Source organism: Ambystoma mexicanum, chromosome 12 (genome assembly GCF_040938575.1).
Source record: "Ambystoma mexicanum isolate Mex_15411 chromosome 12, UKY_AmexF1_1, whole genome shotgun sequence".
Taxonomy (NCBI): Eukaryota; Metazoa; Chordata; class Amphibia; order Caudata; family Ambystomatidae; genus Ambystoma; species Ambystoma mexicanum.
The window spans coordinates 793,966,830-794,038,918 of NC_090936.1; the positions used below are offsets into that span (position 1 = coordinate 793,966,830).

The 72,089-nt window shown below is 45.9% G+C and overlaps 1 protein-coding gene and 1 non-coding gene across 2 annotated transcripts; both read left to right on the plus strand.

Moving 5' to 3' along the window:
- The first annotated feature begins 22,399 nt into the window (after positions 1–22,399).
- LOC138514047 (small ribosomal subunit protein uS9) lies at positions 22,400–59,447 on the plus strand. Its single transcript, XM_069629291.1, has 7 exons — positions 22,400–22,593; positions 22,730–22,943; positions 23,046–23,098; positions 42,125–42,226; positions 50,834–50,930; positions 59,132–59,179; positions 59,264–59,447. The coding sequence occupies exons 3-7, from the start codon at positions 23,051–23,053 to the stop codon at positions 59,407–59,409; spliced, it is 441 nt and encodes a 146-aa protein (XP_069485392.1). The 5' UTR covers positions 22,400–22,593; positions 22,730–22,943; positions 23,046–23,050; the 3' UTR covers positions 59,410–59,447.
- On the plus strand, positions 28,709–28,837 carry LOC138514826 (small nucleolar RNA SNORA49). The gene has a single exon (XR_011281972.1). It is a non-coding gene; the product is annotated as a small nucleolar RNA SNORA49 (small nucleolar RNA).
- Positions 59,448–72,089: the final 12,642 nt, after the last annotated feature.

Below are 72,089 nucleotides of genomic sequence, written 5' to 3' on the forward strand. Positions count from 1 at the left end.
TCAAGGGCATTTATTGAACCTTAACTGGGTTTGAAAAATGCTTATCTAATCCTAAATCTAAAGATGGGAGTAAGCTACGACCATCAAATAATAATAACGCAGTCCTAGCGGTGCCTTGTCAAAATAAAAGGGGCCGCTACAAATAAACCTATTGCCAATCCTTACCTCTAGATACAAATAGTGTGGGAAACAATGTTATGCAAAAGGAAAGTATTCAAGAAAAAAATATGTCAGGATATTTAAGCCATTGGGTTCCCTTCCCCACATATTCAGCATGGGATAAGCATGCACACTCAAGCTTAGCACAGTTTCTGGCTTCTCTAGCACGAGGGTGCAGTTCAAAACTCCAACATCGCACAGCCTTCTGTACCAAAGCCTCTTTGCCGTTCAAAAGTCTCTTCTTTGAGAAGGCCTGATGCAACAAACAAATAACAAAGTTCGTTTACTTTCAGGATTCTCCTATGCACACTTTTCTCAAGTTATTTACTGTGCACCTCGGATCCCCCTCCGCCGTGCTCAGATCCACTTTAACACAAAGTTCATTTTTCACATATACACAATTTTCTTAGGATTTCCACATATCCAATTTCTTGGTTGACTCACGGTTCATCCCGGATAACCATCTGCCGGATTCAGATCTGTTCTAATACAAAATCCTCAATCAGTCTCCCACTACCGGGCTCGGACCAATTTATCTATTGTAACACAAACTTGCTTTAACACAAAGCTTTCAATTGATCTCCCTCTGCCGGGCTCGGACCAACTTTACCTACTTTGCCATCAACTTTCATTACTGTAGGGGCGTGGCTACAGAGCCATGTGAGAGGTCGTGAGTCCAAGAGCTCCTGCCGATCCATAATAATCCTTGGAAAAAGCCATGACTACAGACTGCAAAGAAGCGCAATACTGAAGAGCCAAGTTTACGAAGATGCAAGGACTGAGGTGCGCATACATTTTAAAAAATCCAACGCATTGACTGATGAATATGGGCGAAAGCAGTGGCAGAGAGCCTATACAGAGGAAGAAAAGGAAGATGGCGACCAGGCTGAACAAAGGGCCGGAGCCGCGGGGCTGACCAAGACGAACCAAGAAGCAGGACAGCTGTGACAAGCTCAAGGAGTGATTAGACCTCGGTGAGCCCGGCGTACATAATCGCGAGGCTGGGGGAAGGAAACTAACAGTTCCGCATATGGGCAACAAATGCAAGTGTCCCTGTATTGGTGAGACCACACATGACTCTAGTGGAGCAGAGCCTGAGACCGAACGCCATTATTAGACAGCAGCATGACAGAGTGCCAGAAAGCTTAGGGAAGTTGGATGGTGCGTCCCCTTTAAAACGAAGAGAGAACGGGAGCCCTGCAATGACACAGTAATATTGTAACCCAGGATACGGTTACAAAAGTTATGCAAGCTTCTGCGCAGCCGCGGGCGCACACATCTGCCTTATGTGTGAAGAAGACACGAAGCGGTGCACAGAGGAAGGGACACTTTGAAGAGGAGACACACAAGGTGGGCAGCGCCGAAAAGGGCACGCTAAAGACATTCAATAAAGTAGACTCATTGGCGCTCACATTGTGTAATACGAAGCGGACACAGGCACGGACCAAGCGTAGGAGGAGCCTCCAAAATAAAAGTCATCTCACGGGAGAAAGACCCCCACTCCCTGCAGGCGAGGGAGACGCACAACGCTGACTGCAATAAGGACCAAAAACACAGCCGTGTGCAGGGAACCATGGGGACTGCAGCTGTTTGAGGCCCAGAGGTGACCCGACCGGAGGAGAAACAGCAGATCGGGCCCCACGCCATGAGAGTCTTGTGGGGTGCTCTGGAGCCAGACAGGCACAATTTAGTTAACTGCAGCATAACTGCGAGAAACTGTACAGTGCAGACCGTTGGGGGAAGTGAGCAGAAGACCTCACAAGAATTGGGTCAATACTAAACTGTGACCACAACACGCAATCTGCCCACAAGACTGCAGCACGTAGAAGGGCATAACACAGGCCCTCAGACCCCAAAGGCAAAGTGCACACAGACATAACACGCCGCAAGAAAAAAGGACACGGTACCAGGGAGAGCCCCAATATTGCAGCACAACAGAATGTAAAAGGGGAAGCAGTGAACACAAGGGACATAAGGAGGAATAATGCCCCGGAACGCTGCGCAACACAACACATAAGGGGATACAAACAACGTACCTGCTGCCAGGAATCCACCACAAAAACCATATAAGGCAAGCACGCAGCACGACTCGAAGACAACTGGAGACGGTTGGGTGGGGGGGAATAAATAGCCAGTGTTGGTAAATAAAGTAACTGGCATACAACAACAACAAAGCACGGCGAGCTGCAGCTGGAAGTGCGCTCAGAGACACAAACATAAGGAACCCAACGAAGGACACTGGCAGATGCACCACAGCAGGGCCAAGAGGCGAGACAATTATGGAGTATGCTATGCGGAGGCAGGGAGCGGATCCATGCACATGGATATAAGGATGCCATTGTGAGGTACCAGTGGACACACCAAAAGGAGGCCTAGCAGTACACAAAGAACTAATGGGCCAGACGCAAGGCCAACATGGGACCACGAACCCTGATGAGCAGACAAGGTGACACGGCATAATGAAGGCCAGCACACAGAAGCAACAGTGGTGATAGCGACTAGGAGACCTGGGAGAGCACAACCCATTCGAGGAAACACACAAACAGCACACGTGAACCCAAACATAAGCCTTCCCCATGCACCACAGTTAACTATAAAACAAACCCAGTGAGCCAGAGACTACACTCCTGATAACCAGAACCAAGACTCACAACAACATTGAGATGGCGAATAAACAGACGAAGACAAAGGGGAAACAACCAACGCTGGAAGAATACGCAAGAACACTGCAGCTGACAGAAGGGGCAAGGAGCAAGGAGAAACCCCCCCTGCGGACACTACCCCGGCGCGCAAAGACCAACAAATCCTGGACGCAATTGCGGATTTGAAATTAACATGGGAAACTAAACTGGAGTCAGCTATGGTTGAACTTAAGGCTGCAATGGAACTCAGATTGGGCGCAGTCCAGGAGGAAGTTAATCTACTCAGACAAAACATCAGAGCGTAAGCGGAATGCACAAGTGAACTGGAAAAAGAAGTGACTCCATATCGTGAAACAACACGTGTGCAAGCTGGAAAATAGAGCATAGGAAGCAGAATAACATTCGTATTGTGGAACTACCGGAAGGCGCAGAGGGATCAAACCCAACGGACTATGTTGAGACAATGCTGCTGCAAGAAATAGGGGGAGGGGCACTCACCCAAGGATTTGCAGTGGAAAGAGCGCACAGAGCCCTAACAAGGAGACCACCGCCAGGAGCCCCCCCCCCGAAGACCAATCATTGCCAAAATCCTGAATTACCGAGACAGGGAGAAAAGGAGGCACGATACAAAGGGCTTCAGCGAATGTTACAGCGTACCCGGACTACACATTCTTGGTGCAGGGACGACGAATGAACTATGGGTGAGTGAAGAAAAGACTGCGAGAGGCGGGCTTCAAATATATGTTGATGTATCTGGCAAAATTGAAGGTCTATCACAAGAACAGAGCACTGTTCTTTGACACCCCTGAGGACGCAACAGAGTGGCTGGATGCCCAGAAATCCCCATCGGAAACAGACAACCGGAAAGAAGGTGGATCAGATGAGTAAGACAGCGCACGCAGTAATCAAGGTGCTGTAAAACCAGACACTGGGACTTGAATATAGGCCAGAGCGAAGCTAGCTGGGATAGACAAAAGTTTGGTTAAATAAAGAGATATACCCGGGCATGGCACACAAGCACTAAATTGCAGGAATCTTGATGAATTCACTATCACACCCCCACAGATAGCTCAGGCAGGTTACCGACAGACCAGTAACCTCCTGCTAGGTTCCTAATATCGGCAACTCCCAAAAAGGACCAAATGCGGGATAACCTGAGATCCAGGGATGGAGCTGGGCAACAGTTGGGTACGGGATGGGTCGGGGGAGGGAAGAGAGTTGGGATGTGTGCAGTGTATTTAGTTGGGAAGATGGGGGGTGGAGGGGTAGTTGGGGATGTTAAGTTAAAATTAGACAAGGAACAAGCTTACAACCACGCCAAGTTACTAGAAGGGAAGGACACGGAGGGAGGAAGAAGGGTAAGTTACTAGAAGGGAAGGACACGGAGGGAGGAAGAAGGGTAAGGATGACAATGGGAGACCTTAGAATATTAACCTGGAATGTCAGAGGTCTTAACAGTCATCCGTAAAGAAACAAGGTGATGATGTACCTGAAAAGGCATAAAGTAGTCATAGCCTTATTGCAAGAAGCCCACCTCACTAAAGAGAAACTAGAGGTGGTGAAAAAAAAATGGAAAGGGACCACCACGGGAGCAACGTATTCGGCATATGCTAGGGGGGTAATCACCTGGGTGGCGCCACACGTGCCCTTCCAGTTGCTACAGGCCACAGTGGAAACAGACAGGAGAAAGGTAGTGATCCGGGGGTTGTTAGAGAATAGAGAACTGTGCATTATAAATACTTATGCCCCTAACCAAGACACAATGGCCTATTTTAAGACACTATATAATAAAATCAGCCCCCACATAGGAGGCGCAGTTATATGCGGCAGGGATTTCAATTGCACGCTGAACCCCAAACTGGATAGGTCAGACACTTAATTAAATAAGCCCACCTCTGCAGCAAAAATGCTACAAGCCCTGTTGAGAGACTTCAGGCTGGAGGACATATGGAGGCAGCAACAGCCGAATGATAGGCATTATTCACACTACGCTGCACCACACAACCTTTATACGAGACTGGATTATATGTTCGCCGCTTCGGAACTTGCTGGGGAAATGACGGGCTCAGAATATAAGGCTAGAATATTATCAGAACACTCCCCCATGGTCCTGGAGTAGCGGCATCAGCCCCCTAGAGCCAGGATCCCAACATGGAGGCTTAGAGCCGAGGCACCCGCCGGGAAGATGCTGAACAGATGAGCCAATTGTAACAGCGAATAGAGGGCTTTGGGAAAGGCTATGCAACCTGAACTACAAAAAATACATTGAAAGACAGCACGCAGGGGGTGATAAACCGGGAAGGCTGCTCGCATGGCTATACAAGAATGAGACACCAAGAACAGGGAGATAACTGGAGACGAAGGCCAAGTCTGGAACACCAAGAGGGAGTGGAGCGAACGAGCGATTCCTTAGATTCTATAAACGCCTCTATGAAGATGCAGGGGAAACCGTAGTGTAAGAGATTCAAGAAACACTAGAAGATATAGGACTACCTAAATTGAATGAGGAAACAGAGAGCACCTGGATGCCCCAATCACGATTGAAGAATTAGAGACAGTGGTAATACACCTGCCCACGAGTAAAGCCCCGGGGACAGACGGGCTCCCTAGTGAATTCTATAAAACATATAGACAAGAAGTGCTCCCCCCACTGCTAGCAATGTTAAATGAGGCCTTCAAGAAAGGGAGACTGCCAGAATCCCTGAGGGAGGCGATGAGTATTCCACTCCTCAAACCTGACAAGCCGAGCACAGAATGTGGGTCATACAGACCCCTATCCATGCTACACCAGGATAGTAAAATCCTCACGGCCATACTGGTGAATAGATTGAAGAGGGTAATAAGTAAACTCATACATCCCGACCAAACTGGAAATGTCCCAGGCAGAAGTATTTCCGAAAAACCACAGGAGGCTCCACCATATTATAGAACAGGTGGGGGGAGACCCAAGTGAGATAGCAATAGTCTCCCTAGATGCAGTGAAGGCCTTTGATTCGGTCAGGTGGCCCTGGATGATGGCGGCATTGAGAGAATATGGGATGGGACCGGGATACTTGCGGTGGGTAAAAATTGTGTATAGCTCGCCGACCGCTAGGGTCAAAACGGGAGCATTCATCTCAGACAAAAGGCAATTTAGCAGCGACATGAGACAGGGCTGCCCATGGTCCCCGATACTGTACATCCTTGCGCTAGAACCATTAGCGATTTCCTTGAGACAGCAATACGAAGAAATAGGGGTCTATACGAAGGGGGGGGCGCACTTGATATCACTGTATGCGGATGACATGCTGCTGTATTTGTGGTACCCAGAAGAGAAGTTGCAATACATCCTGGAAGTGATGGAGCATTACGCGACTCTGTCAGGCATAGCAGTGAACCCTAAAAAATCACGTATGTTCCCCTTGGGGAGGTACAGGGGAGTCCTACGGGAGAACTTACCTGTTCTGCAGATAGCCTGGGAGACTAAAACATTCAGGTACCTGGGGATTAACGTATATCATAGGATCGAAGACGAGCACAAATATAATATGGAGAGAGCAGTGGAGGGAATCAAGAATAGCATGGGGTTCTGGGCAAAACTCCCCCCTAGCCATGGTGGGAAGGGTGGCCCTGCTCAAGATGGTAGTCCTACATAGGCTATTACACTTTTTTGTAAACATTCCATACATGTTGCCCAAACGGTTTTTCATCAAACTCGAGAGTATATGTAGAGGCTTTTTGTGGCACAACTCCAGAAATAGAGTGGCCCTATGGAAGCTACAGAACACATACGACAAAGGGGGCATAAACCTGCCGAACTTCGAGATGTACCACCTGGCAGGGCAACTACAATATGTTGCCAGGTGGCTGTCGGAAGAAGAGACAGCAGAATCTAGATTATTGCAGGGTGAATGTGACCCTTACTTTCTAAATGAACTGATATGGTTGCCCAAATTAGAGCTGCGGGGGAAACCAAGATTGCTGGAACTGGGCTGGAAGACATGGCGCAAAGCGTGTCGCGTTATGGAAAACTCAACCCCATGCTACCCGCAGATGCCACTTGTGGCGCTATGTGGGAGGGATGAGCAATTGCAGAAAGGGATCCGTAAACACTGGGAGACGGTGGGTCTGGCGACCCTGGGAGACGTATGGAAAGGCGGGAAGGTGTTGGATTTCCAAACGATAGTGGATGAGACCGGAGTACACAAGGGGCAACATATCACATATACTAGAATAATCAAACGGGAGAAAGAAAGGTGGTCTGAAATAGTACTAGCAGAACAACCTGACACCGCCATAGAAACCATGTATGATATCTCGGAGGGAGGGCACGAAACATCCCGGATCTATGAACTGGTGATGTCCAGAGTGGGAAAGGATATGCTTCAATTAAGACGTGATTGGGAGGAGGAAGCGGGAGAACCTATGCATGATGGGCAGTGGGAAAGAGGTCAGAGATACCTCAAAAAGGTGTCCAGGAATGCTAGGCTGCAGCAGTTACAGTTATATGTCACCCATAGGGCAAACATGACCCCTAAAAAAAGTTGCCAGTTTTGGAAATAAAGAAGATCAAAAATGGCCAAAGTGCAGGGAGGTAGATGCAGGATGATTCATATGTTCTGGGCGTGCCCAGAGGTTGGAAAATTCTGGGAGGAAGTGAAGCTACGATTATCGGAAAGGGGAATCAAGCTAGATGTGGAATCTATGTGGGCATGCATGTTGGGGGGATTCACTAGACCACGCAACCTAAAACATGTTTTCAAACTTAAGGACTTGGCTTATATCCTAGCCAAAAGGAGAATAGCCATGAGCTGGAAAGCAGCCCACAGACCCAGACTAGAGGTATGGTGGCACGACCTCCTGAAATGGGCAGAAGCCGAGACAGTAGCATGGCATGAGGCAGCCGACAGAGGGGAAGATAACAAAGGTGGGCCTCTGATAGCATGGAGACAAATGGCAACTACACTGTCGAGATCCTTTCAGATCAATTCTAGTGAACATGACTCATCTGAGGACGTTGAAGGGGACCAACCCCAGAAGAAGGGCAATCCGTTGAACGGAAGTGGAAGCTTGAGTTAAAAGGGGGGAAAAGGGGAAGACAGTTTAGTTTAGTTTATTATTTGTAATGTGCTCCAGACCCGAGGGTATTCAGGCGCAAGGCATAAGGATATTCAAAGCTTGGTTACAGCATGTAAAATACATTTGTGTGCAGGTGCCGTTTGGTTACATGTGGGCACAATAGGTTATGATAAATACAGGAAGGTACGTTGAGGCATGCATAGTTTTGCAAAGTATTTGATGTGGTTGGTGCGTGCAGTGTAGAGGAAGGTGTCTGGCAAAGTCAGCAGGGTATATGCCTAGATGTCGGCATCTTTGAGCCATCTAGTGATGCTCTGACGGAACTTGTGATAGGTTTGACTGATTCTTAGAGGGGATGGTAGCGAGTTCCATAGGACAGTAATGAATAATACACAAATGTATGCTAGAGAAACTTGTAACCGAAATGTTGGGTGTGATAGTTATGTTTTGTTTGCAAAAAAATCAATAAAAATTTTTTTTTTTTAAAACTTTCTTTACTGTATCAATATCGAAGACTTTTGATTATGATATGATATTTTATTTATATCGTGCCCATACACAAGTGTTTCAAGATGCAAGGAGGCAAGGGAGGGAGGACATAACAATGATCTTCCTAGGCCCATTGACATTGAGAATGTGCAAGTGCAGGGGAGAGGGAAGGGGGAAGTGAAAGGGGCAGGGGAGGAGTGGAAAGTGCTGCATACGATTGTGTACAGGAATTTGCTTAACCCGTTGCAGGACCACTTTGATTCAAAATCCTTTGCCACTCTCACTTTTGTCAACTCTCAGCTGGACACCTTAGAGAGACCTTCGATAGAGCACGCACATGGTGCTGGACCACTCTGTCAAAGGTATCATATATCTTGGCTTCAACGTTCAATCACTTATCTGCAGTTCACCTTTACTCGCATTGGTTATCATACGTGTTTCACTCACTGTTCTCAGATCCAGCACTCGCCATACAATGTTGTTGCTTGCAACCTTGGCTTCAACACAGACCGGTCTTGTATTGGTCTCCCCAACTCACTGGCTGTGTTAATTTCATGGATGCTGCTTTCTTATTGGAGCCAAGGACAGTACCTCTGCAGCTGGCTATTCTCCCCGACTTGATTATCGACTCGGGAATGCCCCGGGTACCTCTGACACACAATGCAGGATTCCTCAGCCTGGTTTCTCGGTCTAACGCTTTCTATTCTTGAGGTTTTTGTAAAAGTAATGGTTCCTTGTCAAAAAGGTCAAGGGAACTTCCCTCCTTGTGATCACCTTTGGTTTTGCCGTCTTCCTCCTCATGTTAAACTGCCATCTTGGAACCGCTGTTTCCCTGTGTGCTTTGCTTCGTTCTGAGTGTGCTCTCGTGCTCCACCTTTCATCCGTGTGGGGAAGTGTAATGGAAGTCATGTGTGCGTTTTGGTCAGTAATTGCCTGACCCTGCCTGACCATTGTATTGGGACACGTCAGGTATACGGCTCAGGTGTTAGTCCGTTTCTCTCATAACGGGCTGTCCATGAGAAAGGGTTTGTGTTTTGAAAGGGGGGTGGGGGACTGAGTTCCTAAGTATCCTACCTGGTAGGATGGGTTAAAGGTGTTACAGGAAAGGGGACACCATGTCTCACAATCCGAGTTTTCCCACTCCCGAAGACCCCTCATCCATGTGATCCTCCCGCACTGGTCTACCCGCAGGAACTGGATCCAAAAGCGATGGCCGTATTCTGGCCACCTGCATAACAGATCCCTGGGAACTAGTGGGTGAGACACCTTCTGGTTTCTAACAGGGAAAAGGGGAGGAATAACCAAGAAAGTGAGCAATAGCCATTATCAGATACTTCTTTTTTGTACAAAAATAACCGCTGGTGTTTCTCGCTCTTTGCTATCGCAGTTTGATACTGTGTGACAGACTACATGGTGACGTTTGTTTGTTTGTTTGTTTATTTATATGACGTGATGCTCTACTGAAGGTCATCTTCTTGCAGCTCATGACGTAATTTGTTTCTCTCACTCCTGAAGCTCGATAGTTTCAATTAACAAAAGTGTGATACTATAAGCTTGGGTGAGAGTCCAATTGTGTCTGTTAACTAATCTGTATCATCTATCACGTGTCCGACGCTGCCGACTTTTAAGTGTACACTCCTTAATATAATAAGCAAAACGGTAGCTTGGGAATGCCTTCTTGCTAGGGTAACAATCATCAGGTATATCAGTATTATAACAGGTTTGACAGCTTGAGATGAGAGGCTGCAGTTCAGTCACGGTTTCACTAAGGTTAAAAGGCGCCAACCTAGGACCCGGAAGAAAAAGCGCACAAGACAGAAAACAGGATACCACAACTGCAAGCTCTAAGTTGACAGTTGCACACGCACCATAAGAGTCTCAACTGAGTGTTCTATTTCTTGTAGGCTGCCCATCCCTAGGTGCTCATATTCATGAGCCTTGTGAACTGCATACGATAATAGAGGTCTACTCACCTCGCACTTTCGTGCATCCTAACTACTGCTGCTCTTCATGCTGGGCCTTTTCTTCTTCCCTGTTGTTCCACACGTTGGTTTACTCCGGCTGCTTTTGGCGCAGCCCACTAATATCTTGCCTCTGGAGATTCACGTCCAGAGTGATGGCATCCATTTGGGATTCCAATGCAATCTTCAGAGCCGCTATGGCATCCATTACTTATTGGTACTCTTTCGCTTGGTGCTGTTCGCTTTGCAGAGTTGGGGTTCCTGGCATCCCCTTCAAATCTGGATTCGCAGATTTAGTGAAATTATCCAGAGTAGGCTGCTTAGCTTTATTCTTTTGCGCCTTCGCCGCCATAGCTGTGTAACTCGGCGCCCACTTCTTCAGTGACCTCTGGGTCCACCCTTGTCGTTTGGTGTTACCTATCTGCTGCTAATATTAGGTGGGAGCTCCTTTCCGTCTTTTCCTACTAGTTTGGTCTCCTGCTGGTGTTCGCTCACTCCTTCGCCCACATACAGTGCTCTATGTCCTGCTTCCAGTGTCTCGCCTGGGGCCTTGTGTTGAAAGGCGGTATGTTGTCTACTCTGTGTTGCTCCTAGGATGATCCCCAGCACAGGTTTCGCCAAACAGGTTAATGGCTGCCGTTGCACTCCACTGGGTCTTAACTTCTGGGATATATTCCAGCTCCGGCCCCTACTTCGGGTCCTCTTGTTGCTTCTTAGGGGCTAGCATCCCACCTATGTCTCTCTCAAGTTCTTCAGCGTGTGACCCCCTTGCCAATAGGGTCTCTGCCTTCTGTCATGCCTTCGTATATGTGCCCCCGCACCTTGCTGGTGATTGTTTGCCCTTCACCTGGCCTTCAGCACTGTGCCACCTGTCTGTGCTATTCACGATATGTCTCAGTCCTTTGGGGTCCGCTGATCCTTGTGTTGCTACTTCATGCACCTCTTGATATGTCCCAGCCTGTCTTCTGATTGCGTTAATGTACGTTAATATCATTTGCCCAGTACCCGTTGTCAGGTCTTGCTTGTATGGATGTTGGATTGCATTAAATGCAATATACTCCTGCGGCCTGTTCCCCGGTATTTGCCTGACTTGTTACTGCCCTGGTCAAGGACTTACTTCAGCCTCCGGCTGCCCAAGGTTCACTCCCTGGGTCAGCTGGTGTCACTGTATATGGTCCGGGCACAACGGTCTGGCAGTGGGGGGACAGCGTCAATGCTGTTACCAAGTGCCTCCCAGTCTCCTTGGGCTCAGGTCTCTGCTGGACCGCCCCCCGGTTATTGGAGCCCTCACCTCCTCCCCGCAGGAACACTTGTGCCTGGCTGTTGCTTCTTCCCCGCTCCTTACCGCCTCTCCCGTATCTCTGCCGGTGCACCTCACGCATTCTCACTCGCAGTGGCCACCGTCTAGTTATTGCCAGGTCTTTCCTCTGCATCCCACTGCTCTGTTGTGCTGCAGCGACCGCAAGTTCTGTCCCTCAGCTCTGTCGGGCAGGGACGCTGCACATGTCAGACACGGTGCAGGGATCTGCCAGGGCACCATACCTCAGCTTGCCAGCCTTTCGCAATGTTTGGAACACAAGTGCCTCAAACACACTTCTGTCGTTACTGACTATCTTCCTCCACGTTTCAGTAGGTCCCCCTCAGTCGCTTTGGTATGCCGCTGTCCACCGGGATACTGGCACTTCTCCTCGACTACCACTGTGTATGCAGCACCTTTGCTTTTCCTGGGCGGGCGTTTCCGCACTTGCTGTATGCCGGTCCTTTGTTGTGGCAGCAGCCCTGCACTACATGAGGCGCTGCCTATGTTTTCGTGCAAGAGAGCATCCCCGCCCAGAGTCTGCGCACCCGGAGGGAGACCTATGGCAGAGAGCATAGTGGGAGCGGCACTCTAGAATGTTCAATGTCAACCCATTTTGGGGGCTCATTGGGTTGAGCCAGGTGAGAACGTTTGTCAAATGTACCGCTGCATAATATTTGCGTACATTTGAGACCCTATCCCTCCCATTCGTGCGTTGCCCATCATCACCAATCTTGGGATCCTTGCTTTCCCCCCACGCCACACAAATCGAAGGGTTTTCAGTTGCAATTGGAGGAGAGAGTTTTTGGGGATTTCCACTAGGAGTGAGGTGGAAAAGTAAAGGAATCTCAAGAGTAAATTAATCTTGTATGCAGTAATGCGACCCATTAGGGAAATTTCTTGGGCCAACCATCTCTGTAGCTTAGCTTCTAATTCTTTAAAGAGGTGTGGTAAATTAGCTGCATATAGCTCTTCAGGGTGTGCTATGATGTGAACCCCCAGATATTTTATAGTGTTCCTACTCCATTGAATTGGGCAAGAGGGCTGGAGGTCCTCCACTTGCCCAGCTATCAGCTCCACTCCCAGAGTCCCCGATTTTTTATAGTTAATTTCAAAGCTTGCCATCCCACTGAGGAAATCCAACTCTATAAGGGCTTGTTTTAAGGAGGGTTGAATGTTTGTGAGGGAGAGCATTATGTCACCAGCGTAAAGGGATATCTTATAGTGATTGGGGCCTATCCTACCCCTTCAATGGTGGAGTCATTGAGGATCCGTCGGGCAAAAGACTTCATTATAAGAGCAAAGGTTTATGGGGAGAGTGGGCACTCTTGTCTCGTCCTGCATGTGAGTGGTATGGGAATTGATTGTTTCTGGTTCACCTATAGGGAGGCCTTTGGAAGAATTCTGGTTCGGTCCCTATTTCTGTAATATGCTCCTAGCTAATTATAAGTCACCAAAATCAGTTGCATAAAGGCCCAGTCAACTTTATCGAATGCCTTAGTTGCATCCAAGGTCATCAGTGCCAATTTCTGGAGTTGCTTTTTCTAACAGGTTTAAGGCTCGACAAACGTTGTCCCTGTGGTCCTACCCATTATGAAGCCTGGCTGGTCTGCGTTGTTTATTTTAGGGAGGACTCTGGCTAATCTGTTGACCAAAACTTTAGAGTAAATGCTGGTGTCAATGTTAAGCAGTGAGATCGGAATGTGAGAGGCACAGTCTCTAGGGTTCTTCCCTGACCTTAACAGCAAGATAGTGATGGACCCTTGCATGGAAGGGGTTGTGCAGCCTGAATCTCGAAAGGAGTTAAAAAGGTCTGTAAGTGGAGCTAAGAGTTGGGCCTGGAAGAGCTTATAGAATTTAAGTGTGAAACCATCGGGATCAGGGGCCATGGGTTTCAGGGATTTAATTACTAAGTCAAATTCTTTTGTTGCGATTGCCAATTCTAAGGCATCTCTCTCCACTACCTTGAGGCCTGAAAGAGCACCCCCTCTATATATCGCCTCTGGTCCGATAGGACCCGAGAGGTGGCCATCATAGTTTTGTTTAGGTGGGACATAGCTAGTTGTAGCTTAGTGTCTTCAGTATACTGAATCGTCCCCTGTGCGTCACGTAAGCCTACAGTTGTATTGCGTTATTCAGTTTTTGCCAGCTTTCGAACCAAGAATTTGTTAGCTTTATTGCCTTTGGCATACTATCACTGTTTCATTTTAAGGAGGGTGAGAGGCGTTTCCTCTGCATAATGTGCCCCCAACCTGTTTCAGGCGACTTGTAAGGCTCTATGAGCTCTGGGAGACCAGCCTTTTTTGTGCTTTTGCTCAGCTTATGTTACCTCTTTTTCTAATTGGGCCTGTGTCTCTAATCGGCGCCTCCAGCAGGCTGCTGCATGGGCTACGGGTTCCCCTCTGAATACAGCTTTTGTGGTTTCCGATCTGGTTCCCAGGGACTTCAGCCCTTTGGAATTCTCTTGAAAGTAATTTCGGATGGCCTTAGCGATTCCATTTCTAAGTGCCATATTATTTAAGATTGGTCGTATAAGCACCATCAGGTCTGGGGGGGCTCAGGGTCATGGATTCAAACTGTTAGACTTACCTCTAATCGGCGCCTCCAGCAGGCTGCTGCATGGGCTACGAGTTCCCCTCTGAATACAGCTTTTGTGGTTTCCGATCTGGTTCCCAGGGACTTCAGCCCTTTGGAATTCTCTTGAAAGTAATTTCGGATGGCCTTAGCGATTCCATTTCTGAGTGCCATATCATTTAAGATTGGTCGTATAAGCACCATCAGGTCTGGGGGGGCTCAGGGTCATGGATTCAAACTGTTAGACGTACCAGGACGTGATCAGACAACAATATAGTACCTATGAATGCCTCATCGACATATGACATCAGTTGTGGGCTGTGTGGGATACATTGACCCCTGAGCAGAATTCCCATCCATAACCAAGCAGCATTTCAGCAGTTGACAGCAAAATGGCTGTGCTGGCTCCCTGGAGCACCATTGTCATGCATCAAAACTGCGTTTTGCAGCTACAAAAGGATGGTTGCACTGTTTTGCCAAGCACCATTGGGCCCATTGGAACAGGGAGCACCCTGAGAAAGGCTGCCAGGGTGTGTTCTTATGGGTACTAAAGAAGCGAAGTGAAAAGCTGCGCTGCTCTGCTGCAAGCCCAAAGTTTCCCATTGAAAAAGGGAAATATTTTACATTTAAAATGATGCCGCTCTAATGCTCTTTTCATCTGTTCTACATTACTCTGCTTTTATCAGTGAGGCCCAGCCATGCCCATCCATATTCAGATTGTACTCCAGCAAAAGACAGCATTATCCCTAAATAACAGGCTGTGTCATACCAGATCCAGGAAATCAACAGAAGCTTTACATTCAGCTGCATGGAAAATGCTTGACTTTTGGGCTACAAAATGTCAAAAATCACTGCTTCAAAAGAAACCCTAGCTCTAAGGGCATATGTCAATTTCAGTGGACCTGTGTATTAAACAGATTGCTGTATAAGTGAAACTGACTAGGGCTGCAAAACAATGTTGGGAATTCAGAAGGAGGAGAAAACCTTTTGACATGGTCAGCCCAGCAGACTTCACCATGTGTTAAAATGCATGTTTGCAAATAAAGAAAAAATAAATGTGTAAGAACACACTGGACCGGTTTTGGTTTTAAATAAAAATAGTCTTTTATTGACTAAAGATAATTACGTAGGAAAGAAAAAAGATATCAGGATAACTCTCCTTAAGGTAGTCCAAAATTAAACTTTGGTTTAGGGCTCTTCTGGGGATAAGGACAGAACCTTAGTCCTCATAAGCTCAGCGCAGTTCTGATGCTCCTTCGCCCTGGTCTCTGTTCTGACACATAAGGAAGAAACACACCTTAGTCCTTCTTTGCTGTCTGGTTTATATAGGGGCTGTACAATCCTAAACCAATCAGGATCCTTCACACTGTGTAGCTTAGATAAGTCCCTCCAGGCCCCGCCCCCTTCTTGCCAGAACAAAGGATGCCATAATGGAGAAGGCACTGCGGCCACATGTAAACTGCTATTGAAGGCGTTCTGCACCAGAGTGTGAGGTAAGTAAACCCCAGCGTTCTTAATGTATGCTTTATTGTTGGGACACAGACTATGTTCTGATGTGTTACAGCCCTCTCCCTATTTGTTTGTGCTTCCCGCATACAGGACTCCCTGTTTTCTACGGTCTCGGTTTGGTTGGAGAGACACGTGTTTTCGGCCCTGGCGTTCTTTTCTGAACCCGATGCCCCCAGGCTTCCTCGTTTCACGCCGCCAGCCGCCACCGGGACACTGAAGTCTCTGCTTGTCTGCCTCTCTGCAGTTCCCATGTTGGCTGCGGCTCGCCTGCCACCAGATACATGGCACTCTATATTTACTGCGCCGTTGCTTACAGGGTGTTCTGGCCTGATAGCGTCATTTCCCCCACCATGCTTCTTCTGTGGCGTTCCCGACCTCCCACTTGGTTTCCGTATTGAAACCGCCATCCTTGGGCAAGAGTTCCATCGGGAGTCCTTCTGGCTGAAAAAGGGGCTCACAGCCTGTTTTAAAAGTGTAATGTTGAAAGAAGGCCCTGTCTTGGCCTAGCAATGTAAAGGGGGTTTTACTGGGAAACATATATGGGATGTTTTAATTCAACAGGCTTGCTTCTGATTCAGAACAAAATAAAATAAAATAAAGAAATAAAGGCATTGGCTATTCTGGAAAATTAGCCAAACAGGGTTCTACTATGGCTCAAGGGACAGTTGGGGGCTGGGTGCTTCCCCCAACTGGAGCCACAAGGGATTTCTGAGACACCTACATGTTAACTGTTGCCTTGAAATATCACATGTTCGTCAGACTTCTGTCTGGGCTTCAGCTTGAGACAATAGATCTGGGACACCCATGTGCGACTTTTGGAAGTGACAACCACCAGTCACTCAAACTGGGGAAACTTCAGTGCAGCCCTGGGCTAAACTGGCATTTGGTGGTAGCCTGAACAAAAAATGGTCCCAGTTGGAGGACAAAGGCCACCCCCCATTTTGGCTCAAAAGACTAGTTTATTAATAAAACGTTGAGACTTATCTCTGCAATTGAACAATGCAGAAATGCGAAGGTTTCACAATCTAGATGCAATTTTGGTGGCTTTAATTTAAGATGTGGTAGCCTTCACTGGCATTTAAGGGACAGAAATGGCAGAGAATTGGATATTCTGAGGAAAGTGTATATGGTGCCCCTTTGAAATGTAATATTAACATGCCTTATGATATGTACACATGTATAAAGTTATAGAATTTTAGGTATAACATTTCTCCCTGAAAATGATGAAAAATGATTAGAAGGATGAAACAAAGTCCTACAAACTTGGAAGTTGGACTGCCATGCTCTGTGTGAAATATGTAATCTGCCTATGTAATTGGCAAATGTGCCGCAACTGTACAAACATGTGATTTACGTTAAGATTGATTTTTGGCAAAAAGGACTGTGGGGTGGCTTTGCACCTCATAAAACACAACCCCCTAACCAAGTCCCCTCCTTCAGGTGGCGACCAACACAGGCTGACCTATCCGGTTCTTGGGGTAGGTCTATCTTAGTTCTGCCCAACCATAAATTCTGTGATGTCACCCGTCTTATAAATAAGAGAGGCTTACACACACTCAAGACACTCTCTCCTGAATTTCTACCGCTTGCGTATCCAGACATTCCAGATCCACCTTTGCAACATTCCAGACCCTACTGCCAGACCAAAGCATTGCTGACCCTATCCCAGCAAGGCCATTGATCCAGAAACCCCAATAACAAAGGAGAAAAGCTGTGGTACCTTTTGGGAAGTATCCTGTGAGCAGACCGGCTTTTGCCCACTACCTGCATGCCCGCTGTATCCTTGCCATCCAGTGACCAGACTTGCCCAACTGTTTGCTGCAAAGGGGCGCCCGCCTTGCTGTGACCAGAACCTTTTGAGTCCAGAACCCGTTGGATGTCCCTAATCCCAAATTCAAGTGCAGATTGTGAGTATTTCCCCATCCCATAGCCACACATAGTCTACCCCATCTTAATATTCTGTCCTTGTCCTATTTTCTAAGTAATCCTATTCATACCCTGGTAACTTGTTTAAGACTGTTAGAATTTTCTGTGCATCCTGTCCGTGATCTCCCAGCGTTAGCACCACTTTTCTATTCATTTCTGTCTTGCATAGATCATAAGTCCTTAGTCATATTTTTAATGATCAAATTAATTCCCAAATAAAGTTGAACGCGGGGTGAAAAGGTTGATGTCGCGAATCAACCTTGGAGCATACTGTGTCTTTCTTTAACAATATAGTCTTGATAATCTAGTTTAAGTAAAACTTGCCTTTCTTTCCAAACCGATGTTCTCTTTGTAACTGCTTTATTTTACCAAAAACCGAATTTCTTTCACCTTGAAAATCTCAACCAATTATTCAGCTATAGTCACTCTTGCACTTCTATATTATCCTTGTGATGCGCATCTATTCCCCAGCCTAAAAACCGCATTCCGATTCTGTATATTTCACCCGTTAAAAAAAAAAAAAGTTTTGACATTTAAAACTGAAAAAGGTGAAAATTCAACTTTTACATGTGGGCTTTTGACTGCACTGGGCTTCTCACTTTCAAATTGCTTTGAACTGTATGCCTTTTGTGATACCTTACCTTGTAGTTGCTGGTGATATTACCTCCCTGATACTGTGATAAAACATATGTACCTCATTATTTAACCACACATATAATTAATTATTTGTCAAAATCCATGTGTCATTTCATGTAATTGCAAAGGGTTTTAAAATCCGTTTTTGCCTCTTATTTTGATTCTGCCTCATATTCCTCACTCCCTGCTGATTCTGTCTATCCACTCAGAATTCGATTGTGGTTTGAGGGAATATTGCAGGAGGAAACCTTAACTCGGGTGCTATCTATCCTAACTGAAAAAGTGCTCCTATTCACGTGGGCTTTGGATGTGTTCTTGTAGATGGTCATCCAAGTGTATTTCAGTGGTTTTCATTGTAATTATCATCCCATTGGTGATTATTGCCCAGTATAAAAATTGTGTGATTTTCTTTGAATTTAAAATAAATAAATATTGTGTTACCACACACTGACCTGGTTCATGGTCCATTGTGATGCAGGGTATTTGTAAAAGGGTGTGTGAGACGGGTTGGGTATTGGCTGAATTCGAAATTGTAGAAAATAAATAAAAAGCATTCTCATTGCACGCTACATCTAAGGCTAAGGGCAAAGGTCCTAGTCCGTTGTGTGACACCCGATTGGAATCCTTCACAGCTGGCAAAGAGTAAATCTATGCGGGAGGAGGTGCAGTGTACATGAGAGAAAAAAAGAGAAAACCTTTACCTCCGGGTGCATTACCCTCCAAGTATCAACTACCCCATAAGATCAAAACAGGTGGAGCAACCCTAGCGCTATTTTGAAATCTCTCTGTGTGGTTTGGTGTGTTTTATCGGCTTGGGGGTCTGGGACACCATTAAAATCTCCCCTAATTAGCACTTGCCCCTTAAGGAAGGAGAGTAATATGGATTCCATATCTAACGGGAAAGCCTCCTGCCCCTCGCTCGTAGCATAAACAGAAATCAAGGGGTAGAGTTGTCCAAACAGCCTATCATTGACCCCTATATGCCGCCCTCTAGACTGCGTGTTGACTCCAGCTCTACGAATGGGGCTTCCTTTGCTATAGGAATCACTGTGCCTTCTCTTTTAGTTCCAACGGATGCCAGAAATTGCTTTGGAAAGACTCTGATGTGCAGGTGGGGGAAGTCAGATGATATCAGGTTGGTTTCTTGGAGGAATACAATTGTGCTATTAAGGTCCTTCAGCTGGTGTAGGGTTGATTTACGTTTGGCTGGAGAATGTAGGCCTTTCACATTAAGAGTTACAAATTTCAACTTCTGGTGAGGAAGAGGTGTCACCTGAGGAGCCGCTTCCATCTCCGGAGAGGGGGGAACTGGATGAGAGTCAGAAGCCATCTGAATTCAATATCGCACCTGCTCTCTGCTGCAACCGGGTTTTTAACTTTTTAAACCAGACTTTACCTTCCAAACGTGGAACTAAAAAGATGATGGGCTTGTCGCCCCATTGACCTGTGAGTGCCATTACACTCCCGGCTCAGCGTAGACTGTGTGGGGCTCAGGCCCCATGTTTTCAATGTCATAATTCGCCTGCTCACTTGGAATATATATGTATTTCGAGGGATCGCGCCAGGGGTCATTCGGACTTGATTCAAGTCTGCTGCGCGGTAGTGCTGGGTTTCTGCCATTTTGCCCCTTTCACCCAGGTATTACGTCTAGGTTTATACCCGTCTCTTATCGTAGATATGCAGGGTTCTGCTAGAGAGTCACTGTTTGTGTTAGGATGATCGTTGCCCAAGATGGTTCCTGCTTCCTCCAGAGAATTAACGGTGTGGGTTGTACCCTTGCCATAAACTGCCACGTAGCTGGGAACAGCCACTGATATTGGATTTTCCGGTCTTGCAGGAATGTTGTTAGCAGTCTGAGCGCTCTCTTACTCTGTTTTGTTGGTCCTGCCAGGTCTTGAAAAATCTGTATTCGTCGTCATAATCTCTTGTTTGGTTGTGAAAAAATGGACGTGAGTGATCACATCTGGTGGGCCATCCGTGGATGAGCCCCTGCGGCCCTGCAGCCTATGAGTCCGGTCCATTAACAGCATTTCCTTGTCCAGGTGTGGCAGGAAAGTCTGGAAGAGCCCAGGCACATAATCGCTTAGGGCAGGATCTGAGATAGAGGCGGGCACTCCTTTGATTCTTAGGTTGTTTCTGCTGGCTCTATTCTCCATATCCTCTTGTTTAGATGCCATGGCTTCACATTTCCTTTCTAGTGTCTGGATTCTGTGCTGCCACTCTTCTACTGTTGCCGCTTGATCGGTTGATTGATCCTCCACCTCTCTGAGCCTCTGTTCCACTTCCAACACTCGGTTGTCCCGGCAATCCACCCTTGTTGATGTTTCAGTCATGCAGTTCTGGAATTCGGACTAAATTTCCACCATGAAGGTTTGAACGTCTTCCTTTGTGGCCAGCTGTCCTGAGGGTTGTTCCCAGGGGTGGGGGGGCAGGGTTCAACCAATCTCCATTTTGTTTCCTTAGTCATGAGGTTGTAATAGCGTTGCTATATCTGCATTTTTTGTGATTTCAGAAGCTTAGCCATATCACCAGTTTTCCGGGCCCTCCCCTCATGATGGGATCTGTTGTACTTCACTCCCACAGTATTATAGGGACTGCTATCCCCGACGTAGGTATGCCTCCCTTGTCGGGGCCTTGGATACCCCAGCTGATGCAGCGCCGACCTTGTGGGATCAGTGTCACCAACTTTTTGCTAGGTAGCTCGCTTTGACTTTTACCCCAGTGTCGAGTCCCTGGGAAGTGACCACTGGTTTCTCCGGTAGGGTTTTCACACACGATACCCAGGCCTCCCCCACTGCTGCTCCTCTTGGCTTGTTTGTACTATAAAGAGGGTGGGGGGCACTTTCCTGGGTGGTGGCCGGGGGTCGCTGGCTGATAGAGGGGCTGTTGGCCGCCCAGTTTGCGGCCACTCAGGTGACCATCTGGCTTTTTCAGCTGGTACCAGTTACCGGAGGAGCTCCAGCGCCGCTAGTCGGGATGTCCCATCACCTTCCTTGGTCAGTTCTGGATGCTTCCCGGTACTGCAGTTACCGGGGGTTCCAAAAACAGTAAGAGCCTCCCTCAGGATTTGCTGCACACTCCTCGAAAGCAGGACTTCCCCCTTTAGCTAATCTGGGCTGTTATGGTGTGCCTCCATCGCCTGCACCTACCTGCTACACCTCCTCAGCGGGGGCCCCCTGAGTTAAGCCTACCGTACCTTTTGAGCCATGGCTCGGCTCTCTGCATTCAGGTTGCCCACGGTTTGTAGTGGCACTTCACGGGGCTCTCTCTTGGTTGCTCGCTCTTCACATTGTTTTTCCCCTACTTTGCTGTTTATCTGGGAGGCCCGGGGAAGCGGGGCCAGGCGGGAGAACAGGCGCTTCATCTAGGAACGTCTGCCATCTTGGAGAGGCTAGGGTGACCGTGTCGGGACCCGCGCACCTCTCAGCTCATCGCTTGGGTGGTATTTGTCGTTGCTGCTCATCTCAGATCCCCTTCGCCCCCGTCATTCATATCTCCTTGTTTGTAGGCATTATCGGGGTGTGTGAGCAGGCATTATTATTCGGTTAAAGCGGGCTCCACACGAGGCTCTCATGGAAGCGTCCACATTGTCGGCACGCAAGCCATACTACCGAAGCTCTTATTTTAATGACAATGGTTTTGGCTTAACGGTAGCGCTTTCAGCGCCACGTAATAGCCAAAACTAAAAATGGAGTTGAAGGTAGATGAAAGAAGTTAATCTGGGTATTACATATATCACCTTACATAATATGGGTATTACATATATTACCTTACAAATTCTTGTAATCGTGTCTGTCAATGGTCAAAGCTCACTGTTGTGTTCTGACATGCGTTGGAGGCTGCAATCAAGACAATAAAACAAGGCTTATCAAGTATAACAATAATACACGAGAGCCGGGGATCTTCATCCAAACTCCTTTAATCATGAGCGTGAACTGGCGCTTCAACGGTAACCCCGCCCTTCTACTTCCCGTGGGTCGCAGCCCACCCACACACATACATAACAGTAGAAAGGGGACTCGATTCCCAACAGGGTAACTAAAATAAAGAGGGGACACAACACTCACCTAGCTCATTCCCTGTGATGTCATGATTATGCTAATTACTATTTCTGAAGCTTCAAAAATCCTCTCTTTTTGGTGAAAAATATGTGCCAAGTATGGAAGAGTAGGACTACAAGTAGAGTTTGTAAGTAATTTATTCCCTCTTTACCAGAAGGCAAGCGAAAAGGTAAGTATTTTGGAACGGGAGACGTGTAACACCTTAATAGTGTATGGAAAGAATCAAAGGGCAATTATGCCGTTAAACTGGTTCGTGAATTGAATTATCTCAGAACGTAAAGGTACGTAATACTTTCCAACTACTATTCATGAATCTTTAAATTTCAGAAATATCTTTTGAAGCGGATGCTGCTTCTTCTGTATTGGCCAAGTAGTTCGTAGATAACTGTGATATGTTGATTTATAAGTCCATGCTAGTAAAGATTTGGACCCTGGCCGGTTTGAGTAAACAAGTTCAAGATGGTCGCCACAGATATTGGCTTTACACAGAGAAGTCTTGTAGCTGTTGTTTCTAGGTCTACTGCTACGCCCAGACGACATTCGTTGCGCAGCTCACGTCGCCCGTACGTCAGCCCTGTTCAGCTGCGTGGAAACCCCGTTCTCTCTTTTCCTGCTTTAGCCGTACGCTGAGGTGAGCGATTTTCGTGGCTCTGCTTATCCTTACTTTTAATTATTTTGTGCTCACCTATCTCGGCCTCACGGAGTAAATTATTCTGTATTATTCCTCTTGCAGGAACCATGCCGGCCAAGGGACCACTGCAGTCTGTCCAGGTCTTCGGACGAAAGGTTAGTGATGCACGTGGCGCGGGCGGCTTGGAGCACGCACAGTTTCTCCGAGTTTCCTCGGGCGCAGTCTGGTAATTTGAAATACATCTTTGAGTAACTTTCAGTTGTCTTCAACCCCCCCCCCCCCTTTGTCCCCACCCGCTGTGCTAAATTGTCTCCACTGTGCTTAGTGACTTGATCCCACCAGCACTCTCAAACTTCCTAAACGGTTAATACGCGTCTGTGTTTTTGTGCTTGCTTGACATCACAGGAAGGTATTCCATTTGACGCACACTGGCGCAGGAAGCGTCCTAGTGGTGACATCACCAGGTTAGTGTCAGTTTCTAATAGTTTATAAAAAATAAAAGCTACTCTTTAGCTGAAATTATTTGGGGTGGAGTTTTCACTATTTTACTGTTCACTATTCTGTGAACCATTCCGCTCCCCTCTCACTCTATACTGTTTGGGAAGGGTCGCTTACCACTCCTCCCTCCCGTTGCAATGGGGAAAACCCACTGTTTTTTTGTATTCCATGTGGAATCCGAAACAATACGGTGCTGAACTCAAGCTCTCTGCAGTAGCCCATGGTAAACGTCTAATTTCGTATTAAATGTATTACACTATATAAAGGGCACGGGGTGTTTATCGTCTTGAGGGTGTAGGTTAGGTTATTTCACTTTACCTGTAAATGTTATCAATGGTGCCAGCTTCTGCTGTGTCCAGTTAGGGCAATATGCACATTATCCAATATGTCTACTGTGCCCATCACTATGATACAGTTGAGGTGGATACGTCCACTAGGTGTGTACTGTAGGGTATTTTGTGGAGATTTGGGGCCTGACGGTATTTTATTACCGCCGAAAAATAACTTAGCAATAATCACTCTTTGTATTCAGATTTGGCCATGTGCAACAATAATACAATGGACATGCATTATTTCAGCACCCAGACCTGCATATTTGGTATACGTGGTGGGTGGTATTTTGGTGAGCATAATTCCCTTGTTTTATTTGTGGCCCCAATGTCCAGAATCCCTTATCTTTGCTTAGATTTTTCGTGTGATCACTAGAGAGACCTCAGACCTGCATTCTAGGAATACCACATTTCCAGTGATAGTGTTGGTGTGCCACCATGGGCGAACTCACTGACTTATTTACGACAGAGAGCTATATGTGGTAGTCTTGTGGTAATTTCCACTACCTTATATACGGTAGGGAGCTATGTTCAGAGAGTCTCTCTTCCCGTTGGCTCATGTACCTCCAACAAGTTATGCTACAGTCACTCACAATTATTCATACTGATTCTGACATGCACACATCTGTCTTAAAATGACCATTGCACTGTTTAAAAATCTCCCCACATCATCGGCATTGTAATGGTAAATAGAAAATAAAACACCCGTCTGTTTTCAAATATTTTCTGTATTATAAAAGCTGCATTTAGACACGATCTCATTCTTTACAGAAATAAATAAAATGGTACAGTCAAAGCATTGTCTATGACACACTGCAAAGAGCGTGGCGGAGAACAGAATTCAAATTGCAACATTGGTATTTGATTAAGACACGCACAGGAATCCTACACTGACTGCATATTACCGTACACACTCAGCTCCCACACTTCTCATTACCTTATCTTTTTAGTTGTTCTCTTTGTGAATGTGGCTCTCTTGGATTAACTCCAGCAAAAAGGAACGCTTGCCTTCTCAAGCCGGGGTCATTGCCTGGAATTCTCAGCTTTTTCAGATAGGAATGCCTCAGCCAGTGGAAAGGTTTTTCTTTCAGCTCTCCCCAATCTCGACTGCAGCAGGACACAGGAATCTGCATTCAGTCAGGACCCCACAGCCAGGTCTTCTCCCCAGTAGTGCAGAAAGATGTCTGCCTGTCTTTTTCCCTGATACTGCCCACTAAAACTTTCCTCTCAGCCCTCTGTATGACGTGTCCCAATGAAATCCATCATCTCTCATCCTCCTACTCTTCAACAATAGCTTCGCTTATACATTTGCAATTGTTGCAAATCTGACTTCCTCCTTCCTGCAGTTACTGTGCACAAAAACACGGAGAATCAGGCAGAGAAGAGAAGAGAAAAAATCTGCACACACATTTAAATGGTTTTCAGAGTATGCCTAATTCTGCAGTGGAGAACACATTTTATTAGTGGGTTATATTAAAATAAGGTTTTATTAGTCAGGTTAATGGTTAATAGGTTAGCTGTTAATTTTCAAATGTGTCTCTAGCAATATAGGCATTTCAGGTGAAAAATAGTGTGCATTTTTAAATGAACACGTGTGCTTTTAACTGTAAAAATAGATTTGCATCTTATATGTTAAAATCGTTTTTGACTGAATAGTCTGTCTTTCCTTGTTAATCTGCTAACCCATATAGCAATGCACCGCACCCTTGTGGTGGTGGTGCTGCAAAAAATTTTTTGCTACTTGTGCAGTAGCGCTGTACTCTGTGCTGTTTGCTAAATATCCTTACAGTACTCCATATACTTGTCCTTGGTTCAGTACTCTGGTTAGGACAGCATCACTCAAGACAGGATGCCGGACACCGGGCTCCCCACACCCCTTGAAGCCACCTCCAATGTTCAACTGCCAACGGTCACACCACGCACTAGCATTTTACTAGAACCAATGGTGACCTCACGGAGCCACGCGCCATTATGACATCTCCTCCCTTATACAAAACGAATGGAATGTTGGCCTGCAATGCTCCACTCGCAACACTCCAGCCCTCGCAACACTCCAGCCCTATCACTAATTGGCCAACTAGGCAATAGACCTGAAACACAAAGGGAAGAAAACGACAATCTCCACTGAACCAACACCGGACCATAATACTGCCGGCATGCGCACCACACAACTGCCGTGCTGTTTCCAACAACCGACTAGAAACCACCATGTTGTTTCACCCCTAATAAGCTAACCGCACTCTACCAAACCATCATCTAATGAACTGTTTTTATGAAATGTGTTTTATATTTAGATTGCTTTTTGCTTCTCTCTTTGTATTACGTTTGTGGAAAACTCGATTGATTGTTATATATCCCCAAATGCAAGGTTCGAAATTAAGCCTCAATGAGTAGCAGCTAAAGCCAGCTCCTGGGTGTTGGGCGTCACCCAGTAGGAGGAGCTACCTCTGGGGAAACAGGAGGGGGTGGGCACACTGCAAATCTCACTTCCACATGAGATGCACACACTATTAACTTTTTTTATCCATTTTGTTTGATTCATTATGTTGAAATAAGCACTAGATGTGCCCCAAATCATCTTTATAGGCAATCTCAAATACTCAGTTGCTATTAGTAAGGCACCAGCTGGCCCAGGGAGCCAAAAGTAGCCACTGGTTTTAAGCTGACAGCCTCTTCTAAGCTCGAAGGAAGCTCCCAGGTCCCCTCCATTTCGAACCCTACAAATGAAAAAAAATAACTAACAAAGTATTACATTTCTACGTGTGAGTGGCTTAACTGATATACAAAGTGTGTGTGAGTTTGTGTACCTCTTGAATAGAAGTAGATTTAGAATGCTCTCTTTAGTTTTCATGTATGTTCTCTTGTAGAAAGAAGCGTTGCCATTAGTATAGTCCAGCGACATGGTTCCCAATATGAACAATAAAGTAGCTTTATACCCAGTATCCTACACTTCTATTCACTTCTAAAATGTTAAAAAATGACCTCCTATAATCAATGGTGTGGCCGTAAAGGCATAGTGAAGTTTTAAAATCATACTCGCGCTTCTGCAATGAATTGGCAAACAAATGGGTTTGTCACAATGGGTCAATTAAAACCTTTTCTAGAATGGTTATTTTATCCAGTCTGAGATGGCTTGAGGGTATGCTTCTAGTAATTGCACAACACAAAATCTATTTAATCACGGAGCATCTGTATCTATCGATAAAAACACTACATAAAACGTGTAGAGAACCACATAAATGCCACACCAATCAACCACATGTACAAAATATATTCTGGGTGCAAGATGTACAATCCATTGGCTAGTGATATTTATTTCTTGGCCAGCAAGAAATGGCCAGTGACTTTGCAACATGAAAGCGCCCCCCCCCGCGTCATTAAATATGCTGAGTTGGCTGCTATTGGCAATTAACTTCCTATTTTTTCTCAATGTGGAGTCACATGTGCATATAATCTAATCCTGCTTTGCTTGATTATGACGAATGCAAATCTTTCTAATGTTGCCACTTCCTAGTGCCCACTAGTAGGACTACGGCGCATGATTCATTGGCTCTGCATTTTAGTTCCAGTTGTCCTCTTGATATACTTGGATATGTAGTCTTCCGGGCATATCAACTATGGGAACGAAACATGATAATCTCTACTACTGAGCTTGAATGAATGACACTATACATGGCAAAGTGTTATTAAATCCTCACTTAATGCTAACCGATTTTCCCAAACTTGGCCACCAGTGACTCGACATCTTTAACCCTGTGCAGCGTATGGCCTTGGATTCAATACACCATTTCTAAGTTTACTTAAATGGTCCCTTCAGCTCAAACTGTGTTCAGGGACATGTGCCATTCATCGGGTGTGACTACCAAACGTCGATCATCTACTTGTGTTCACATTAAATACCTGGCGCCTTTTACCATGAGCTAAATTGTCAGCAGGAAAAATCTATTAGAGGTAATTGTCCATATAGTACATTTTATTTCATTGGTGTATGGTTAGAGTAGTGCAATATGGTATTCCAGTCGGAAGTTTTCCCTCCTCAGTCTGTGGATTGACAAGCCTGGGGAAAAAGTGAGGTTATACAGACCCACCTCTGAAAAACCTGTTGGGTGGAATGCTTCTGTGGGCATTTTACTTAAGCACTCAAAAGCGTGGTCTACAGCAATCAAAAATCACAGGTAAAACATTCTTAATCTCACTACCAGGATTCCTCTCCCTTCCTCTTTGCTTTGAAGATTCCAGTTGTCCTGGCTGAAGTAAAAAGGGCAGCACAGACCTGCCTTAAGGTGATGTGCCAAAACCCAGCACTGCATTGTTTCACACGCACAGGGAAAGTTGAAAGGCTTTCCTGTAATATCTTTTAATGGTGTTACCACGAGAGAAAAATAAGATGGAAAATTGCCTATTTCAGGCCCATGCATATTGAAACCGTCAAAGTAGAATTTGAACTTGACAAACCTGGGCAATTTAAATGACACACACCTGAAATAAGTTTGCGGCTTCTAAATAAAGCAGTTCAATCTCTGCAATATAGGTTTGTCTCAAAATTATTAAAGCCCGCTTTAGAAAATGGAATTTGGAAACAATTGCCAGCGATCCATAGACTAGAATTAGTCTTGGCCTACCAATTATGATTGCTTGCTTTTAACAAGAGTAATGTAGCATCTGGCATCTTTTGGGGAGTTAGTATTTGCTGTCTGAAATGGCTGATATATAAATAAGGTTGGATCTCAAAGTATGCAAATCGGAGATATTGAAAGATCTGTGTGATTTAACCACTTTTTGTGAGGGTGTTAAAATTACATGCGGGTCCTGACAATTGTTGGTTGTGGCCCTTCTGAGTATTCTATTATAAATAAGGCTCCCAGTTCTATGTTTTTTTTTCTTTGCAGATTCATTTTTAAAGATGTATTCATGTATTTTTTACATTTTAAGATTTGTCTTCCTCAGCCTTACTCCAGGGGCTTTATCACCCATATAATTCCCTGGCATTGAATGAGGATATATCAAAGTGCCTGCATCACTCCTTAGGAATCTGGTTTCCTATAGGGCCAAATGTCGGCATACATCTTTCACTAATGCACTTTCTTTCATGCGTTCTCACTCTAGGGTCTAATCTCGGTGCTTACTGCTTCATTGTCTACTTTATTTCTGTCTCCTCATTTACCTTACAATGCCCTCTTCCTGTATTTTGTCCTTTCCATGTCCTACCCGTTGCTCCTTTCCTTGCCCAATTTTCTTACCTGTAAAAGCTTACTTCGTGCGCAGGATTTCAAATGGATCCATGACATGCATTTTTATGCTTTTAGGTATAATTTAAAATGCTTTATCCTCGTGTTTTGCGTGTGCTTTTAACAGCTGATACTATGCAGTGATATCTGGTTTGAAGTAAGTCTCTGAACGTGTTTTTTTTAAAAAATGTCATTGGGCTTGTATCCTAATCGTCCTACTGTATGCCAGGATTTTGAGTTGTAATTTAAAAAATGCTTTTCATAGGGATCAACCGTGTAGTCTATGGTAGGGGTCCACCTCCATGGGTCCAATAGAAACCAAATATGTTTGGATGCAGATGTTGTGCCTACTCTATTCCATATTTGTGCTTTTTTTTTTTTTTTTTTTTTTTTTTGCTTCTCGAGGCCCCCCTCTCCTGTGCAAACTTTTCTAAACTGCCACTGCATGTGTGCTTCGACACCTACTAGTACTAGCTATAGGAGTACTGATAAACTGCAACTCGTATACATAAGTGCAAAATGGGGGGGGGGGTGTTTCTGGGAGTCTACAAGCGTCGGCCGCGGCTATCCCTTTCACAGAAGAGAATTATACACAACATATCAGACTTTGTCCTGCCCAATGGCAGTCCAGGATTTTCAGTCAACATTTTCATAGTTGGCTGAAAATGCAGTGGTGCCATTGGTTGGTACTCTGGTGCAATTGATTAAAAAAAAAAAAAGCTCTGCCTTGATAGGACTGACACCTGAGGCAGCTCTGGCTGTAGCAACCCACCAAGACAGGCCAATCCTATAGTGAGTGGAAATCAGTGAGGTAAAAACAGTTGCGTCTCATGGAACACCACAATCTCTTCCCAATAACTGACCCTCTGGCCTTCCGCCCCTGCAACTCCCATTTCGATGCATGTTGCCAATTCTGGGTCTGACCTTCCAGTTATTTATGAATGGCTGTATGAAAAAAACGTGTGCAGCCCCTGCTACTAGAAATTAATTCCTTCCTACGTAACCTTATCCAATACTATATCGGTTACATGCCTTGGCAAGAAATCCCGCTCCTACCTCCTATATGTTTGAAGTCTGAGATTGTGCCAAATTTGACACAGCAGTTGTGCCAGTGCAGCAGCGAATATTTGATAGAAAGTATCCACATCGATGTATCCCTGAAGAGACTATAATCTGAGGGAGGAACTACCTGAAGGAATAGAGAGCACACAAAGAGGAGCTGCTGACATTCGAAAGACGAGCGTGACGCCCTGAAGATATTGGCTGTAGAGAATGCATGGATCTTACAGAAACCGTTGACTATTTTAAGAATAGAGTAAACTTTCATATGCAAAAAGATTGCATATGCAAAGCACTGCAGAAAATGCAAGCTGTTAAATGTACAGATGCTGAAACACAAGTAGATATTTTCTTAGAAGCTGGCTATATGTGGTGAATAGACTGCAGGTGATGCTGCCATTGTATAGAAACTGGACATCTGTCGTGAATTTAGTAAGCCAGGACCCATGGGGAGGAAAGGCAGAGAACTGTCGCAGCACGAATAAGCGGAGCGGGGATCGTGGAAACGAATGGGAAGCTGTCTGGCCTGGTATCAAAACTGAAGCAGCCAATGTCTCTTCGTTAAGGCAGTGAACGCGCTGAGCTGACTAATCCCTTGTTAAAGTGCAATGCCAAGCGTGCCATGTTTTTATTCATTGTAGACATTTAAATGCTGCAAAAGGGCCAAATTGTGGTCTCCTGTCAAGTGAGCCAAGGATGGAAATTGAGTTGGGTGCTAATTGGGTGCGGGGGTGTGGGGGGGGATCCAGGCCACTGCCTGGCACCTGGGTCTGAGTTTACATGCTTCTAAGTGAAGCGAATATTCAGACAGAAGCCTGTGATGTGAGATTTGAGACTGCACTGATCCTGCCAATCAATATAGTAAGGTAGATGACGTCAGTTCCTGGGAACTTCAGATCTCTGGAAGCTTTCGCTGAACCAAATGCTGACATAACATTTGGGACCATGCTTAGAAGTGTTGTTTTTAGACTGGCCCCTCCCCTAATATGCACATTTTCAAATCCTTGCTGCTCAGTGTATTGCAGAGTGGCAAAGTGGGACGGCAGCTGCGTTCCTAGCCCCCACTGCTTTTCAATTCCCTGATCCACGTTGCAGAGTTTAGTGGTGGGAGTGTGGGTAGGAGACAGGATTATTTTTCCTTGTTAGCACTTTCTCAGGCTTTGCCATGACCAATGCTCTGGTTTTCCAGTCGTGCTGTTATTCCTTACTCGTGGCTTTTATTTCATTTGTTCCTGTGTAACCTGTTGACTGTTCTACTTACCTTCTGTACTGCTCTTCTGGTGTTCACTGTGATTCTGCGGATTTAGTTGTCTTTTATGTAAAATTGGCACCAGAGAACTGGGCTGCCTGAGAGTGCTCTGGCAAACATTACAATTACATGAACTTATGAAGGCAAAAATCGTCATCACTGACAATCGCATAAGGGACTACATGGACACAGGATTGGGTAAAAATGTAATAACATATGTATCTGTAGGTGCTGCTCCCTCCGGATTGGCTGTTCGGTTGGCGGGATGGTGAGCGTCACAAGGTCCATTTCTGGGTCCAGGCGGGGTGAGGGTCAGGTCGCTGTGAAGCATGGGGGCCACTAACTAAGCTAACACGAGATACTACCATTAGACATGCACTAAATAAGTCGCTACAGCTCCTTTGAGCAAATCATCAGAAACCTATAAATTGTATACATATAATCGCAGTATTACTCATTGGGACTTATAATGGAGTACCGGGCTTGGGGATCTTGACATGTGTGATAACATCGATCGTGGGGTGGGCGTATCACAAACTAGGGGGCATGCTGACATTTGTTAGCTCTAGGGTACAATATACTGTGACAGAGGTCTGATTTTTAGTTGAGGGTACACTGGGGTGGGCTTCATGGCAGGGTTCCGTGTCTGGTACATCAAGAGAATACCTTGCAAGGACACAGGGTTACACTGGCAATAATTTTCCAACACCGGGGGTAAGAGGCCACAGGCAGGTTTGTGGAGATGGATGAGCTACAAGGCATGGTTTAGGCCGGTTCACACATGGGACAGTGATCTCGGAGGAAGGGCGAGATGTTAGATTTGTTTTGTTGCAACTAGCTCCGGCTCAAGCGTGAGAATGAATCGAGGTGAAAAACTTCAGGCACACTGAGAAAAGGTGGGGGCCATGATGGCGGTGTGCGCGGTGCTGCAGAGGGGAGAGGAGCCTTTTCTTATCGCAGTGAGGCCTAGTCTAAAAAGGAGTCAAGGGTGCACAAAATGGATGCCAAGTGTCTCTGCAACATTCCCACCTTTGTCAGCGAAAGGGCAATGGAGGCGTCCCCTGGGGTTGGTTGAGCAAATGATGCACATCGTACTAATTGCATGGAGGGGGAGGGCACGACACCTCACTCCCTCACACCATTTCTTGCACACTGTCCACTGATAGAAGTACCTGCCCAGACCAGGGTACCTCTGGTACATGGCTACGGACACACCACTGTGACTTCACTGGAAAGACACTATTTAGCCCACCAGCTGAGCTGGTTCAGCCCTGCACTAAAATACTCAACCTCCCTCATCAAACACCTATATACTCCTACCAAACCCCCAAGCCAAATGCTGCACCCTTACAATCCAGTTCCATATCTGCCTTGACCAATGAACATTGGCACCAGGGGCAGACAAGGATCTCTTCTGAAAACAATTCTCTGCTCTCTACACAGTACACCTACCACAAAGCTCGGTGTTTCTGGTGCCCACAACCATGGCCTAGCCATATCTGTAAGATCCCATTGTGTGCATAGAGACATACAAACAACAGTAGTGCTCTGTATAAATTCAATTTTGTGGAAGGGGCGCAAAAGCACCTGCTCATCCTCCTAACTGTCCGTCTTTGTATCTACCTTTTGTAGTGAAGAACTGGCGATTTTATTGATTGAGGTGCTTGGGCTTTCTCAGTTTCCTTCGTCAGTTGACTTTCTGGTTTTACTTGGGTTCTGCGTTGGGGACGCATTTCTTAAAGTACGTTAGTTTGCCTCTGCACCTCCAATTTGAGTCCTAGGTGTCCAGACTCTTGCTTTGCCTCAGTGAACTGCCAGTTTGGGTCCTAGCTGTCCAAATGCTTGTTGGAAGTCTGCAAAACTTGGATGTTTGCTTGTGGTTTTTATGTGCGCCTGCCTGTCATTACTAGTCTGGTGTCAGTAAGGAATGTTACCTCGTCTTTAAGATGATGCCTCCTTTTTGCTCCTATGTAAGGTAATCTCCAAGGATTTTTTTAATTTTTTATTCTCGTTTAGGATGCCACCGAAAAGCATCTGGTTTGGAATGACCAACATTGTAAAATCTGACAGAATGAAGTTGTCCAATGTTGATTTTACCTTTTGGCTTTGCTATCTGTTCACAAAGCGTTATTAGTGTATGGTGGTGCTGCTTTTTAATCTTTAGGTCTGCTTGTTCTTTTCTGGCTTCTTCTAATCTTTGCATCTGCTGGCATCAGGACTTATAGCTAAAAGCTTCCCGGGGAGAACTCCTGGTTCCTTTTTGAATTTTGCTCTACTGGTTATTCCAACGATACTTTAATATTTAACTTGAATATTTTCTGAGATCTTGTTTCAGATTTTGTTTGTGAACCTGCATTGTTCCTTGTACATGTCTAACTAGACTTTGGGAAAAGCCATTCCTTGTAGTGTCTTGAGCTCCAGCTTGAAATGTAAAATCGAGGGGAGGTTAATCTGGGGTTGGGGAGCTGTGGGGGGGGGAGGTTAGGCTGGGTGCGTAGACCAAGAAAGCCTGTCTTCTGGTACTTTCCTTCACTGGCAGAGCTCAAGTCTTCACCTGTCCTTGCTTCTGATTTATTGTATGGGGCTGTGTGCGCACTGCGCCGATGTGTTTGGTGGCAGGGGTCTGCATCATGGTAGTTATTGATCGCGACCATGCTGGCTTAGTTTTTGTGCAACATTATCCATTTTACAATATTGAGACTTGGAATGAATTGTCTGCAACTTTTTCAGTGTAATTTAGTGACCATACAAGCCCAGTTTGTTCGCAGCTTCATAGAACACCTTAGTGCGAAGGGGTTTGTGTGAGGTGTCTTTTAGTCAGTGCTTCCTCGTCATGCTTTCCCGACCTTAAGAGGGATTATGCTTGCTAGAGTGACCATAATGGCATAGATTGCAGTCACAAAATAAGTGCTTTAGGCTAGGAATGCCAGCATTTATTATGGACTCTGCTTTAGGGAATTACTCTAGCAATGCTGGGCTACCGTGCGCGGAAAATGGGCGTTTGTTCACCCCAACCTGTGATCCATCTGAAGATGCAATGTAACAAAAATGCCGTTCTGCTAATGCTGAAAGAGCCCTTCATATACATTTCCCAAATGAAGCGTATCAATAAAATCATGGTAGATTTACAATAATTAAACTTATCAACTTTTATAAGTTCAAAGTAATTTTTTTAATGTATTGACGAGAAATAACCTACTTGGCCAGTGACTGAAGTCTTGCAAAAATAGGCCTCATTTAGAAACTGACCGTATCCTTGCTTAGTTGTGTCCCTATTGCCATCATTGAACTTGGTATAATTTCTTAGGAAGGTTTGTTAAAGTGGAAAGCTTTGTTTTATAAATCCATCAGCCCTCCCCAGAAAATGTGTTGGGGGCGGGGGGAAAGCAATAGTCCAAGGACAATGCTTATGTGCATAAACTGCACCATGGGAGAAATATTTGGGTTGCCCTCACATGATATCTATGTACATTTCCCACTAAAACAATCTAATTAGACTCCATTTGGGGGTGCTTGGGAGCCCAAGCAAGGTGGCTGCGAGCTGAGAACTTTTTGCACGCAATTCTATCCTGCTCAACCCACTGGAGACAGAAAACTGTGGTGGAAGACTGGGAGATGTTATCGCCTGCAACCTGAGTCGTTGGGCGATTTCCCCCCCCCCCCCCCCCCCCTGTTGCCATACTATACAGCAAGCAGCGAGATCCAACCAGCCCATGGGTGCAGCGGCTGGCCCAGCCTCGTGATCACCACCACTTGCGGTATGTGTCCTCTACCACTAACCCTGCAGCGAGCTTCAGCCATACATCGGGCTGGTGGCCACAGACCCGCACACATGATTGGAGTGCCGCAGCCCGCCCACTCAAACTTTTGCTGCAGTGGCTCTGAACCACGAGCCATATCTAGATCCAGAAGCCAGGGTCTGATGCGTTCGGGGAGGCACCCGGAGGAGCAATGGACAATGCATTAGCATGAATGAATATCCAGGAGATCCACAGCAGAACTGCACCAACCCTTCGAGCTGCGGCACAGGGAATATACGAATGAATTCACACACCTGTATGTATGCAAAGAAATGCTGACTCGCAAACAGTCGAGGGAGTGTTGCCCACCCTCTTATTCCCGGGGTTGCTAGCCAGACCTGACCTTAGCCGACTAATTCCCTGCTTCAAAGGCCAACTCAGACATTGTCAACGGAGCCACCTCCACCGCTAACACCACCCCTCCAGTCTACTACCACATGACACTTTGTGAGCGTGGCAGTATACTCCTTGTGCTCCCACAGAGCCCAATGCCAGCAGATGAGGTGTGGTCAGAAGACCGAGGGTACTACCCATATGATGCCCACAAGAGACGCTAATGACTCAAATGGCCCAGCCACACTTATAACCCATTGATCTCAAACTGAACAGGTGGAATATTGACCAGACTGCACAGCCTGATTGCATAACCCCATACCATCCCTCATCTGAGGCGCATGCTCTGACTGCATTGTATCCTGACCTTCAAACTACCATTACCAACAGTAGGGCACTCATCCCTATGGCGGTCAAGCTGAAAACCGCCCACAGTGGAACCCCAGATCCAGAGTTGGCAACACTATCCTCCAGGAAATGGAAGACCATAGGGCAGAGGACACAGACAAAAGGCTCCAAGACCTCAAACTGGACCTTCAAGACGTGCAAACCAGACTCCATGCACAGGCAGTTTGGACAACAGATGAGCATCATATTGCTCTCTGGAAGACGCCAACACCGCTACTGATGTTGATGGCCTGATCAGGGAGGTACAGCACCTAGTAGCAAAAATCGAGGACCAGGCAAACTGCTCCCGGCACAACAATCTGTCTTTGGTAGGCCTACCGAAACACATAGGGGGATCAGATCTGGAGGCCTACTTATATGGCCTCTGTGACAAACTGCAGATCAAGACAATAAAAGCCACATAATTGAACAGGTGCACAGAGCACTGATTTCCCCAGGCCTGCCATCAGCGAACACTCACGCATTATTACCATGCGCCTCCTGAAATTCTAACTCAAATTTACTATACTCTGGGCATACTAGGCAGCGGGCACTGTACGCATAGACTGAGCAGAGGTCAAGATATTCATTGATTTCACCATCTTAGTCTCAAGACGTAGAAAGGGGTTTAATCCATCGCCCTGAAGGATTCAGACCACTGGCACTATCTGAAATTTTCAGTGATCTGGTGTATCCAACTATAAGGACAGTGTCACTCATTTTGATGGCAAGAAATGGTCACTGAGGAGTTCTCATCCTCCTAGGGTAGGAGCCTCACCGTTGGTTACTCATCAACCCCTAGACTGAAGTACCGGAACAGGCCACAGACTATGGACATTGGCGGGGCAATGACCTGAAGGCCCTAAACGCAACACTGAAGCCCCAGGATAGACAACACAGCCTGCCGTTAGGAACCTTGTCTTTTGTTCTTCCACGATAGAACTTTATGACCATACCCGCCCTCGTTTGGGCAGCAGTGAAGCTTCCCTAGCAAAAAAGGCCTGGGCACGGACGACTTCCACGCTTCCATCCCACTATTGGCTACGTATGATCGGGCTGGTGGCCCCGATTCACCCCCCCCCCCACCACAGAGCACTATGACCCATGGGTGGAATGTAAAGCACCACCAGCCACATGACCCGGATGTGATTTGCTAGCACAAGTTTTGTTTTGTTCATAACATAGCCTAGGTCCTCCAGGAGATGGTGTTGGTATGCATGAACAGTGCAGGTCTGCCAATCAGCCCCGGTCCCCCTCATGCATGGCCTTTACTTGTTGTACTGGGCTCCTTTTTCTACATGCCCAATGTTTTACTATTAATTATTGGTTTGCAGGCTTACTGTTACAGGGCACAATCCTTCACAAGCTGATGGAATATTACCATGGATTACTGTGGCAATGTGAATGTTAGTGCGCGGTACAAATGTCCTTTAACATTATCTCCACCGAAGGGGTCCCCTGGCGCTCTGGTGCCTCTGAAAAGGGGAGGAAAGGGGGTGGGTTAGTGGGAATAAGCTGGAAAAGTGCAAGAGAGCAGTGATGTGCTGTTGGCAGCCTCAACCCGGTGGGTCCGTTGGCTGGGCTTGGGATGTTTTACGGTCGGTAGTCGTCGTGTGCTGTTGTGCAAGTCTGTGTGGCTTGTTTTGTTGTTGCAGTGTTGTGAAGTTTGTGCGGATTGCTGCGTTTTAGACTTGTGCTTGTGTTTGGTTAGAGTTTGAGAGGTGTATGCAGAGGTATGAAATTGTTGGTTGGTTAGTTGGCATTGCTGTCCTTGAAATTGTGGGATTCCATCTAGGTGCGGTGCATGCTGGCATTCACATTTCTATCTCGATGCGACGCAAGCTAAAGTTAGGAATCCATTTGTGTGGACTGAAGTTCTGGTTCCAAATGGAAAACTTTGAAACCACACGTGACCTTCCTGCCCCTGAAACAGCCTGTCACACTTGTCCAGGGTTAAGGTCACCCGATCAAAACTACTATATAAGCGCGACTTGCAAGGCGACATGAAATCCAACTGAATGCAATAGAATCAGAAAAAGTAGGGTGAGTAGGGAGCAGCGGCACACTGTCGAGGGAAGAGGGGAAGGGGTTAGATATGATTTCATTCACGGGGCATACATCAACTTTATTACACTTCATCTATACGTGCCTACGGCCGATACACCTTTTACACGTCTTCACTGAATACATGCAATACTTTTGAGCCACGTTCCTGTGGGGGGATTTTAAAGTGTCCTTGGTACCAGCGTTGGACCAGAAAAGTTTGTCCACTAAACCACAAATGCCCCCTAAAAATCGAGCCACCCTCAATTTAGACTCCAAGATGCATGGCGTACCACGCACAAACACCAAAGAGACTAAACGTTGTATTCCAATTGACCCAATAGTTACTGCTGTCTTGACTACTGGTTCTTACCCTATAACGCCCTCCATCTCATGTGTAAAATGTGACTAATCAGCCTCTGCACTCAGACCTTGCCCCAGTGTTACACATTGATCTGCCAACGATCCTGTATAAGACCACTGATGATTCAACCGAAGGTCCCTGGGCTACCCTGACTTTTGCAAACGCCTAGAAGTTACAAACCTAGTTTGGCAAAAGAATGTAAACGCAGATTTCCCTTTGCTGGAATGCATATGAGGCATTTGAAAGGGCAATCACTGACTTCTAGCGTCTGACCTACCCAAAACTCCTCCCACGCTGAAAAGCTTGCCGCCCCATCTCATGCAATTTGATAATTGTGGTAGGAAAGGTGGCTGGCTGGCCCAGGTGGTCTCCATCAACTTACTGGCGGAGCACCTCATGCCTACACTAGAGGCTCTTAGCTGGCGCGAGAACTAAACTAAAGGCCACCTACCTTGCTCAATGCTTGCAGCCAATATTCTTCCACAAGATGGGGCCTGATCCAAAGGAATGCAGGTCTTGTTGCCCCATATCCCTGATCAATGGCGAGGCAAAAATTCTGGTGACATGTCTGGCGTTTTGGATTGAAACCCTACTTCCGTATCTCATACACGGGGACCAAACAGGATTCATCCGAAGAGGAGGGGGCGGGGGCATTCAGATGACAATGTCTGCCACCTACTGCATGTCATCGCAGGGGGGCGGGGGGGGCTGGCCCCGAAGAGGATATGCTGGCGCTCAATGCCGAAAAGGCCTTCAGCAAGGTTTAGTTGGACTTTGTTTACACGTACTGCAAAAATGTGGGTTCCCAGTCAAATATCTGATTGGTGAGCTAATGTACACAGACCCCACAGCCTCTTGACAACCAATGGTGTCACGTCACCCCCATTTCCGTCATACTCTGGTACGTGCCAAGGGCGCCTGCTGTCCCTTCTCTATGCCATCTCCATAGAACCCTAGGCTGCAAAGCTGCAAGGACCCAGAGTGGTCCAGCGCTATGCGCAGCACAGAACATTGGGTATCCCTCCACGCTGACACACCTTCTGGTTTGTTAGTAACCACAAGACCTCCTTACCTAGAGTACGAAATTTGCTTCAAGACTTCAGTCCCATGGCAGGCTACGCTATCGATTGGACAAAGTCAGAATTCCTCCCACTAAGACCAGACATTGCCCGGGATCTGGGTGTGGTAACCCCTTTTAAGCTACAACTTCAACATAATACCTATCTGGGTGTACAAATCTGCACCATTCTACAAAATGAGCTTAAACTATCCTGGTCTTAAGAAAACTCAACAGGATCTACCACGATGGAACACACTCCCACTGTCTATTACGGGCAGAATAAATACCTTCAAAATGAATTACCTCCCCAAACTGAAATATCTGGCCATGATACTAACTTGCACCCCTATGAGACACATTTTCAAAGAACTGGACACCCACATATCTAGATTCGTGGCAAGAAAGCACAAATTAAATTTGAGTTTCTACAGGCCTCTAAAAGGGACCGTTACCGGTATGGAAGTCATATTTACAAATTCAAATGTTAAATACGTGGCGGCACAAGTATGCTGGGCCAAGGGTTGGCTCAACGTAGAAGACCACTGCAGCTCGAAGTCATCTGAACATGCTCTATTCGTGCTGCTCATGCTTGCTGAGGTCTTAGCGATTTACCCCTGTAGAGACTCCCTACCGCAATCCGAATTTATAGTTCGGCCCACGCTCGACCAATGGCATAATGAGATCTGCACTGGGGTCACATCTGAATTGCACCAGCTTGGATCAGTGCAAGGGCGATCTTATGTTGTAGACTACAGATTACATCCCCTCCAAGACACACATGGCCACCTATTCGAGTAACTGATCTTTATGACAGGCTTACCACTGATCTTCCCGTAGGCCAGATAGGTTCTTGGTCTAGAGGAAGTGAACTGGCTTCAGTATTTAACTATAATCGCAACTACTTGGAAGCACACTTCAGACGAGATTTCGGGAACACTGACAACAGGTGAACTAGAAATGGAGCGCAATGCAACCTCACTCCCGCAACTTCGCACAGTCTACGCCATCTGTGCCCCAACAATGTTAGACGTAGCCATATACTGGCTGCTTAATGGTCCTCAGACCCGGATATAGTACTTGACCTAGGGGGCACATGATTTCTTCGAAGCCATGCATTTGGAATGGATCTACGTGATCCGACTGCGGCTGATTTTCCTGTGTCCGGAAAGTTTGCATGTGAAATGTATGAACCACAAAAGGTTTGTACATTTCCCATGCGAACACACGTTCAATACCCCTACATACCTGCACCCACGACACACCCCACACCCTCGGCACACCCCCAACATAAACCCTACCTAACTTCTCTTCACGCTGTGTCCCTGCAGCGCCAGTTCCCTTCAACTTCCGTGATCGGAACCGGCACGGGTGTGCGTTTTCGGGTGTGCTGCGGGGGTAAACACTGTGCTCACAATACCACAGTATACTTACCTAAAATGCTACCACCAAGGTTCGAACCTTTGGTGGTAGCATTTTTCTGACTTTTTGTACGTCAGACCTTTGGTCCGATCGTACAATTCCATTTGGAACAGGGACGTTCAATACAAACTGCTTCAGCGCATGTATTGCACACCGAGCACGCTGTTTAGAATTGAGTCTCACACAAACACCTCTTTGCTGGTGACACTGGGGGTCTAGGCATCCTAGGGCATGTTACCTGGTCTTGCCCACTGATTGGGCAATGTTGCACAAGGTACACAACCTGATGGGGTATAAGAGGGGTTGATGTAGAGATGGCCCCCGGCCTGATGCTATTCGAGACTCACCAAGAGGACTGGCATGCAGAGCATATGACACGCAGGTTTGTACACGTAATAACCCCGATACTTGCATGGAACGACACAAATCCGCCCACTGTTTGCTCTTGGAGAGCACTGCTAACCAAACTATGCTCCTATGGAATATAGCGCTCTTAACCGCCGACAAGCAGCTAGCCGCCTCGTTTATTTGACCTATACTCGGAAATTGCACCAGAGAGCCTGTTTGGAAAGTAGGCCAAGTCGTATTACTTGCCCAATTGGTAAAGGATCCGAATGCGAGATTTATGACCCACAGTATTTTTAGGTGAAGGGTGGGGGGGTTGGGAGAACTACTTTATGATCTGTGACGACTAACATGTGGCTACAACTTGTCATGCACATGCTTGTTTCGTATCTACTTGTCACCTCATCACTACTGTACCTTCTGAGTGTTGAAACCTAATAAAGATTTTTACAAAAAAGTATTGGAGTCTTTTGCTCTTGCTGTCAACAGTGACACGATTGGATCTTCATAAGTTAATGGAACAATGTCCAACTTTTAGAAATTGAGAATTGCTATGCTTGTAAACTTTATAAATGAGAGCCTTTTAACTGATTTTGGCATGGTCTGTCTAATGGAAATGAAATGCCCTCATCAATCGCTGTATTCACTTTTATATTTAATTTCTTTGAGACAGTAAAAGGACACTATTTGTAATCCTTTTTCTCTTGTAGTTTTTATTTGACGTTTAACTGCAATTGTGAATTAAGATTTGTGATGTACTTAAACCAATTCACTAATGCAAAAAACGAATTGTTCATGTGATCTGTTGTGAAATACTTTTCCCCATGGTTTTGCTTAAGGTTTATTCAATCGCCTTTAGCCCCCCTTCATTTCTCAACACCCAGACTTCTAGGCCTGCCTTTCTTCAGCCCTAACAGGTTGCATGTAATGCCCCTTATTTTTCCGCTTCTCTTCAGTTTGTACACTCCAGTCGTACAGTGTGTACAAAGTTTGTCAAGATAAGTTATTTGCTTTTATTTCCTTACAGATCATTTTCCATTTTTATTAAGTTCTTTTCTTTATTTTAGAAAACTGCTACTGCTGTTGCTCACTGCAAGAGGGGGAATGGCCTAATTAAAGTAAATGGAAGGCCTCTGGAAATGATTGAACCTAGGACTCTTCAGTACAAAGTAAGGATTTTTTTTTAATGTCACTATTGTGCTTTTGTTTATCAAGTTATGATATGGCATTTATAACGTGCCTATACACGTGTTTCAAGGCGCAACGAGGGGTACACAGGGAAGACGAATACCGATTTTACTAGGCCAGGTGACATTGAGATAGCGTGTGCATGGTGGGGGGAGGGGGGGAAAGTGCAAGGGAAGGTGAAGTGCAGTACATAGGAAACAGTAATAAATAAATACAATTAAGAAAAATAATGAAGTGCGGCCTGCTGGTGGCAGGTGCAAGTTCAAACATCAGGTGTCAAGTGCTGGTAGGGGATACAGAAACGGCCCCAGAGGGCAAGGGTTGCCATTGGGGCAGTGCAGGTGTGCAACCGGTGGGGAGTTGACCTGGGCCCGAGAACGGAGGGTAGGCAGGTGACCAGTGCATTGTCCGTTTCGGCAAGGAGTTGAGCAGGGGAGAGGAGAAAAACCAGAAGCAAAGAGGTAGCTCTTGAGGTGCGTCTGGAACCAGAGATGTTTCTCCTCAGTTTTCAGGGAGGCTGTTCCAGAAGGAGGCCCTGGCCAAAGAAAGATCTACCTCTTGCTTGGAGAAGCGACTGCCCCTGAGGCAGTTAAAGTGGATGAGCACAAGCTCGAAGGAAGATATTTAGGAAGAGTTTTTAAGGTATTGAGGCCCCAGAAGTCCTTGTGGACAATACGGAGGGTTTTGAACTTGATCCTCGCAGCCACTGGGAGCAAGTGCAGTGTTTTCAGTCCTGGAGAGACACGATCCCGGGCTTGAGGCCATGGACACGTCTCGCAGTCCTGTTGCAGAGGGCTGAGAGTAGAAGCAGGCAGATTTAGAAAGGGGCTGTTACAGTAGTCCAGCCTGGAGATAACCAGAGCTCTGGAGACCGTGAGCTTCTGGTTGAAGGAGAGGGGGAAAGGAAGAGTACCTCTGAGGAGGTGCAGCTGGTAGTGTGAATTTTAGAGACGTCAGATGTGAGGAGAGAGTGTAGTCTGAGATGACCCTGTTTTTTTTTTTTTTTAAAGTTAATAGCTTCCTGTTTTGTTTGACGTTAAACCCCAAACAGCTCTCCACATTACCTTGCTGGTTGCACCTGCTCCAATGGCAGCACTCTGAACGTGGTATTCACTCATTACATGACCATACATCAACTGCCTCCCATCGGTACAGCTCTGACTACGCAGTCCTGCCCATCAAGCTCCAGCACACAAAGCCCTCCCAAGAAGGCACCTCAAACAAAAAATACTTTATTCACAAACATCCCAGTGCACTATTTAAAGATGACCTTACCAACCTGCCTTCCACACACACCAATGTCCACATCCTTACCAACCATCTCAACTACACGATTCAATGAATGTAAATGTGCCACCCTCGAACAAGAAGTTGTGAAGAAAACTACAAAATCTTGCAACCCCTCTGCTTACCATGCTTGGGTGAACCCATCACCTCAACCAAGGCACAACTATACTTCACGGCTTCCTTATGGGAGTCTTAACAAGATCCAAGCCCTTTTCAAGGCCATCAAACATTGCATCGTCCCCTTACCAGCCTCTGCTGTAACATGGAAAAGTGCAGTGCCAGTATCTTCACAGATAAAATTGAAGATCGCTCGCCACTTTGATAAACCCATATACTACTCTGCCATACCACCACACCCCAGAATGTGCTAAATGGGAGACCTGATCTCTCAAATATCTTTGCATCGCTGAAGGCCACCTTCTACATGATGGACAGCCCTGTGTCCATCCTGGAGAACACACAAGGGAGGTTCTCTAGTCTCATCAACACTATCTGGGGATAACTTGTGCATGGCATCTTTGAAGCAATGTAAACTGACCATAATTGTACACCTACTGAAGAAGCCATATGACCTGGGCGCTTACCTCTGCATCGTCGATCTAACCTTCCCATGGCAAGATAACTGTCACTCAACAACTACATAAAGATTTCCCAACAAGCCTACTTCGTAAACACTAGTATGGCTTCCGACCAAGCTGCAGCACCGACTTGGGGTGATGTGATCTCTTCTATTTAGTCTGCGCAGTAGTCTTTGGTTTTGGGTGGGTGTTTGGATTTTTTGCCATTCCTACATACTTATTTGCATAGTCTATTGATGATACCAAGGAAATGATGGCAAAGGTTTGCCGTGGAAGTTGAGATGGGGGAGGAACCCGCTTATTAACCGTACTCCAGATTTTACTCCAATTTTTAGAATGAGAGTATTTGCCTCCTTCACGATAGTAAAGTGTTCGACAACTATCATTTGTTAGCAAACTAGTGAGAAGCGCTGTATTTCAAAGTGGTTCTAAATAATAATTTATTGCACCAGAGGAAAACCGTTTTTACAAGATCCTTGTAGATGCATACTACCCGGCTTCATCTTCATGGTACTTGGACACAAAATCTGAGTTACTACAGATGCCAGCTAGTTACATCGGGTGAGTCAAATAAAGTTCTGAGAGGCAGAGAAGTGATGCATCACTTCTCTGCCTCTCGGGCCTACTGTCGCTGCCTGGCACTACCTGCTTGACATCCACTTCATGTTTTAGCTCCATCTCCTTCCCTTTGCTGCTTTGTTTCCTGTCTCTCACTTTGACGTTCTGCCTCTAACCCAAGTGTTGCGATGCCAAATATTTTGTGGTCAGTTTCTGTTGCTCTGCCTCTCCCATCTCTGGATTCTATTGCTTTTTCCCCGCCTTTATTGTGCTGTATCGTTAACTCCTCTTCCTCTCATGTCATTACGCTATATCTGTGTTTTCATTTTCTCTGTTGTGGTTACTCCTTGTTTCTTTCGTGCACTCATGTTATTGGTCTGCCCTTCTCTAGTCTTGCTTTTCCATTTCCATCTCTCCCCGTCTGCTGTTCTGCATTTTGACTGTCCATGTTTTTTTGCTCTGCTTCTATCCCTCGCTCCTATTGTGTGCTTGCCCTATTAACTGTTTTCCTTCTCACTTTGTTGCGCTATCGTTTAGCTTTGCTCTCTTCCTGTTGCTCGAATTCCTGTTTTGGATTGTCTAGTATGTTCTGTTCCTTCGCCCCCCGCCCACCACACCTTTTGTTCTTCTGTATTGCTTAAGTTAAGAGTTGCTCTTACACTTTTTTGTTTTAACATGGCACAAATATCCCAAAATCTGAATGCCTTTTTATATTTAAAAATGTAGTGCAACTTTACCAGTGGGTGCTCCTTTTTAGATGTGTGCAAACCTTCTTTTGGCCATTAGGCTGGGGAATTATAGAATTGGAGGTTTGTCTGACCAGATGCAGCAATTGCTTGAATGCAGATATATGCCATTTCATGCACCAACCTATATAAACTGTGTTCTGAGCCATCACGGGTATAGCAGCCTTGATGAGGTGTGTTGTGAGCCATTACACATATAGCAGTCCTCATGGGATGTGCTTCTTCTGAGCCATTAAGTATAGCAGCCCAAATGAGATGTTTGTTCTGAGCCATCAGTTATAGCTGGCCCGATGAGGTGTTCTGAGCCATTACAAGCACATCAACCCTGAAAGTTGTGTTCTGGGCAAGATTGTATGCAGTACCCTTGGGTGCACTACAACAGCCCTGACCTGGCAATGGGGACCCAGCAATAGGGACCCGACCTTTGGTGTAAGTCTGAACTACACAGGTTGGTAGTGTGGCTGAGCAGCAAGTCTTCACTCGAGGGGTCAATGTTGGGACAGTTTCACAGTCGGTTATTCAAATAAACTCTTACACTGGACGTTTCTTGATAAAACTGTTTTAATTTGTCACTTGTATAAGCTTTCTTCAGAAGTGAGCAATATATTTAACACTTACTATACTTCAAAACACTTTCTCTAAATCAGATAATACCCAATGGGAATGGCACACAGACACTTTCTACACCCTCAGGTGACTTAAATAGCTAGGACACTGTACATTGATTTATCACTGGTACATTTACAGCAATACTATTTGGTGTAAAAGGTAGAGGAATAAAAATAAAGGTTAACTAATAATTCACAAACTTAAGTACTTTTGAAACCTTCCAATGCAGAATACAATTAACCCTTTCCTGGGGAAAGGCCAAAGCGCAAATTCAGAGGTAAAGAAGAGTCAGCCAGGGCAGCCAATGTTAATTGCATAATGTCTAGGGGTGCTGAAGATCTTTGCAGGTAGGTAAAAAGTATTGCACAAGGTAGAAGATGGAACACTTGGAGGGCCACAAGCTGGGAGGCTTGTGAGGGGAAAGCCATAGCAACTTTTCAAGGTAACCGAGACGGGTCTCAAATGAGAGCAAGCAAGACTACACAAGAGGCAAGTTTTCAAACTTTACAGTACCTCTGGTTAGAAGAAATGGTTCCAGCTGAGTCTGTTCCTGTACAGCTCTGCAGATCCTGACCCTCAGTTGTGGGGACAAGAGGGAGGACGTCTGGGGACTCCTGCTCTGCATTGGGAAGGTCAGCAGCAGCATTGGGCAAACTTCGATTCAGCGGTCCTTTTGGTGTTTCAGCTCCTTCCGTCTGAAAGCCATTGGCAACACTTCGGTTCTCGGATACCACTCTTGACTTTCCTCGCATTTGGGGACCAGCACTCTGTTGTGGCCCAGGCTTAGTCAGTCCTGGAAGTCTGGAGTATCTTCCCGGTGGTCGGGTCTGACTTAAAAGCAACGCACACAATCTGGTGTTCCTCTCGCTGCCATTTCGGTCCCAGCAGCAGTGGAAGTACAGCCAGCTTTGAGAGGATGTCCAGATGGGCCTACTTTGGAGTTGATTGGTCCCACCAACTCGAGGGGAGAAGTCGTCCTTGCAGGCTTTCTCTAGTTGAAACTAATTTGGAGCTTCAGCACAGCAGCAGGGCTTCACTGGGCAAACCAATGGTCCAGGAGTTGCAGCAGGCTCCTCTAAGTTCTTCAGATTCCTTCGTCCAGTGGTCGACTGCCTGCCGAGCCAAAAAGCCTTGCCTTTTATGCAGGTTTCTCCCATTCATTCCATCCTAGCCGTCAATCGCACATCAGGGTGGCTGTCCTTGCTGGATAGCCAGCCGGCCAATCACCTTTTTGGGTGCATTCCTGTAACCAAGGGGATTAAGCACAGAGTTTCCGGCACCTCCCTCGCTTCCTGCCCCTGCCAGACTTACTGGAGCCAGAGGCGGACTTTACTCGTGAATCCCGCCAAAGACCAAACAAAGGGACTAAACCTAGTTTGGCACACAGTGTTATTATCAAGAAGGACCTTTCCAACAAGAAATGGACCGTTCCCGAAATCTCTACCTAATGAGTCATGCTGTAGGATACCCATGTAAACTGGGCCTTTTTTGCACATTAGGTAAAAACATGTTAAGCTGTTCTTATTTATGTGGAGTTTGTAATTCGGCAGAACCTCAGCTCAGTTGGGGGGAAGGGGGCGGCATGTTGGAGTCCCCATACAGTGAGAAGGGGAGCTGATGAATACGCAGTAGTATCACATTGCATACTGCTGTGCTTGTGCTCTGGAGTAAATAGGTTTAGGTCTTAAAGTATCTGTGGGACGTTTGATAACAAAGTGCTGTAAGGTGCATATAGTTATTCCGGTCCTACAATTCAATCCTTTTAAATGCTTGTAAGTTCAGAGCTCATTCAGGTCAACAAAGCTCTTAATCCTATTGCTGGGTTCAGTGTCGTAATTCTCCCCAATGTTCACAAGCAAAGCGCGTTTCGGCCAGCTATTGATGTAATGTAGAGCTTTCTCTGCAGTCACTGGCTGTGTCCCCTCTCAAGTTACTTTGGTAGTCTCCCAAAGGCATGGAGGAAACGTGGTACATGAATAGTTTTGTTTGTCGCCATAGCTGGGTTGGGGATTGGGATTGAATGAGCAGGAGCTAAAATCATCACCCAGGAGCGAGTACCCAACTCGCTGCAAACTTTCACTTGTATTTGTCATTTGTATAGCACCCTTTCCCCCATTTGTATGGCCAAACCGCTTTGTGGTTCGAATGTTCTGAGACCGAAGTCATGTGTGGGAGATTCTAGGAGTTCATTTCTAAGATGCGTCTGTGCATTTTTCTGGGTTCAGACTTGGGTGGGCTGGCTAGGCTCCAGTAAGCAGGCTGGAGGTCTGGCACATGGGCAGGTGGTGTAGGCTTAGGCTAGTGCTCTTGCTGGAGACGCAATGTGTGCCCAGCTTGACTGTCATTAAGAGACAACCAATAAAGGTGTTAAAGTAGGGGGTTTGTGTTAGCGGCTTTGCATGCTGCTAGAATGGTATTGCATAGCCATAGCTGTATTCTAGTGTGCATGGATGGATGGCCATGCCTGCAGCCTGTGTCCACAAACGTGGTGCATGGTAAACATATCTTAAACACTAGAGTTAATCTTCAATACCATTTACCTAGGTACTACGCATTTGGCTGGTCTCGCCAGTTGTGGTCTAACTAGATTGAGAGCCTGAGAAGTGGGAGAGGGACACAGAAATGATGCTGGGGGCTGGAGTGGGGCTGAATTTAGCATGGTGTTAGGCTGCGAACACTGCTGGGATCCATGGAGGTTTGGGGGGATAGATGTGTTGTCGGTTTTGGGCCAGTCTTCCTGGCATGTGAAGGTTTTAAGAGGGCGGAAGGGGAGAGCCAGGTTTTGAGGTAATTTGTGAATGCCAAGTGGTTATCAATGTTGTGGATGTGCAGTGGCAGAGCTCCAGATGATTGGTGCATGGATAGAGGAGGATCCACATAGTCTGAAGTTGTAGTGGTGGACAACTAGGAGCGATGCTGTGCCGGATCGGAGTGTCGTGGGGAGTGGGGGGGCGGCGGTAATAGCAAGTGAGTTTGTGTTGGAAGAATTCTGGGCCAGTGTTGTGGATGGCACAGTGAGTGATGCACATGGCTTCGAATAATAGGGAGCCAATGCGGGACTCTTGGTGTAGGGCTGATGTGCTGTTTGGGAGGGAGGTTAGCAGGCGGGCTGCAGCGTTTTGTTCTTCAGTTTCCTTGGCTGTAAAATGGTGTGCCTAGACAAAGGCAGTTTGTATGGTCTTAGGATATGCACACTAATGCTCTGCCCATGTGTCTGATCCATTGTTTAAATGTACTGTATACTGAAAAGTCATGTATGCCTGGTTTGAAGGCACCAGTAGGCGCTGGGAGCGAAAGGAAGCTCCTGGTTGCTGTTGGTTTTCAAGCTTATCAGGCTCTCCTAGGGTAGAACCTAAACCGCTCCATGCAATCGCGAACCCTGTGTGCTACTCTAGTCCCACTTCTGCCATACAGCTCCTTTCAGCCCCATTTCCTCCATACAGCTCCTTTCAGCTTGGTGTAAGTGCCCTTTAGCTGTTTTCACTTGTTGCAAAAGGGACTAGCGTTTGGGATCTGAAGGGCGTACAAGGGAAGATGCAGGGCATGGTCTTTCATGCGCATGCACCCTCTTCCTTCGGTGGTTTGGTACATTTGTGTAGGGACGATCTGCAGAAGATACGGAGGATGGGGTAGTAGGCACTAAATGTAGTGAGTACTGTGAGTGGCACACCTCATATAGTGAGGCCCCATTTCCACAAGGATTTAAATTGTGCCCTCTCCACCAGCTATTGGCTAGTGATAATGCACTCTTGGTGTTTGTGTGTATGTGGAGAAACTGAGATGGTTGTAAATTTGTATGCCTGGCTAGTAGCCAAAACTGCTTACCCAAGATGGCGTACCGCAAACATTTGATCGCAATGGCAGAGCAGCCAGGCTCAACATAAGGATGTGGGTTGGTGGATGGGTAGTAACCCAAGATAATCCACTACACAGGTGTCCCTACAACTATATCATAACGCAAGTGCAACACTATATAAAAACAGTTTAATTGCATTTGGTTACATCCTCCAATGCTATAATTTAAGGCCTATACCTGGTGGCAGACTGCCAAAGAATGTAGAGATAAGGGATTCCTAATCTGTCGAGTTTAGACATGGCATCTAAATTCCATGTACATTTTGACCTGGTCTTCCCCTGGTGTCTGCCTCATTCATATAATGTAAGCTTTCATTGAATTAATCTTTTATGCTTTTTTAATGCAGGATTTTTAACTTCTGATGCATATGGTTTTCTTCTTTAACAAACGTTTCCCCCCCCCTAGCCTAAACTCACTTGTAACTGTTTTAGATTGATGTATTTTAATTATTCCCTTAGCCAGGAACATTTGCACTTCAAATGTTTAAATTTAGAAATTGCACAGGTTAACAAGCTCGCTAGGCTTGTTGGGTAGTACTGGTGTATGCTTTACCTGAAAGGAAAGCAGCCAGTACGGTGACTGGGGAACTTGGGCGTGAGGCTATCCACTGCTAAATGGAATTTACCCATGTGGCTTTCATTCTGATGAGATGTATAGCTATTTCAAGCTTGTAAATGTTCAGCTGTTTACCCTAGCCACCTTCCCATATACGCTCAATTTGTGGACCACTAAAGTGAAAATGGTCTGGAGCTGGGCAGTCTTTAAATGTTGGTGCACCTTTTTAAATGGGTGAAACCCTGTTGGAGTATTCACAATTATCAAATTAGCTACAAAAAATAAAGTGTTACAGAACCTGTTATCAAAGAATAGTTTTAGTTTGAATATAAAGCGATATTGAACTAAAAATGTCTTTACTTCTACCCTGATTTGAAATGTTTATCTTTTTTCATACAGCTTCTTGAGCCTGTACTTCTCCTGGGCAAGGAACGCTTCGCTGGGGTTGACATCAGAGTTAGAGTGAAGGGTGGCGGTCATGTTGCACAAGTTTACGGTAAAGTCTTCAAAGTTCTGTGAGCAGATGTTTATAGTATACTGTGTAATTTGTTTTCGTAAACCATGTTCTCCAGAATATTACAGCATTGATCCCATTACAAATGAACTTGCCATTTTTTAGACTTTGGATATATGCAGGTTTGTAGCTGTAGAGTTGTCCTAGGCAATTTCTTACTTTGGATTGGCTTAGTGCTTCAAATTTACTCGTGGTTTTTATGACCCATTTTCATGTGTCTGGTCAGCATAACTGCTGTTTAGACAGCGGGAGAGAATTAACAATTGGTGGATTGTGACCATCCACTAATCGTATAAAGTTTGACAAGTTTTCGTGAAACCTGTAGCCAGACAATGCAATTTTGCTTAATCGTTTACTATTGTGTGCAAGGTCAGTAACATGTATTGGCTTGGCCATTATTGGAGTTAAGTGTGACTGTGGTATAGTGCAGCCATTAACTTATGTTGCTGCTCTAAGCGTTTAGTGCTTGCAGACAGCTATGCTAGATCAAAACAATGAGTTGGGTTTGATCAGCCAATATCCTTTTTTAAATTAACAAAAAGGATGCCATTTTAACATATTGATCATATCATTGTTACTCGTATGAAACCATTCTCAAGACATGATGAGTGGACTTGGTGATTGATTTCTCCTAATTTTGATCAGTGATGGTTTTACAATGAAGTAGGAAGAGCAACTCAATAACATCTCCAATGTCCTAACAATGCTGCTAAGATGCACTCCAACGTAGGAATTAATCAAAGCAATTGATGGGTAAACCAGAACCCATTAGACATACCTTTTTAAAATAGAGGCCACATGAACAATTTTTTTTGTTTCTCCAATACTTGGCCTCGATTTTGTGGGGAATATTTTTAACTCTTGGGATTTATGATGCTCCGTTATTAGTGTGCTGTAAAATTATTGATAAACGGTGAACTGCCTGGGTGCCATAATTGCCACAGAACTCTTCAGCATTGCCAGAAGGACCCCTGTCTCGGAGGATAGTAATCCTTCTCACAGACCACCCGGCCCAGAGATGTAGAATACTCCAAAGCCAAGGAAAATGCAGGATGGGTGCAGTTTTCTCCCAGGCTCTAAAGAAGACCGAAGCACAGGTTAGAAAATATACAAGGAATGCAGTACCTTTGTTCCTTTTGTACCCTTAGTAGTTAAAGCTGCAAACACAGTGGACCCTTTATTGGTGTAGTGCTTAGTGATGGTCCAGAGGTGCTTGCCACAACGGCTGTTGACAAGCGAGCAAAAATCAGAACGTGTCCACGCAGGCCTAGCCTGAACACATGTGGTCACTAAACTATAGGTCCCCCATAAACTGTGTATCCAGGAAAAGGAAGCGGATGCTCCAAAGAGAACCTCCACAAATGTGTCCCCAAGCATACTTTCCATGACCAAAAACATGAATGGAAGGCCCTGTTCATTAAAGCATGCAACAAAGTCCAATAGCCATCCCTCTAAATATGAGTCCATACTAGAGTTATTTGGTTTCTAACATCAAGGGAGATCATAGCCTAAACCAGAAATACAGGCCTGTAGTTTCAGGAATGCCAGGGAAAGATGGAAGTGTATCACAATCCTAAGCGCACATACCATGTGGCAAGCAGTGACCGGAGGGGCTTGCAAAATTTGTGGGGACAGATTTTAAGTGTTTTTTGTGTGCAAGTTTATTGGTCACTGCTGTATCGTAACATTTTTCAGTGGAACTCTAATAGCAGCAGGCCTTGGGGCACTAAAATCAAAGCGATCATTTGTTTTTTCTTGGCTGGATTTTTTTTTTTTGGCTGAAACTGCCAGGAAATTCTTTACTTAAATGCCTGAACACCATTTTCTCGAAGTGCAATGTATTTTCCATGCATCAATACTAAGCTTTTCCCTACTGAATGCAGTAGTTTTCAACCTTTTAGAATTCTTGGCGTTCCTCGAGACTCGCTACTGAAAGATGCTGCCTCTCAAAGATGCTTTCTCTTTAATGGCCCATGGAGAGGAGAGGGCCCATTACATGATGCTGTGCTGTATTACATTTGAAATCCCATCTGGCCATTAATTGGGAAGTTATTTTTTTTTTGTAGTAGACACGCAACCTGTTGGGTATAATTGGGTCCTTTCCTCAGATGCTTCCTCACTTTGATCTGTTGCCTTTAGTTGAGAAATGTACTTGGCCCAGACATGTGACTTGCGACATGGTCTTGTGTGTGTTCAATGTGTTAATATCCCTGCAAAAATATTGCGATACACAAATATAGCCATATTTATGCAGCGATATTGACCCATGGACCCTGCGGGGGCCACCCCGCATTATTTCAAAATGTGCAGGGGACTACCCCGCAACGCCTACTCCCACAAAATTCCTCCCCAAAAATATTGCCTATGGCGAGACAAACGGTGTAGGTAGATATTTTTGGTGGGGATATTTTGTAGAGATACCCTTGTGTGCCTGTACCTTTTTAGGTATAAAAGGACAATTCTTTAGTTGCCCAAATAAGATTGGCTCCTAATTAACAGCAGTAGAGTTGATGCACTGTCAGAAAGTGCACTAAAATGCAAGACCCTAAAGCTGGCAGCACAGGGGAAAAAAGGTTCAACATATAAAGTGTGGTTGGTTCTCCCTTTAATACAATTTTACAGGCTAAAGGTGGAGGTGACCCTGACGTACAGGGCAGAGTCACTTTTTTACTTAATCTGTGATCGCACTGGTGGATCCAGGTCCTTTTTTGGAAATCTGTGTTGGGACTGCCCAGATCGATCCAGACACAAGTGATTCGTTGGGTGTTGGGCCTGACCTCCCTGTACGCCATCTGTTGGAAGAATCTGTCGCACTATAGAAAATGTATGAAAGATGTTCAAGCCCCTCTTTATGAAATGTTAAAATATGCGTAAACCTCTAACCGAGACAAGATCTTGGTTGAATGGAGCAAAGCATGTGAGAACTTGATAGTATTAGACGTGACCCTGGAAGATCTAAAAAGATATCCAGTGAAGATGAGATCAAAAATAAAGGAATTGCTGTATTCACAAGAACATGGGAGGGGAGGGTGGTGCTAACTTCATTATAGTTTGCATGAGTCGAAAGCTCTGGACTCTACGCTGACAAAGCGTAATCTATCAATTTCCTAACTAATGATACCATGACCAATTCCTTAGGGTGAGATGAAATCTGTTCCCAACGTTAGGTGCTGGGTTTGTGACAAACTGGGCAGATGGCTCACACATTGTCGTTTCTTCAACAAGTTGAACGAGCATGACACATTTAAGCACATCTTGCTGTCCTGCGAGGGTGTAACAGACTTGACAACTTTATTTGGGCACCTAAGCATCTTGGCCTGTTTTAATAGCTGGAGATAATGTTAATGTACCTCAGGTTGTAATGTCATTTTTGACTGAGCTATTCGGTTTTTAGCTAATACAGGATATGTTGATGTAGCTGACTTGATTTGATGCAAAGATATTTTATGTATTAGCTGAAGGGTTTGTAAATAAGTGGTTATTAAATGCTTTCTCCATTTCTAATCTTATTAAGCTGCTGGTTTGTAGTTTAAATGTGTTTATGTACTGGTTACAATTTTTATTTTACTTTCTTCTTAAAGGAGCCAGACCCTTTAAGAAGCATTACCTTCATTGAGACCCTGGCAAGGCCGTAGCCCAGTCTTAATTCACAGTAGGGTTCTTTTTGAGATTACTAAAACCCAAGTGAAGCTTCTCAGGAAGAGAAGTGGCTTATCCTTGAACAAACTAGGACTGCCAAGAACATCAGATTATACAACACTTTGTCCCTTAATGCAGACTCCATATTCACATTTGAGAGTTGGCTAGTACCAAAAGTAGCGGTGAGTAAATCCTCTCTAAATGTCATGGAAGTGAAGCATGTCCCTTTTACCAGTGCTGTTGTCACCTACCTCATTCAGACTATTTTTCCGTGGCATGTGTCATTTTAAACCCCTTCACTTTGACCCCCTTGGTGTTCCCAGCCACTAACTCCCCCAGTATTTGAACAAATTGAGAGCCTTAATGTCCAGTTTATCCAGTGGCATGCAAGCATTCAGATTTCTCACCAAAAGTTGAATTTTCTCCATGCAACTACTTCCCATTCTATACTTTTAACAATGTTAATTTAAAAAACTTTTATACACGGATTTCTTTTAAGGGCACATTCTTATCAGAACTAATGTGATGGCTGCAAGTTCTATTCATCTTAACCACTGGCTTAGCAACCCGCCATGCCATGGTTCTTCACCTGCCAATCCATTACAGAAATAGGAAAGAAAGATGTGCAAGCAGGATTGGTCTGACCCCAGAAGGGGCAGTTGGCTACTACTAGGTCATATCCAGGCATCCCTTGGGTGTCATCAGTAAGGTGTAGCTTGGGTCGTAAGGCTAAGTGTTCAGACCCACAGCTGGGCATACCTGTCCCACTTGGCTGACAAAAACAAAGGTGGTGATGGCTGGAAGGTCTAGAATTCATATTCACTTGTAGTGTAGCTCTGGGCAACAGACCCTTTGTTTGCCTGTTAAGCTATGAGTTTTAGTATGGTTTTAGTGGCAGTACATTTCCGTCCCCTCAAGTGCAAGACATGGTTAACACAATTGCGCTAAATGTGAAATATGGCTGACATTTGGTCTTACCTTCTGGTAGCTAAGAGTGGTGGGGCTTTAATTGAGTACATTAATGGCTGTACTCCCTCACCACAACCGATCTGTTTCTGGTGGACTGCAGCAGTCTTCCCAGGTGAACCCGGAAAATGGAGTGAAGCTGCTTCTTCAGGAGTTGCCCTTTGCTTTGTGGCCCTTAGCCGGTGGCTGCCCTGGGAGATGGTCCTAAAAGGGTTATGAGGGCCATCTCGTGTGGTGAGTGTGCTGGGAGGAGGGAGGCAGTGATGGGGAAGTGAGCAGGGTCCAAAACCCTGGAAGATGGTACTCATTGCACAGAGAAAAGAAACACCCCCTGGGCCAGAGCGTTGGTGGGAAAAGTGCTCGTAGAGGGTGCTGCAGGGTTAGACCCCAGTTGCAAGAAATGGGTCTTGTGACTGGTTGAAGTACAATGCCCATTTCTTTTTACAATGAGATAATGCACAAACTCCAAATGGGGCACCAGAGCGCAGAACAGAACATTAGTAACTTTTTGCAAACCTGGCTAAAAAAACTGTTGGACTAGCTCTAACCAGTAATTGCCTCAGAGGCTGCGGGGATATCCTCCCATATCAAAAGCTGCAGACTGTCGTAAATGCGCTCTCAATAACCAGGGTCTTCAGCTTTTTCCCCAAATCTCTGCAACGGGGGACACGGAGCACCACTGGATAATGTGAAAAGCAGTTACGGTTTAAGATGACATTTCAAGGACACATGGAGAAAGCAGAGGTGCTTGGTTTTTCTTACATCAAGGACCATTTTTCTGTTGAAGCCTCGCCTCCCCTTTCTGAAGCCTCACCTCCCCTTTCTGAAGGCCTCTCAAATAGCATGTTTTTAAAGGAAATGCATCCTTCTAAAAGCAACCAACGGAATATTGCCAGCATTGGCATCGCAACATCAAATTTACATTTGCCAGATATCAAGTTCTGTTAGTGGCTTGCATCAAAACAATTAGCCTTTTAGATGGGTTGGACATTTTATCCCCTTGTGATTGCCATTCCCTTAACTCGTGAGCTATCCACTCAGACGTGCATTGTGTTTGCCTGTCACATGTGGACCAGCTCATACTTGCCACCCTGTGGCACATCTCACACGCCCTTTGATCATTCCGAGGCTGTTTTTGTATTTTTAAATAAGATTTCATACCACTCCCTTGTGCTGCTTGGATGTTCGAGGAATGGTTCATGAAGCAGTGTGCATAAAAATCTATTTGAATTGGCAAAATATACCTCAAGAAATGTACTGAATGACATGGAGGTAATTCATTATAGTAGCCCTACTGGCAACTGTGACACTGTGTTTTACCATTCATAATTCTAAGATGATTTAGTACACATGAAAGTGATAGGGCGTGCTGCTCATACTACCAGGAAGACCCTGATTTGATGATCCAGTCGTTGCCTGGTGTAGGGGGGGAGGGGGCATTGTGTTGACCATCAAATGTTACTGAAAGTTACCACTTTGCTTAATGGGTGATTGATGTCTGGAGCTTTGGTTGGAAACTGGTGTATTGAATGACGAGAGGCTGTATATTGCATTGGGTAAGCACACCACATTGGATGTGAAAAGAACTCCAGGTGGCATTCTCTGGCTGTGATAATTGTTAGTGCGCGGTACAAATGTCCTTTAACATTATCACCACCGAAGTGGTCCTCTGGCGGCTCTGAAAAAGGGGAGGAGGGGGTGAGTTAGTGGGAATAAGCTGGAAAAGTGCAAGTGAGCAGTGATGTGCTTTTGGCAGCCTCAGCCCGGTGGGTCTGTTGGCTGGGCTTGGGGGTTTAATGGTCCGCAGTCATCGCGTGCTGTTGTGCGAGTCTGTGTGGTTTGTTTTGTTGCATTGTTGTGAAGTTTGTGTGGATTGCTGCGTTTAAGGCTTGTGGTTGTGTTTGGTTATAGTTTGAGAGGTGTATGCAGAGGGATGCAATTGTTGGTTAGTTGGCATTGCTGTCCTTACAATTGTGGGATTCCAGCTAGGTGCGGTACATGCTAACAGTCACATTTCTGTCTAGAATCGGCGCAGGCTAATCTTTGGGTTATGGTACTGGTTAACATTAAACTGCAGGCCATTGAAAGGTAAGTTGGGGTGGCAGGAGCTTTCTGGAGTAGGGTAATTGCCCTCCCCCCCCCCCCCCCCCCCTCATGCCAGCACTTAGTTTTGTTGGTGTCTGGTGGCTTCATTGGCTTCCCCTGCTGACACCTGCAGACACTCTCTGGAGCCGCCATTGTGGGAGCCGCCCTTGGCCTTGGGGCCCTTAGCCGCAGGGGGCTGCCCTGGGAGGGTTTGTGATATTTGGCCCGTGGACCAATCAGGGGGCGATGGGAGGGTTGGGAGGCGGGATTGGGCTGGGGAAGTAGGAAGGGGGCTGGAGCGCTGAGTGCACGGAGAAACGCCATTTGTAACCACTTTTATAGTGTTTTAGATGGGGGAGGGGCGTGGGGGAAGGCTATCTGGGCCAGGAGGATTCTGGGGGAGACTCGCCTTGCCCAGCTTCTACAGCTTCTACAAAGTGAAGTAATTGACTATTATATTTGTACCAAGCCTTACTAGAGTGTTGTAATGTACTAGTGTGGTAACCTATTTGTCAATAGTACCTGCTGCATTGTTAGGCGATTGGGCTGATTAGTCTGTGCAGTTATGTGAAGTTGTTTGGTATGGAAGGGCTTTGGATGCATGGGCTAAGCTTCTCATACTGTTGGATGTAAGCTTTGATAGTCATTTGCTATTTCACCACTCTTTGGGTGAGCAGTTTTAAATGAGGATTAGTAATTTCTTGCTGATGTAAATTGGGATTAAATTATTTAACGTTGGGCACTTTGCTACACTCCATTATGATGTAACTATGAACTTTGGTTAGGTTGTAAAGTCCCCTATATTTTCTGGCTTTCTAGCATTGCCCTTTGTCCTTATACTTTGTAATGCTTTGGAAATTATCTTGAGCAGTTCTGACCATTTTTCTTTAGTAAATTTGCGTAGCAGTTGGGCTTTGCTAGATTTAATTTCTCCAAGCAGTTAGCTAGTTGGGAAGATGAGTTTTCTTGCTGTAGTCTTGGTCTGAGGATCGGGGGCATTATCATTTGTACAGTGCTGAGCTCCAGGATTGAAATGCTGGGAACTTTTTAGCTCCTGAATAGGACCTAGATGAGCCTGGTTAGCTTGACACCCAATGGCTGCCTTGAGCAACATATGTCCCCAATTCAACTGCCGCCACACATCTACCCAAGTAGCCATCTGAATATTAACTCCTGTGTACTAATGCACCTTTTATGCAAATTTCCAGTTGCATCTCATTTGAAGGTTAGATGGCTCCTAGGTCACCATGAGTAACACCTGGTCAGAGGAAGATCCTGATGGCGGGATCTACTTCCAGCCTTGCTCTATGAATGCTAATGTTGTCCCCTGTGAGCTTAGTTTATTGTAAGTCTTGTATTTGCTGCTCCTGCTAATTGAAATATGCTGATCACAACCAATGCACTGTAGGTCATATTAAAGGGGGGCAAGGCAGTAAGACTTCAGTTTGGGCCAACCCTCTGCAATGTTTAACCCTTTTTCTTTTTTATTGCAGCTATACGCCAGTCTATTTCAAAGGCGCTTGTGGCTTACTATCAAAAGTGTAAGTTAATATCTGTATGATTTATTTGAATTTTGGTTTCAACCGTTGAGTGTGCTGAACAATTTTCTTGTACCCTTTCTGCAGATGTTGATGAAGCATCCAAAAAAGAAATCAAGGATATTCTAATCCAGTATGACCGGACTTTGCTTGTGGCAGATCCTCGTCGGTGCGAGTCCAAGAAATTTGGTGGACCTGGAGCACGTGCTCGCTACCAGAAATCCTACCGTTAAATGTTTTACACTTGCAATAAATCTGAAGTGCAAATTAACATAGCTAACGTTTTTTATGCAATGCTCTGCCTTGATCAATTCTTTTTGCTTATGCTGTTGGGAGTTTTTTTCCACAACCCAGAAAGGAAAAAGGCACCTCAAAAAAAACTCCAGCTCCAATACTCCTTTCACAGTGATTGATGCAGAACATGGCTTGTGCAATACACAATAGAAGGGGTAGAGGGGCCTGCAAAACCCAGTGCCCCAAATTCAGCACTACAAGAGCATATTCACTGTGGGGATAATGGTCTGTAGATCTGGGGTGAAGTATTTGAGGCAGTGATGATTTGAAATCTGTCCAGGATCACCACCTATGTAGGCATTTTTTTAGGTGGGGACAGCATAGAGCCAGTTGGAGATGAAGTTGGTTGAAAGGAAGATCTGTGAATCTTGGCGAAGCTGACTACAGCCTAAGGTGGTATAGTGTTGAAGAGGATGTGACTTGATAACAGATGTGCTTTTTTTCTATTCATTTATAAATGCTAAATCGCATTACTATGGTTTGACACCTACTCTGTGGGACTAAAACACCTTGACAACCTTGAGGGGCCCTCACTGGCTTGGGTTGGTCTACTGCACAATGTTGAAGATAATTACATCATTGTAGAGTCTGTCACATATTGGTAAGCATCATAAACTGAATCCAGCTATGGTGGAAAACCTGGCACTTCCTCTACTACTGTGACCTCATATCAGGCACCTGATAATGGTTCACAGGGGATGGGGGGGGGGGTATTACCTCAGCATTGCGAGCCCATTGCGCATGCTGACATGGGGGTATTGCATGCGATATTCAAAGGGTCATGTTTGCTTATGTATGGAAGGCGTACCAACACAGTGCAAGTACCGGCTTCATTTACGCTACTTCATGCCGGAAGACATCTCCCTGGCTAGCTGTCTGTGTAGACGTAGCACAGCATGAAAGTATGTGGGGGGGAGAGAACCTCTGCATGCTGGGGTGGGGGAGCGATGTGTGCCTGTGAATGCCGTCTCAGAGTAGGCCAGTGATTTTGCAGAAGAGGGATTTGGCAACTGCCAGCAAGCATGTTTTGACTGTAGCAACTACTAATGGCCAAAATATAGCAGTATTGGTCTTGTGGGGGAAATGGCAGGTAAGATTTCAAAGTGGTGGTATTGTACTTACTTTTTTGGATAATTTAGCAGTAATATTTTTAGTATAAATATTTCTGATGCTTGTGGATCTGGTTACTATCGCATGCTGTGCTTCTAGTCCGACATCTAGTGGTAATTGCAGAGTATGAGTTTTTCACCCCGAAGATTGTAAGGGACATAGTCATGGGTGACTGTAACGCTATCCATGACGTATCGAGGTCCCGCCAAATTGTTTTCCCCATCAACATAGTTGATCGCTTATGCAGAACTCGTAAGTTTATATTGCTATATCCTCACGGCCTGCAGTCGTTTGGTCAACTTTGACATCCTTCTCGACGACTGTATCGTGTTTCCTGTCCCCGACTACATCTACAATTGCTTGGCCCTCATGCCTGGTCTTTACAGTAGGTAGAGTGGGGCCCTGTTTCTTTTCTGAGAATGCATTTCCTTCACCCCGCCCCTTGTTTTGGCTGCCGATAACCTCTGCTATGGAGGACTCCTTTTAAATTCTGTCTGTCTTGCAATAGCAAATTTCCCAGGAAAGACTCCATCTCTGATGCAATAAGTGTCTTCTTTGTGACCACGATGAGTGCTTGTGTAAGGCCTGTGAACTTTCAGCCCAAGATGCTGAAAGGCGGACTAAGCAGTGGGCAGCCTACACTAGGCAGCCGGAAGCCTGCCCATCCCAAACATCCCCCCCCCAACCACCCCAGCCTGGAATCCATTAACCTTTCTGCGGAGCCTATGCGCTTGCATGTGCCCTGTCCCTGATAGGCAGGCTGTCAGCGCTGTTATGGGGAAGTCACACCTATGCACCACGTGTATTTAAGCACACAATCCCCCTAAGGCCTCTTCAGGGTCATTTAGTCTGCAACACCCATAGGGCTGCTGAAAATAGACTACCTCCCGAACCCCATGGTTCGGTTCCCTCCACACAACTGCACCATGCAAATGGGCATGAAACTCCTGGAACAGGCGATCCTCTGAAGTACTGCATCGACATGCCGACTAAGGGCGTTCTAAAGTCGAAGGAATCTGGTATCGCTGACCGCACTGAAACCTACAGCTGAGCTTGGTGAGTTTTTGGATACCCTTTCGCCAGCCAGGGACTACAAAGGCACCCCCTCAGCCCGAGAGGACTATTCTGAGGCCCCTCAGCCTCTAAGGCATTACGTAACGGTTCTTCCCCCTTCTAGGCAGCCCTTACCACCTCCAGACCAGTATGGCGGAGCCTTGAAGAGGAGACCTTGGGAAGTCGACTCGTGGGCCATCCCATCTAAATTTCAGTAACTTTCATCCCCTGGTGCCCAGTCTTTTCCTTTGGAAGAACCACAGGGAGGCTATCTTTGGCAACCCCAATGGCCTGACCCAGGTTTCTTAAGGGTTAAACCTTTATGATAAAAACCCAGTGTGTAAAGATCCAGACCAAGGAACAGTTGGGAACCAGGGCTAGTGGCACACACAGCCACTGACCCAGATGCCATCTGTCTGCATCCCCCTACCACTCAACGCAGAGATTCATCACCATTTGATGTCCAAATGCTGTTCAACTCCCTCTTAAGAGCAGCTGATCATTTCAGAATTGCTACGCACAACGCTGCCCCTGACTTGGACTTGGTGGAGGCCATCCTCTTGCCTTTTTCTATTAAAAGGCACATGGCTCCTTTACTGTCCCAGTCTTACACAGGCAGTTAATCTCCCGGTGGGAAAGTTGTTTCGACCAGCCCCCTCTAAATTAGGTGTCGTGCCACACCGGACACCTTGGTAGTAACCACTTGCAAGAGCAGGGGTACCCCCGTCCTCGGCAGAATTTCCTCTACCGCCTTGTGAAGCGTGTCACTGCTTCTGCGCACTACACGAGAATTGCGGACACTGCGCTCATGCAAGCTACAGTAATGTTAAGTGGGGCCTAGTACAGGATGGGCTTGGTTTCATAGCCTACCCGATCGTGCCTGCTGGCAGACAAGTGACCCAGAATATACTGAAGAACGCACTGGACTTGGCCAATACCTATGGACGCACCCTTGCCCAGGGAACACTACTCAAGCGGCATGCCTGGTTAAACTCTGGGTTCAAACCTGAAATACAAGCGCCTCTAACCAGCCGGTGGAGGAAACAACCTATTTGGGGAAACTGCTTGACAACGCCCTGGAAATGGCAAAGAGCGAGCGCAAGACTTTAGTCACTAAGCCAGATTAAGCCTGATCACTTTCACTAGCATGGAGCCCCTAACGCCCGCCAGTCATTTTGTGGCCAATCCTTCTCCCGCTTAACCCAACGTCAGTACTGCTTGTGGGGGGGGTTGGGGGTACCACCTGGTCCTCTGAGCAGGGCTCTCTGCTTCTAGTACCAGCAAAAGAGCCTCTTGTAGGGGCAAGGGCAGGGGTAGAAAACCTACTCTGAGGCTCCCGGTCCTCCACCTCCAAGTGGCTCACTGGTACGGGTCCCCCTCCCATTGCCCCCCCATCCCTGTTGGGGATCGCCGGCCTTATTTTGTTCACGCCTGGGAGTGGTTCAGATCAGTGGGTACTAAAAACTGTTGCCCACGGGTATTGAGTTTCTCTGACCACCTGGCTACCACCCACCAAGAAGCAAATCCCTGTCGCCAAACACCTGCGCATCCTGCTGGAAGTTCAGGTCCTGCTGGGTAAGGGAGCCATCGAAGTAGTCTCCCTTCTGCAGGTAAACAAGGTTATTCAGTGTACTTGTAACCAAAAAGGGTCGGACCATGTGCCCTGATTTAACCCTGCAAACAATCCAGTTCAGGATAACGACAAATACCACTGCTACAATAGGGGATTGTATGGCCACAATTGGACATGAAAGATGCATACTTTCATTGTTGCCGGCACACTGAAGGTACCCCCAGTTCATGGATACCCACTCAGTTCAAGGGTCTCCCTGTCGTCATTGTCTCCGCCCCAAGGCTGTTCAAAGGTACTGGTGGTAGTGGCATCTCAACTGCACAGGCAGCCAATCCTATTCTATCCCTACATCGACGACTGGATCATAAGGGATTCATATGGAACATGACATACCAAGAAGGCGGGGGGGAGGGGCGGCTCTAATTCAGACAGAAGACATGCTCATCTTCCCCTCCGAGAGGGTCCAAAACATGCAGTTCCAGATCCCTGACTATATAGCCAGCCAACAGGTGATCGTAGGCAAAGCCATGTGACTGATGGGGATGATGGCTTCCTGCCTCTACCTAGTGCTTCACACTAGTCTGCACATGTGCCCCATGCATGAGTGGCACTCGAGCCAATGTTGGCAGGCCAGCGGAACAATATAGTGGTGGTCTTGCAGCTCTCGTTGCTCTGCAGTGGTGGCCAGCGGTTTCCAAATATATTTTGTGCTTTAAAAGCACACGGAGCGTGCTGCTCTCATGGATTCCCCTGTGAATGTTAGCAATGCCACTTCGTTAGAATTGTGAACCAACACCAATGCTCAAGCCCTGTGCAAAAATCGAATCTAGATGGCAGCACATCCAGGTCCAGCATGTTTGAACTTCCTCATTGCACCTTTACAATACTAATGTACTGGATGTTAGCATGGTACCATAAGTTAGCTCATGTTAGTGTGTTAGCAAATATTAGTGCCTCCAATTACCAGTTCATCAAACCCTGTGCAAAAATCGAACTTAGATCTCAGCTATTAGCACCCTCTAGACATAATACGGTAACGGACATGCTACCCAGACTGAAAACGTCGAGACGTGAGCACACAACATGCTCCTTGCATGGATAGAAAATGTCCCTTGCCTGCCTTATCAAAGTCACTCGGACCCTAATACTTATCACCGCTATATTTAGTATGATTGCCCTTACTATCAAAACCAGCAACCCAACGACCCCCCCCCCCCCCCCCCCCAAGGACAGAAACCTGAGACTCTGGTCTAGATTGCCTAGCATCTACGAACCTGTAGGAAACCATTCAAATAATGCCAATAGACGTTCCATTACCCAGCCAAAATACTTGTCTCGATTAGTCAAGTGGCCCACCTCTACCTGCGATCAAACTTCTACTAAAACGCACAACTCCAGATACCTCATCACCCAGTACTCCTAACAACCAAACCTAATAGCTCCCTAACACTAACGGGATCCCTCATTAACGCTAGATCAGTGGTAGCCCATGCCTCAGATATTGCAGACATCCTAAATAATAACCCGGACCTATTGGCTATAACTGAGACTTGGCTTCACGAGGCCATGGGACCAACCCTAATGCTAGCAGTGCCGATAGTTACCAAATCCTCAGAGCTGACAGGCCAAATGCCAGAGGCGGTGGACTAGCCATCTTCAAATCTACCCATCCCATTAGACGTGCCACGTCGGTCTCTTATTCATCCTGTGAAATACCTTCTGCCAAAATGTCCCGCTCAATAATCGCACGCTCTCAATACACTTGATTTACAGACCCCCCGGGGCCACTAGGCACATTTGAAGACGACCTAACTAGCCTTGTAGCCAACACCAAAGACCACTCCCAAACTTTACTGCTGGGAGACTTCAATCTCGGTTTCAATGAGACCGACAAACATGCAGAGTCAGTTGCAGCCCTGCCAAAGGACCAGTCTTAATCAAAAAGTCCTCTCTCCAACCCACATCAAAGGAAGGACCCTTGACTGGGTATCTGAACTGAATTGTAACATCAGCATTACCGACATTGCTCCACAAACATGGACTGATCATTTATTTAATGTTCATGAGCGTGTGAATCCATGCCAGACCCATGCTGGAGAACAACAGTTACAGGTAAGTAACTTGTTCCTTACAAAATAAGGTAATCTTTGCGACAGTGCTGTTTGTGTACCACTTCTTGACGGATCAAGGAGTATTCAGCAAGGAAGACGGTGTTCTCTAGCCAATAGTCTCAATTTTTGCTTTTCTAAAATGTTACTTTTTTTTTTGTTATTGGAACAGGCCAGCCCTGTTGGAGCAGATTTTGTAGTATCAAAATGTCACCCACCAACTGACCTTCCCATGTTCCCATATCAATGTTTGTTTTCTGACAAGGAGTCCGAACTGTGTTTAATATTTGTTAACATCAATTGCCTCCTAGCTAACGCCAATTATAACCTGCCCAATCTGTTTAGCATTTGACTCTTTCCCACAATCTTTCTAATGTTCATGAGGTGAATTTTCTCCCATCTCTCCTGCTTTACTACGTTTATTTCAAATGCATTGTCCTCCCGCGTAGTCCTCATTTTATGAGATTTCCATATCCAGCTGCTTTGGAAATATTTTCCAATAGAGGGCGCTGCACATCAATGCCTGTCTCTGTCCCTCGGAGGCCTCCGTCTTGATGCTGATGTAATCGATGGTATAAAGTGCGTGCAGTGACTACTTCAGTTCTGTTTTTCTGCGAAAGCCATTGCTTCGAATACGGTGCGCTTCGTTTCCTTCTGAGATCGGGGCTTAAGTGCCAGGACTGTGAGGCGAAGATGTCCCTTACGGACCCCCATCTGGTGTCTGTGGTGCCTGGGTTCCTTTCACCCTACCTTTGACTATAGGGCCTCCCGATTGATGACAGCGAAAGCCCTGAAAGAGCGAAGAGGAAATCTAGTGGCAGATAGGTCTACAATACCAGTTGACAACATCTTCAGACGGTATCGGGTAATATTATCCCCAGATATATGGTCGCCGTAAATAATATCGCCGGGAAAAGGTCGCGGCTATATTATATGGGTGACCATATATATGGTGACAGGGGCAAAACAATTTTTTTTAAAAAAGGTTTGGGAGTTTCAGGGGTATCCCCCGCATGTTCCATGTAATAATGTCGCCACAAAAAACGGCTATTTTTCGGCGATATTTTTGCATGGCGAGATTTGTGTGGCGACATTATTACATGGAACCCTTCAGCCAAATCAAATATTTCTCCACTTCAAAAGAAAACAAAATCACGATCACGCAGTTGTTCTCACCGGTATGACGTCCTTTCATCACAGGATGTTTTGTCACAGGTTTTTAGCCGTGAATTTTTTTCTCAAACCGGCACATTTTTAGGGGGGTTTAGTAAATTATATATATTCCCATTATGGAGGCAGGTGAGTGGAGCAGCGATGCGCGGCGCCCATTTTGGGCCAAAAACACTTGAAAAAGTGTCTGCATTCCCTACGAGCCCCAGCCACCATTTCCTGGTCTCTCCCCCTCCAACCCGCCTCCCATCCCGCCCACGGGCAGTGATTGGCTGCCTAGCGTGCAGCATCGGGGCCCAACGCTCGCATGCTCCCACCAGCTCCATTTCCCATTATGGAGGCAGGTGAGTGGAGCAGCGATGCGCGGCGCCCATTTTGGGCCAAAAACACTTGAACAAGTGTCTGCATTCCCTACGAGCCCCAGCCACCATTTCCTGGTCTCTCCCCCTCCAACCCGCCTCCCATCCCGCCCACGGACAGTGATTGGCTGCCCCTCATCTCATAACCAGCCCTCCCAGGGCAGCCCTCTGCCCGGCAGCCCCTGCGGCTAAGGGCCCCATGGCCAAGGGCAGCTCCCACTAGGGCGGCTCCAGAGAGTGTCTGCAGGTGTCAGCAGGGGAAGCCAATGAAGCCACCAGACACCAACAAAACTGTAAGTGCTGGCATGGGTGGGGAGTAGAGCAATTACTCTACTCCAGAAAGCTCCTGCCACTCTAATTTACCTTTCAATGGCCTGCAGTATAATGTTAACCAGTACCACACCCCGAGAGAACCACAAAGATTAGCCTGCACCAAATCTAACACTGCACTTAGATGGTACTCTCAACCTTAGCCCGCATCGCATCTAGGTAGAAATAATGATTGTTAGCATATGCCACACTTAGATGAATCTCAAGTTTAGTCTGCGCCAAATCTAGACAGAAATGTAATTGTCAGCAAAAACCGCACCTAGATGGCATTTCAGAAATGTGATTGTTAGCATATGTGATTCCTAGCATGCACCACAATTAGAATTATGAACCTAGCTTGCGCAGCATCTAGATAGAAATGTGACTCTAAGAAAAGCTGCATTGAGAAGTGTACCCAATTGCCTATGTGTATTTAGAAGTTGTGCCCAATAGCCTCTCTGAGAAAGTTGCATTTAGAAGTTGTGCCCAATGGCCTCTCTGAGAAAAGTTGCATTTAGAAGTTATGCCCAATAGCCTCTCTGAGAAAAGTTGCATTTAGAAGTTGTGCCCAATAGCCTCTCTGAGAAATGTTGCTTTTAGAAGTTTGCCCAATAGCCTATGTGTATATCGAAGTTGCGCCCAATAGCCTCTATGTATTTAGAAGTTGTGCCCAATAGCCTCTCTGAGAAACGTTGCATCTAGAAGTGTACCCAATAGCCTGTGTATTTAGAAGTTGTGCCCAATAGCCTCTGAGAAAGTTGCATTTAGAAGTTGTGCCCAATAGCCTCTGAGAAAGTTGCATTTAGAAGTTGTGCCCAATAGCCTCTCTGAAAAAAGTTGCATTTAGAAGTTGTGCCCAATAGCCTCTATGTATTTAGAAGTGTACCCAATAGCCTCTCTGAGAAAAGTTGCAATAAGAAGTGTACCCAATAGCCTATGTGTATTTAGAAGTTGTGCCAATAGCCTTTCTGAGAAAAGCTGCGTTTAGAAGTTGTGCCCAATAGCCTCTCTGAGAAAGTGACATCTAGAAGTTGTGCCCTATAGCCTCTCTGAGAAAAGTTGCATTTAGAAGCGTATCAAACAGCCTATGTGTATTTAGAAGTGTAGCTGGTTCCAGTATGGTCTGGAATGCAGGGAACGTTTGGAAGAGCATGTAAACCCACCATATCACACCCCACGCTTACTCTCTCCTCTACATCACCACTCAAATAGAACACAGAGATACTATGACACCATTCGGTATAACTGTTCTCATACGAACACTTCTAGCTCACTCCCCATCACTCTAAGTAAACACCGCTGGTTACACACCCCCCAGCCAGGCGTTCTCCTCAGGCCTAACGCAGCCACAGTCGGTCTGGATAAATCCTGCCAGAACTAACACATACCCCTGACGTCAACCACCACACCTACCGCTAAGAAGCAGCTATTTCATGAATAACGCACCAGCTGCACACATACCCGGTGCGCACACGCGCCGTTTGACCCTCCCCACTCTCTCTACTGACTTGAACTTCGGTTCCCAAGGGCGTTCAACCTACCAGCGCCTTCAGACCATACCAATGGTATATAAGGCGCTATATAAGTGCAAAATAACAATAACAATAACAATAATAACCTTCTCCGCCACACTAGATCTCCTTAGCCCTAAAACCAACAACATGGTACCCCCTCGCCCGACCAGAAGTAAGAAGAATATAACTGCTGAAAATATTATCCCCCTCCTCCTTCCAGCTATATCTGGATTGGAAAGCAACAACCCTGACTCATTAGTAAATACCTTAAACGATGCTATGATTAAAGAACTAGACGTAATTGCTCCAATCAAACTGTGCAAAGCTAAACGGGAAGCCCACTTAAATGCCTGGTTTAGGCCTCATCTTAAATCGCTAAGACTAAAAAAAAAAGAAAGCTCCAATCCACCTGGCGCCACTCGCCCATTGAAAATAACAACCTAACGGAATTTGCCAAATTTTACAAAAAAGAAATCAAAACCAAGAAGAATACTAGGATTGCGAAAGCTAACTCCAATACTAAAGAGCTATTCGCCATCCTCCGTGAACTAGAATCCCAAATTCAACCTATAGACAATGCCCCGAAGTATGGTGTACCAACATACAAAACGCCCTTTCTAACAATCTACTCTCCAATGCAAAATTGCAAAAAAATAGGCTACACTATCACCCTTGGACCAACAAACGCTTCAACCTCAGGAGAATAAGACTACCATACCCTTCAGATTCAAGACCATCTCCATAATCGACACAGAAAAAATACTCTCCCTCAAACTGCAAGGGCGATTCCTGCCCTGCACAAATAATAAAGGACGCAGCTAGGGACCTAGCTCCCTTTATCTCCAAGCTTATAAACTCCTTTAAATCCAACACGATACCTGCCAACCTCAAAGAATCATGGGTCCTCCCATTACTTAAAAAAACAAACTTTGGACCCCACCATCCCTACCAACTATAGACCAATCACCACCGTGTCATTTTTACTTAAAATCCTAGACAGCTGCCTACATACAAATCCAGGACTACCTGGAAGCTAACCACCTTCTTGGCTCACGGCAATCTGGCTTCCGCCCACTCCATGGCACGGAAGCAGCTCTGCTAGACCTCAAGACAAATTGAGGAACTAAAGGATAATGGAAAAACAGCCTTGCTCCTCCTGCTGGATTTGTTGCCAGCTTTCGACTTGGTGGACCATGCAGTCTTATGCAACCACCTCAGATCTGCCGCCAACTTCACCGGAGATGCCATAGCCTGAGTCCAATCCTTCTTGGATAATCGGACTATGCGATTCTTCTCCACGTCTGACTCTATCAAAATAACCTGTAGTGTCCCACAGGGATCTAGTGTCTCCCCCACCATGTACAACATCTTCACCAAGCCTTTGTTTGACAAGTTGGACAGACTGGGTGTCACCTACACGAATTATGCAGACGCCCAGATCCTTATACCCCTTTCGGGCAACTTTGAGGCAGACTCAGCCTTGGTGAACAAGATATACACTCATTCAGGCATGGATGGCCTCTGCCTGAATGACGATAAAAACGAGATACTAATCCTAGGCTCTGAAGCTAACCTCCAAAAACTAAGCCCAAACTACACATCCTTCACAACCCTATAAAGGTGATGTCGGTGGTTAAAACTCTTGGATTCTATCTGTACTCCTCCCTCACGCTCAAGAAGCAAGTCAACTCCCTTGCCTCCTCTACCACCTACTCATCCGCGCATCCAGACCGTACCTTTCCAGTGCTAGTTGTATCACTCTAGCCAATGCTCTTATGTCTAGGTTAGACTACTGCAATGCCTTGTACTGAGGAGCCAATAAATACATCACAGACAAAATTCAAAGACTGCAGAACAATGCATTGAGAGCAGCACTAAACCTCCTCGCAGAGAGCACATCCCCAAATACAGGAAAGAGGTTAACTGGTTAAAGATAACAGAATCCTACTTAAAACAGCTTCCCTCACCTCTAAATGTTTAAACGACCTAGCTCACCCGTACCTAGTGGAAAAAATCACGAGGAAAACATCCAACCGCCCCACGAGATCTGCTAACACCTCTAAATTAGAGACCCCCTAGGTTCAAACGCTCTACGGCGGGAGGAACTAGTTTTCCTGTCACCATCACGCAATTGTTACTTTGCATTTATATAGCGCCTTATGTATCATTGGTATGATCTGAAAGTGCTGGTAGGTTGAACACCCTCGGGAACCGCAGTACAAGTCAGTAGAGGGGGAGAGTCATAATGTGCGTGCACTGGAAATGTGTGCAGCTGGTGTGGCACTTGTATGATAGCTGCTTCTTAGCAGTAGGTTTGAGGGGGGGGGGGTCAGGAATGTGTTCATTCTGGTGGGTTGATGCCCAGACTGATTTCTGGATGTTAGAAATCATGGGATAGGGGGTGTTGCTGTGCCATGATTATTTGGAGGCAGAGGGGGGCAGGGGGTAAGTATTATTCGGTAACCTCCCCTTGCCAACCCAATATAGTTGCCATGAATGCCTTGATGTATGTCACATCTAAACTGCTTGTCAGAACAATTGGGACACCAAAGATAAGACCACAATCATTAGACAAATCTCAAATGAGTTAAAACAGTTGTGTTAGGTTGCACAAACAAATTATGAGGGTCACTATTTGGCTGGCGGTTGGCACCCCAGACATGTAAAGTGTGCAACCAATATCCGAGGTACAAGTCAAATTAGAAAAAACAAACCAGATACATAAACAGTTATGTTGTCATTGAGAGCCTTAAAGGAGAAATAAAAACAGCACACACCTGATACATTCCTGTTCATTTGTCACAGGGGATGTGGGTTTAGAACCAAGCGGTGTTGTGGAATGAGAGGAAAGCATGCAGAGAAGGAAGAATGATAAGCGGAAGTGAAGGAAAAATATAAAGTGATGATGGCAACAAAAAGGGGGACAGTTATGTCTGTCCTAGCACACTTAAGAACAAATCAATAAGTTCAACACAATTGTTGCTCCTATACTTGGGAAGTGTCGCCTCGTTACTCCCTGTTGTGATCTGAAATAGAGTGCAAACAAAAATTCCTAATGTTTCTTCTCAGATGTAGCGTCGTTTTCCGAGATAGAGGTTTGGCTGCGTTAGGCCTGAGGAGACACTTAGGCTAGCGGTATGTGCTCAGCTAGCTGTGTTTAGTTAGGATGAGTAGTATGCGGCGAGTGTTAGTATGAGAACAGCTATACCGAATGTGTCCTAGTATCGCTGTGTTCTAGTTGAGTGGTGGTGTGATATGGTGGTTTTCAGTAAGGCGCTTGAGGTTGAGCGCCCATCTGTACCATCTATTCTGTCTGTTTTATTCACTGTCCGTTCATTCGGCTTAGTTCATACATTTCGTCTGGTTCATCAATTTGTTTACTAGTCGTTCCATTAATTCCATCATTCGATCCTTCGTCTACAT

What these genes read in the sequence shown, in the direction of transcription:
- LOC138514047 (XM_069629291.1), top strand. Translation starts at nt 23,051, where the DNA reads ATGCCGGCCAAGGGACCACTGCAGTCTGTCCAGGTCTTCGGACGAAAG. An exon ending in TCCAGGTCTTCGGACGAAAG is followed by an intron (nt 23,099 to 42,124) that starts GTTAGTGATGCA and finishes TCTTTATTTTAG; the next exon opens with AAAACTGCTACTGCTGTTGC. An exon ending in TCATGTTGCACAAGTTTACG is followed by an intron (nt 50,931 to 59,131) that starts GTAAAGTCTTCA and finishes TTTTTATTGCAG; the next exon opens with CTATACGCCAGTCTATTTCA.